The 71761-nt window shown below is 47.4% G+C and overlaps 1 protein-coding gene and 1 non-coding gene across 2 annotated transcripts; both read left to right on the forward strand.

Annotated features, from left to right (window-relative positions):
- The first annotated feature begins 16836 nt into the window (after positions 1–16836).
- On the forward strand, positions 16837–16909 carry TRNAA-AGC. The gene has a single exon. It is a non-coding gene; the product is annotated as a tRNA-Ala (tRNA).
- A 3478-nt stretch (positions 16910–20387) lies between these two features.
- Positions 20388–50083, forward strand: SF3B4 (splicing factor 3b subunit 4). The gene is made up of 6 exons (XM_040333647.1): positions 20388–20497; positions 27804–27932; positions 31722–32258; positions 37134–37298; positions 42812–42946; positions 48379–50083. The coding sequence occupies exons 1-6, from the start codon at positions 20464–20466 to the stop codon at positions 48567–48569; spliced, it is 1191 nt and encodes a 396-aa protein (XP_040189581.1). The 5' UTR covers positions 20388–20463; the 3' UTR covers positions 48570–50083.
- Positions 50084–71761: the final 21678 nt, after the last annotated feature.

The following is a 71761-nucleotide window of genomic DNA, read 5'->3' on the forward strand; positions in this document are numbered from 1 at the left end:
CATATTCAGATTGCGGTAGAAGCCGTACATTAGGTAGATCTTGTCATATTTATTTTCATAAATGTATATTTATATCGGTATATATCTGTATACATCAGGCAGACCCTGGCACTGCACAGCTGTTAGTATATATAAAGGAGATTTTACAGATTGTAACGGATGTGATCAGCTTAATCTTCTCCATTCACACAGCTGACCAATGGGAGACCGTTTTTTTTTTATATAAAGTGACAGTTATTTCCAGCCTTAGAGACTGAGATCAGCTGTTACCGGGGAGATCTATTTATAGAACATCGGTTGGAGAAATGCCACACATTGGTGCAAGCTGGACACATTTTCCCCATATTATTAGATTCATTGGTATGATGCCATCCAGTATACAGAATATTATTTTCTCATTGATGGATTTCAGGAAAAATATACTGCATTTTAGCCACTAGATGGCGCTGACACTCATTATAGAAAATACAGGGAAATTTCCTCCAGTCTGCAGCAATGTGACATTCATCCAACGAATGTCTTATAAATAGACCCCTTATCATCCAATCACATTGATATTAGTTGTAGTTTATTTTGTGAGATATTTAACTACTTGTCGTTTTACGGCGGCAGGTTGGCTCCCCTGCGCGAGAGCCCGTAGCTCTACGTCGGCTCTCTCGCAGGATACTAGGGGCGCGCGATACTAGGGGCCGCTCGCCCCCAAGTCCCGTGCGCGTGCCCGGCGGGCGCGATCGCCGCCGGGCACCTGCGATTGCTCGTTGCAGAGCGGGGACCGGGAGCTGTGTGTGTAAACACACAGCTCCCGGTCCTGTCAGGGGGGGAAACGCTGATCCTCTGTTCATACAATGTATGAACAGAAGATCAGTGATTTCCCCTAGTGAGGCCACCCCCCTACAGTTAGAACACACTCAGGGACATACTTAACCCCTTCCCCGCCCCCTAGTGTTAACCCCTTCCCTGCCAGTGGCATTTTTATAGCAATCCAATGCAATTGCACTGATCGCTATAAAAATGCCAATGGTCCCAAAAATGTGTCAAAAGTGTCCGCTATAATGTCGCAGTACCGAAAAAAATCGCTGATCGCCGCCATTACTAGTAAAAAAAAAATATTAATAAAAATGCCATAAAAATACCCCCTATTTTGTAAACGCTATAACTTTTGCGCAAACCAATCGATAAACGCTTATTGCGATTTTTTTTTCGAAAATATGTAGAAGAATACGTATCGGCCTAAACTGAGGAAAAAAAATGTTTTTTGATATATTTTTGGGGGATATTTATTATAGCAAAAAGTAAAAAATATTCATATTTTTCAAAATTGTCGCTCTATTTTTGTTTATAGCGCAAAAAATAAAAACCGCAGAGGTGATCAAATACCACCAAAAGAAAGCTCTATTTGTGGGAAAAAAAGGACGCCAATTTTGTTTGGGAGCCACGTCGCGCAATTGTCAGTTAAAGCGACGCAGTCCAGAATCGCAAAAAGTGCTCTGGTCTTTGGGCAGCAATATGGTCCGGGGGGTAAGTGGTTAAGTAAAAACCGAAAAATTGTAATTTTCTTTTTTCTCTTTGCAGGAGCGGATTACTTTCAGGAATTTCAGAGTTTTCAGATACAGATTGACAAGATGATGCCAATCACCCACACTATCAATAGAGGACTTCAGGGCGCTCAGATGTTTGCAGTAAGTATTTTTTTTTTCACTCTTTTCATATGTGGCTGGTGATGTATAAAAATTGTATTATAGCTTGTTTACACATGCAGCAGCCTCTGAAAAGCGATCCGTGGAGGGTTGCTTTTCAGAGGGCGGTTGACATGCGACCGGGAGGCGTTATACCACCCCTTCTCAGTGCCCGATTTAACACTCAAAAGCCCGCACCACTGCTCTGCAACCACTTTTGGCGGTTTTATCGAGACCTTACTCACCAAATGTGATGGGGAGTATCATTTTTGCAACCTTGACCGCCTTTGTGTAAGGGAGGGCGGCAAAACTGCAACTCAGTCATCTATTTTTCCCACCCCCCTGACTGCAAGTGTAAACAAGCTCTAAAGGTGGCCTTATACCTGTAGAATTACCTTCAAAGAGGTAGCAAACCCATTGATCAGAGCATTCAATGGAACTTTTATGACTATTTTTCTATGACACTTCATTAGATTTCCATGTCAATGTGTCAAATTTTGACCACTTGCCGACCGGCGATCTATCGGTCGATCGATAGACTTAAAGTGGTTAAACTGGGATGATGCCTGCAGCTTCAGGCATCCTGGTATTGTTTTTTAGAGCCAACGGTTGGCTCTATTGTAAAGGCGATCCAAGCAGCTAACTAGCCGCTGGATTGCTTTTACAAGTAGTGGGAGGCAATGTTCAGTGCTTCTTGGTTACCCCCAGATGTAAACAGTGGGGTAGATTCAGGTACCGCTGTGCACTTCTTACGGAGGCGCAGCGTACCGTTTTTACCATGCGCCTCCGCAAATTATCTGCGCTACGCTTCATTCATGAAGCAGTAGCTACGTAATTTGCGCGGGCGCTCCTTAAAACTGCCCGACGTAAGGGCGCGTAATTTAAATGATCCCGTAGGGCAGGGATCTTCAAACTACGGCCCTCCAGCTGTTGCGGAACTACACATCCCATGAGGCATTGCAAGACTCTGACATTCACTGACATGACTAGGCATTATGGGAATTGTAGTTCCTCAACCACTGGAGGGCCGTAGTTTGAGGACCCCTGCCGTAGGGGGCGTGGATAATTTAAATTAGGCGCGTTCCCGCGCCGAACGTAGTGCGCATGCTCCGTCGGGAAACTTTCCCGACGTGCATTGCGGCAAATGACGTCGCAAGGACGTCATTTGCTTCAAAGTGAACGTAAATGGCGTCCAGCGCCATTCGCGATTCACTTACTCAAACAACATAAATTTTAAAATTCGCGACGCGGGAACGACAGGTATACGTAGCATTGGCTGCCCATGCTAATAGCAGGAGCAGCCTTACGCGGAACCCGACGGACGGAAACGACGTAAACTGCGTACGCAGGGCTTGCGTAGGGTTGTGAATCGGCGTTAGTATGCAATTTGCATACTATACGCTGACCACTACGGGAACGCCCCCTAGCGGCCATCGTAAGAATGCAGCCTACGATACGACGGCATAAGAGCCTTATGCCAGTCATATCTTAGGCTGCAGTCGGCGTAACAAGCTTTCTGAATACAGAAAAGTCGTTACGCCGTCGCAACTAAGCAATTGCGCTGCGTAACTATGGTTACGCAGACGCAATTGCTACCTGAATCCACCCCAGTGCTATTTTTAAAATGGGGAAAGCATCTGATAACACCGATCTTGTTGTGATCAGATGCTTTTAAGGGCAGAGGAGGGATCTGGGGTCTTGTAGACCTCAGATCTCTCCATAAAGAGTACCTGTCACGTGCCTATTGCTGTCACAAAGGACGTTTACATTCCTTGTGACAGCAATAAAAGTGATCAAAAACAATTTTTTTTTTTTTTAACAGGGAAATCAAAAACAAAATTTAAAGCGTGAAGTATAAAAATAAATAATTAAAACATTGATTGTCCCATGCTTTTGGGCAGTAGTTCTAGCACCAGACCTCCTCTGTAAATGTAAAGCGGTAACCTATAAAAGAAATTTAAAGTGTCGCCTATGGATAGTAAAATTGACGTTGTTTGTCGGCGTTGCACGGACGTGCGCAATTTTAAAGCGCGACCCGTTCGGTATGTATTTACTCGGCGTAACATCATTTTTTCCATTTTACCAAACAATTGGGTATCGCGTTGTGTTTTTGCGCATTAAAATTCCCAAAAAAGTGTATTTTTCCCAAAGAAATTGTGTTTTGGGAACCGCTGCGCAGATACCATGTAACATAAAAAATTGCAGCGCCCGCCAGTTAATTCTCTAGGGCCTCTGCTTTAAAAAATATATATATAATGTTCTACAAACAATAAGAACCCAGAAGAGGATTTTACATACAGTACAGCAGATACTGGCAGAGCTCTGATGGGAGAGGATTTATGATTTGTGGTTTTGGGAGTGTATCTAAAGACATGTAAATAGCTCAGATTTATGACTTATCTGTACTTCAACTTACCTTCTTTTTTTTTCTCGTTATAGGTGCGCAGATTTGGTTCTGAGGAAGAAAGGGTGAACTTAGAGGAACATAGGGGGGAAGAGGACAGGCAAGAGGAGGACAGAATGAGGGAGGAGGAGGGGATAAGAGAGGAGGCCTGGATAAAGGAAGAGGCTATTGTGAGGAAGGCAAGGCCAAGGGAGCTGGCCAGGATAAGGGAGAAGGCCAGGATAAGGGAGAAGGCCAGGATAAGAGAGGAGACCAGGATAAGAGAGGAGGAGAGGATAAGAGAGGAGGCCAGAATAAGAGAGGAGACCAGGATACAAAAGGGGGAGGAGAGGATAAAAGAGGAAGACAAAAAAGAGGAGGAAGACGCTGTAAGGGAGGTAAAGTCAAGGGAGCTGGCCAAGGAAAGGGAGAAGGCCAGGATAAGAGAGAAGACCAGGATAAGAGAGGAGACCAGGATAAGAGAGGAGGAGAGGATAAGAGAGGAGGAGAGGATAAGAGAGGAGGAGAGGATAAGAGAGGAGGAGAGGATAAGAGAGGAGACCAGGATAAGAGAGGAGGAGAGGATAAGAGAGGAGACCAGGATAAAAAAGGGGGAGGAGAGGATAAAAGAGGAAGACAAAAAAGAGGAGGAAGACGCTGTAAGGGAGGTAAGGTCAAGGGAGCTGGCCAAGGAAAGGGAGAAGGCCAGGATAAGAGAGAAGACCAGGATAAGAGAGGAGGAGAGGAGAAGAGAGGAGAAGAGGATAAGAGAGGAGACCAGGATAAAAAAGGGGGAGGAGAGGATAAAAGAGGAAGACAAAAAAGAGGAGGAAGACGCTGTAAGGGAGGTAAAGTCAAGGGAGCTGGCCAAGGAAAGGGAGAAGGCCAGGATAAGAGAGAAGACCAGAATAAGAGAGGAGACCAGGATAAGAGAGGAGGAGAGGATAAGAGAGGAGACCAGGATAAAAAAGGGGGAGGAGAGGATAAAAGAGGAAGACAAAAAAGAGGAGGAAGACGCTGTAAGGGAGGTAAAGTCAAGGGGGCTGGCCAAGGAAAGGGAGAAGGCCAGGATAAGAGAGAAGACCAGGATAAGAGAGGAGGAGAGGAGAAGAGAGGAGAAGAGGAGAAGAGAGGAGACCAGGATAAAAAAGGGGGAGGAGAGGATAAAAGAGGAAGACAAAAAAGAGGAGGAAGACGCTGTTAGGGAGGTAAAGTCAAGGGAGCTGGCCAAGGAAAGGGAGAAGGCCAGGATAAGAGAGAAGACCAGGATAAGAGAAGAGGAGAGGAGAAGAGAGGAGAAGAGGATAAGAGAGAAGGAGAGGGTAAGAGAGAAGGAGAGGATAAGAGAGGAGACCAGGATAAGAGAGGAGGAGAGGATAAGAGAGGAGACCAGGATAAAAAAGGAGGAGGAGAGGATAAAAGAAGAAGACAAAAACGAGGAGGAAGACGCTGTAAGGGAAGCAAAGTCAAGGGAGGAGGCCAGGATAAGGGAGGAGGCCATGATAAGAGAGGAGGAGAGGATAAGAGAGGAAGACAGAAAAGAGGAGGAAGACGCTGTAAGGGAGGCAAGGTCAAGGGAGCTGGCCAGGAAAAGGGAGAAGGCAAGGATAAGAGAGGAGGCCAGCATAAGAGAGGAGAGAATGAGAGAGCCGGAAAGGATGATAGAGGAGGTGGAGAGAGAGGGAGAGATGATAGAGATGGCATGCAAAAGAATAAGCAGTATACAACAAGAGATGATAACTGACTGCAAGAAGTATGCAGTGAAACGGAAAGAAAAAATGAAGGAAGCAGAGGAGAAGAAAGCAAAGATGGAGATGGCCAGGTTGAGGCAGCAGGCCAAGGAGAGGATGGAGGCCAGGGAGAGGGAGATGGCCAGGCTGATGGAGGGGGCCAGGGAGAGGGAGGAGGCCAGGGTGAGGGAGGAGGCCAGGGTGAGGGAGGAGGCCAGGATAATGGAGGAGGCCAGGGTGAGGGAGGAGGCCAGGATAATGGAGGAGGCCAGGATAATGGAGGAGGCCAGGACACAAGAACAGGTCAGGATAAGGAAGGAGGCCGGGATAAGAGAGGAGGCCAAGATAAGGGAGCATGCCATGATAATAGAGGAGGCCAGTATAATAGAGGAGGCCACCAGGATTATGGAGGAGGCCAGGAAAATAGAGGACGGCAAAAATAGGATAAAAAGGGAGGCCAGGGTGAAGGAGTTGGCTATAATAAGGGAGGAGGCCAGGATAAGAGAGGAAGCCAGGATAAAAGAGGAGGACAAGATATGGGAGAAGTTTAGGATGAAGGAGAAGGCCAGGAAGAGTAAGGAGACAATGATAAAGAAGTCAATTAGAGAAAGGGAGGAGGCCAGGACAAGAGAAGACTTCAGGATGAGACAGGAGGCCTGGATGAGGGAGGAGGCCAGGACAAGAGAAGAGGTCAGGATGAGACACGAGGCCAGGATGAGGGAGGACGAGGCCAGGATGAGGGAGGACGAGGCCAGGATGAGGGACGAGGCCAGGATGAGGGACGAGGCCAGGAGGACACAGGAGAGTAGGATAATGCCGCAGATTATGAGAGGGGAACAAATGGAGAGAGAGGTGGTGAGGGGAAATCGAGAGATGCTAGTGACGGAGTACGGAAGAACTGTCACATACTACAAGTGGTAAAACCAGACAGGGAGAGGAATGTAGCAGACCTGGGGGAAATAATGAAGAAAGTGGAGTGGGGGGTACAGCAGTGTGTGATGGGGGGTGAGGAGTGGGGGGTACAGCAGTGTGTGATGGGGGGTGAGGAGTGGGGGAACAGCAGTGTCTGATGGGGGGTGAGGAGTGGGGGGAACAGCAGTTTCTGATGAGGGGTGAAGAGTTGGGGGACCAGCAGTGTCTGATGGGGGGTGAGGAGTGGGGGGTACAGCAGTGTCTGATGGGGGTGAGAAGGGGGGGGGGGGGAACAGCAGTGTCTGATGGGGGGTGAGGAGTGGGGGGTACAGCAGTGTCTGATGGGGGGTGAGGAGTGGGGGGAACAGCAGTGTCTGATGGGGGGTGAAGAGTGGGGGGAACAGCAGTGTCTGATGGGGGGTGAGGAGTGGGGGGTACAGCAGTGTCTGATGGGGGTGAGGTGTGTGGGGAACAGCAGTGTCTGATGGGGGGTGAAGAGTGGGGGAACAGCAGTGTCTGATGGGGGGGGTGAGGAGTGGGGGGAACAGCAATGTCTGATGGGGGGGTGAGGAGTGGAAGAACAGCAGTGACTGATGGGGGGTGAGGAGTGGGGGGAACAGCAGAGGCTGATGGGGGTGAAGAGTGGGGGGAACAGCAGTGTCTGATGGGGGGTGAGGAGTGGGGGGTACAGCAGTGTCTGATGGGGGGTGAGGAGTGGGGGGTACAGCAGTGTCTGATGGGGGGTGAGGAGTGGGGGGTACAGCAGTGTCTGATGGGGGGTGAGGAGTGGGGGGAACAGCAGTGACTGATGGGGGTTGAGGAGTGGGGGGAACAGCAGTGACTGATGGGGGTTGAGGAGTGGGAGGAACAGCAGTGTCTGATGAGGGGTGAGGAGTGGGGGGTACAGCAGTGACTGATGGGGGGTGAGGAGTGGGGGGAACAGCAGTGTCTGATGGGGGGTGAGGAGTTGGGGGACCAGCAGTGTCTGATGGGGGGTGAGGAGTGGGGGGTACAGCAGTGTCTGATGGGGGTGAGAAGTGGGGGGGAACAGCAGTGTCTGATGGGGGGTGAGGAGTGGAGGGAACAGCAGTGTCTGATGGGGGGTGAAGAGTGGGGGGAACAGCAGTGTCTGATGGGGGTGAGGAGTGGGGGGTACAGCAGTGTCTGATGGGGGGTGAGGAGTGGGGGGTACAGCAGTGTCTGATGGGGGTGAGGTGTGTGGGGAACAGCAGTGTCTGATGGGGGGTGAAGAGTGGGGGAACAGCAGTGTCTGATGGGGGGGTGAGGAGTGGGAGGAACAGCAGTGTCTGATGGGGGGTAAAGAGTGGGGGGTACAGCAGTGTCTGATGGGGGTGAGGTGTGTGGGGAACAGCAATGTCTGATGGGGGGGGTGAGGATTGGGAGAAACAGCAGTGACTGATGGGGGGTGAGGAGTGGGGGGAACAGCAGTGTCAGATGGGGGGTGAGGAGTGGGGGGTACAGCAGTGTCTGATGGGGGGTGAGGAGTGGGAGGAACAGCAGTGTCTGATGGGGGGTGAGGAGTGGGGGGAACAGCAGTGTCAGATGGGGGGTGAGGAGTGGGGGGTACAGCAGTGTCTGATGGGGGGTGAGGAGTGGGGGGAACAGCAGTGTCTGATGGGGGGTGAGGAGTGGGGGGAACAGCAGTGTCAGATGGGGGGTGAGGAGTGGGGGGAACAGCAGTGTCAGATGGGGGGTGAGGAGTGGGGGGTACAGCAGTGTCTGATGGGGGTGAAGAGTAGGGAGAACAGCAGTGTCTGATGGGGGTGAAGAGTAGGGAGAACAGCAGTGTCTGATAGGGGGGTAACATCGTTTGTTCTCACGATACATAAAGCCGTGACTCCAGTGCTGTAGGAGGTGATTTTACCACCACAGTTAAAAAAAAGAGCATATATGCCGAAGCATGGGGGTAGCAGGGGCGGAGGAGTGATTTTGCTCCTAATGCCACGTACATACGATCGAAATTCCGACGGAGACTTGCCCAGGGAAAAGTCCGACTGTGTGTACACGGCATAACTTTTTTGCGGGAGGATGCCCCCATGCTTCGGCATATATATATTTTAGGCACAGGTTGCATTAAAAAATATATATTTTTTACTATGTTTTTTTTTGGTATTTGCTTTGCAGGTATGGTATGGTAAGGTCTTACTGTTATACTGTAATGTTACTTTGTTTTAATGTTAACCATCATTTGCTTAACAGGTACGCCATTCAGTTGCAGCTCGGATTTATTTATCTTGACAGCAACAGCGTTTGCTCCCACGATACATAAAGCCGTGACTCCAATGCTGTAGAAGGTGATTTCACCACCACAGTTAAAAAAAAAAGAGCATATATGCCTAAGCATGGGAGCAGCTGGGGCGGAGGAGCGATTTTGCTCCTAATGCCGTGTACATACGATCGAAATTCCGACGGAGGCTTGCCCGTGGAAAAGATCGACCGTGTGTACACGGCATAACTTTTTTGCGGGAGGATGCCCCCATGCTTTGGCATATATATATTTTAGGCACAGGTTGCATTAAAAAAACGAACATTTTGACTATGTTTTTTTTTTTTGGTATTTGCTTTGCAGGTATGGTATGGTAAGGTCTTATTGTTATACTGTAATGTTACTTTGTTTTAATGTTAACCATCATTTGCTTAACAGGTACGCCATTCAGTTGCAGCTCGGATTTATTTATCTTGACAGCAACAGCGTTTGCTCCCACGATACATAAAGCCGTGACTCCAATGCTGTAGGAGGTGATTTCACCACCACAGTTAAAAAAAAAGAGCATATATGCCTAAGCATGGGAGCAGCTGGGGCGGAGGAGCGATTTTACTCCTAATGCCGTGTACATACGATCGAAATTCCGATGGAGGCTTGCCCGTGGAAAAGTCCGACCGTGTGTACGCGGCATAACTTTTTTGCGGGAGGATGCCCCCATGCTTTGGCATATATAAATGGTGCATGTATGCCCATCATTAGAAGTGGGTGGATGAAGGGAGGTATTCTAATGATGGGCATACCCATCGATCAATCTCTTTTTTTTTGCTCAGCCAACAGGCTGCATGAAAAAATTGATTACAATACATGTCCAACAAGGACCATCAACGTACTGGTATGTTGCTGGACTTTGAATGGTTACACCAGAATGATGCCTTAGGTATCATCATCTTGGTATCATTCTTTTCAGCCAGCAGTCGGCTTTTGTGTAAAAGCAATCCTATCGGCTAATTAGCCTCTAGACTGCTTGTACAAGCAGAGGGAGGGAATGTCCCCCCCCCCACCCCAGATATAAACAGCGCCATTGGGAAAGCATTTTATAACACCGATCTTGGTGTGGTCAGATACTTTGAGGGCAGAGAAAAGATCTAGGGTCTAATAGGCTTTAATAGAATTTTTTTTAAAAAGAGTACCTGTCACTATCTTTTGCTATCATAGGGGATATTTACATTCCCTGAGATAACAATAAAAATGGTAAAAAAAAATAAAATAAAAGGAACAATGTAAAAATGTAATTAAAAAGCAAAATAAATAATAAAAAAAGAAAAGAAAAAAAAAAGCACCCCTGCCCCCCCCCCCTTCTCTTGCGCAAAGGCAAACGCAAGCGTCGGTCTGGCATCATATGTAAACAGCAATTGCACCATGCATGTGAGGTATCACAGCAAAGGTCAGATCAAGGGCAGTACTTTTAGCAGTAGACCTCCTCTGTAAATCTAATGTGGTAACCTGTAAAGGCTTTTAAAGGTTTTCAAAAATGTATGTAGTTTGTTGCCACTGCGCATTTGTGCTCAATTTTTAAGCATGTCGTGTTTGGTATCCATGTACTCGGCCTAAGATAATCTTTTTTATTTCATCAAACATTTGGGCAATATAGTGTGTTTTAGTGCATTAAACCTAAAAAGAGTGTGTTTTCCCCAAAAAATGCTTTGGAAAAATCACTGCGCAAATACTGTGTGGAAAAAAAAATTCAACACCCGCCATTTTAATCTGTAGGGCCTTTTCTTAAAAAAATATATAAAATGTTTGGGGGTTCAACTTAATTTTTGTGCTATTTTGGCATTTTATGGCCTTCGTCATTATTCAATCACTTGGGACAAAAAAAAATTCAATGGGCTCAACGTGCCTCTCAGCAATTTCCGTGGGGTGTCTACTTTCCAAAATGGGGTAATTTGGGGGGTTTTGTACTACCCTGTGTACAGGACACCTGGGTTGGGTCCTGGATGGACGCTATGTAGCGCCAATTTTTAGAGTCTGGTCCCTTTAAAACAGTGGTGTAGGGCTCAGGAGGTCAGCAAGAGGGGGTGAGAAGTTCCGGCAAATTAAAAGTTGATCCAGAGAGGACGGGCTTACAGTCCTCTCTGTCCTTCTTAATGTCATTTGGGGGCCCGGAATTCCGGAGGCTATAAAGGGACATTCGGGAGGGAAAGAGCCTCCTCTTCTGACCCCTGGCTTTCAGGCACACAGGGGTTAAGAACTCCCAGGAAGTCAGCTTAACCACTTAAGACCCGGACCAAAATGCAGCTAAAGGACCTGGCCCCTTTTTGCGATTCGGCACTGCGTCGCTTTAACTGACAATTGCGCGGTCGTGTGACATGGCTCCCAAACAAAATTGGCGTAAATTCTATTTTGTGGGATGTTTTGCAGTTTTTATTGAATTCATATGCCTGCCTTTTCCAGTTCTAGTTACAGATACTATTGAACTGCGATATCTAAGTTGAATATTATTATTACCCTGTTGACTGTACTGGTTCTAGGCACACCAGCCGATTTGCAGTTTGCTTTTATTGTCACCTTTTGTGCATCTATAAATAAAAAAAAAAAAAAAAAAAGACAGTGCTCCTAATCTCAGCTTGTCACCTGTATAGAAGACACCTGGGAGCCAGACATCCAGTTGCGTATCTAGGGTGGGGCCAGAGGGGGCCATGATCCCACCAACATTATACTGTGCCCCCCCATGTGCCCACCCCCAATTAAAATGCCTTTTTTTGCGTAGTGGGTGCCTGCAGCCACACATTTATATCCAAGATTTTTTCTTTTCCACACTCCTGCACTATATACATTATATTGTCCATTACACACTCCTGCACTATATACATTATATTGTCCATTACACACTCCTGCACTATATACATTATATTGTCCATTACACACTCCTGCACTATATACATTATATTGTCCATTACACATTCCTGCACTATATACATTATATTGTCCATTACACACTCCTGCACTATATACATTATATTGTCCATTACACATTCCTGCACTATATACATTATATTGTCCATTACACATTCCTGCACTATATACATTATATTATCTACTACTCACTCCTGCACTATATACACAATTTTGTCCATTACACACTCCTGCACTACTATATTGTCAATTACACACTCGTGCACTATATACACTGTATTATCCATTGCACATTCCAACACTATATTGTACCTTACATACTCCTGCACTATATATACTATGGGCCAGATTCACAGCAGAGATACTCCGTTGTATCTCTCAGAGTATCTATGCGACTGATTCATAGAATCAGTTACGCATAGATATCCCTAAGATCCGACAGGTGTAATTGTTTTACACTGTCGGATCTTAGGATGCAGTACCGCGGCCGCCGCTGGGGGGAGTTTGCGTCGTAAACCAGCGTCGGGTATGCAAATTAGTAGTTACGGCGATCCACAATGGTTTTTCGCGTTCGCTACGTCGCTGCTAGTCTAGTTTCCCGTCGCAAAGTTAGTCGTCGTTTTAGGTGCCCTAACTTTACACAGCACATGTATGTGCTGTATAAAGTATGGCCGTCGTTCCCGCGTCGAAATTTTAAAAATTTTCCTTCTTGCGTAAGACGTCCGGGAATACGGAAGTACGCTACGCACGTCGCCGTTCGAAAAAATGACGTCACTTCGCGCAAAGCACGGCGGGAAATTCAAAAGGGAGCATGCGCAGTAGGTCCGGCGCGGGAGCGCGCCTAATTTAAATGGCACACGCCCCTTTGAATTACGCGGGCTTGCGCCGGAGGCCGCCAGCGTAAGTTTTCATGCAAGTGCTTTGAGAATCAGGCACTTACGATGAAAACTTGCGGCAGTGTAACGTATCTATGATACGTTACGCCGCCGCGATTCTACGTGAATCTGGGCCAAAATGTCCCTGTACATCGCTGGACTTCAAGTAGTTATACCACGGAAAATTATTATTGCCCCCCCCAGTTTTGACTGTGGTATCTTATGTGCCCCCCCCCCCCCCTATATTTTGTTCCTAGAGTCGCCACTGCAGACATCTTGCTGATTGATAGGGGATCAATGCGTTTTTCTGGATATTTGTGTTGTTATTCTGTCTCTCACTGTTAAAATAAACCTACCATTAAAATTATAGATGGTCATTCCTTTGTCAGTGGGCAATTGTCCAAAATCAGCAGGGGTTCAAATACTTTTTTGTGAAAATGTCATGTCAATAGCACCTTTAGAAATATATTTACCTAGAAAAATGGTCACGTGTTCAATTTTGATTTTATCCGCTGTATGTATTCCATTGACTGTGTTTTGTTCACTTTTCCAGCTCTTGGAAAGGGTACCTGCCACTGCCCAGAGCTATTACATATGGGCTTGTTCATCCCCCTGTGAAAGCAATAAAGTTAAATTTAAAAAAAAATGTAAACAGTGTAAAATAAAATACATTTGAATAAAATAATAAAATAAAGAAAAGCATCCCCCCCCATGCAGACGTGTACTAAGTCTGGACTGTGATTGCACCACACATGTGAGGTTTTGCCGCAAATATCAGAGTGAGAGCGATAATTCTACAGCCATAATGAACTTAAATCTAAACCAATAACCTGTAAGAGCTCTCAAGCCGGCCATTGCAAGGACCAGCTGCAGTTCAATCCATGTGGGCACCCTGGATCTATTGATCCACTTGTGTACAACCAGCCTGCTGTTTTTTTTCTCTCTCTGAATGATTCATGCTGCCAGCTATAGACGGCAACACTAATCATTGTGTCCATGCCAGCAGAACACAAAGCACTGCGGGAAGGATTTCCCCATCAACACTGATTGTATTGATGGGGAAATACAGCAATTTTCAGGAGGAAGGAAAAAAAATTGCATAATCTATGGCCTGTCCTAAAGAGTCACCTATGGAGAATTTTAGGTACTTGGTCCCCATTTCACAGGCATGTACAATTTTAAACCTTGACATGTTTTGTATCTATCTGCTCGATGCAACCTAATTTTTTATCTTTTAACCACTTAAGCCCCGGACCTTTAGGCAGCTAAATGCCCAGGCCAGGTTTTGCGATTTGGCACTGCGTCGCTTTAACAGACAATTGCGCGGTCGTGCGACGTGGCTCCCAAACAAAATTGGCGTCCTTTTTTCCCCACAAATAGAGCTTTCTTTTGGCGGTATTTTATCACCTCTGCGGTTTTTATTTTTTGCGCTATAAACAAAAATAGAGCGATAATTTTGAAAAAAATTCAATATCTTTAACTTTTTGCTATAATAAATATCCCCCAAAAACATATATACATTTTTTTCCCTCAGTTTAGGCCGATACGTATTCTTCTACCTATTTTTGGTAAAAAAAAACGCAATAAGCGTTTATCGATTGGTTTGCCCAAAATTTATAGCGTTTACAAAATAGGGGATAGTTTTATTGCATTTTTATAATTTTTGACTGCGACATTATGGCGGACACTTCGGACAATTTTGACACATTTTTGGGACCATTGTCATTTTCACAGCAAAAAATGCATTTAAATTGCATTCTTTATTGTGAAAATGACAGTTGCAGTTTGGGAGTTAACCACAGGTGGCGCTGTAAGAGTTATTGTTTACCTAGTGTGTGTTTACAACAGTAGGGGTGTGTGGCTGTAGGTCTGATGTCATCGATTGTGTCTCCCCTATAAAGGGGATGACACGATCGATGCGCCGCCACAGTGAAGCACGGGGAAGCCATGTTTACATACGGCTCTCCCCGTTCTTCAGCTCCGGGGAGCGATCGTGACGAAGCGGCTATAAACGAATAGCCGCGCCGTCGTCCCGGATCGCTCCCCGAGGGAATCCGCCCGCCGCACGCAGCAGAGGGGGTCCCGATCGGACCCCCGACCCGCTAGAAGGCAAGGATGTATATATACGCCCATCTGCCTGTCCGTGCCATTTTGCGGACGTAAATAGTCGTGCGGCGGGCGTTAAGTGGTTAACCAAAAATGTAGGCAGTGTTTTGTGTTTGTGTGCACTTCAATTAATTTAGGTAAAATTTATCTTGAAAATTAGCGTTTGATAAACATCTGCACCAATATTGTGCGACCTAAAATTTTGCAACAACCACCATTTTATTCCCCAGGACCTCTGCTTTCATAATGTTCACGTACAATCACGTACCTGGTACAGTGGAACCTTGGTTTAAGAGTAACTTGGTTTGAGAGCGTTTTGATTTGCAAGCAAGTTTTTTTTTTTTTATTCTGACTCGGTTTGCGAGTGTTGACTAGCAAGACAAGCAGAATTCAAGCTAAATAGGCCTGCAGTTCCTCATTTGGCCTGAGGTACGGGGGCGCATGAGTCGGGAAAACCCGAACATTGTCCTGCATTACCTCATTTGCCCTGAGGTACGGGGGCGCAGGAAACGAGCCGACGAGTCCTCGGCCCTTTCGGCCGTTTTCGGCGCTCTCTGGTGCCCCCCCACCTCTGGCCGCATTCGCTATTGCATCCCATTGAAGTCAGTGCGGAACAAATAATGTTTGTCTCTATTGACTTCAATGGGAAAACTCGCTTTGATATGTGAGCACTGGCGTAGCGTGGGGGTGCAGGGGGGGGGCGTGGAACAGGGCGCAACATTTAGGGGGCGCTTGCCAGTATGTATCACAGTGGCTGCCTCCTCCTAAATGTACGTTCCTGTGTCCCCGTACTTTGCCGCCATGTTCAGTCTCAGACGCCCTGTGATTGGGCGTATGGGGTTATGTGCGGCCGCAGGGGTAGCCTGTCCACGATCGCGGTAGATCCTGGAGTCCCGCCTCCACCCATGTTCAGTCTCCTGCACCCTGTAATTGGGCGAAGGCGGGACATCAGGAGCAACCGCGATCGTTAACAGGCCAGCCCCACAGCGTACAATCACAGGGTGCAGGAGACTGAACATGGTGCTCGCGACCTAGTCCTGAGCTCCTTGACCACGCCCGCGGACCCGATCACCGCCGGTGTCCCGCGATCGGGTCACAGGAGCTGAAGAACGGGGAGAGGTGAGTGTAAACAAACCTTCCCGGTTCTTCTCTGTGGCTTGTCACTGATCGTCTGTTCCCTGTCATAGGGAACGACGATCGGTGATGTCACACGTCCAGCCACGCCCCCCTACAGTATAAAAAAACACAACAGGACACACTTAGCGCCCCCTAGTGGTTAACCCTTTCACTGCCATTGTAATTTTCACAGTAATCAGTGCATTTTTATAGCACTGGTCGCTGTATAAATGCCAATGGTCCAAAAAATGTGTCAAAAGTGTCCGATGTGTCCGCCATAATGTCGCAGTCACGGAAAAAATTGCTGATCGCCGCCATTACTAGTAAAAAAAAAATATTAATAAAAATGCCATAAAACTATTCCCTATATTGTGAACGCTATAACTTTTGCGCAAACCAATCAATAAATGCTTATTGCGATTTTTTTTACCAAAAATATGTAGAAGAATACGTATCGGCCTAAACTGAGGAAAAAAATATTTTTTTATATATTGTTGGGGATATTATAGCAAAACGCAAAAAATATTGCATTTCTTTTTAAAATTGTCGCTCTATTTTTGTTTATAGCGCAAAAAAATAAAAACTGCAGAGGTGATCAAATACCACCAAAAGAAAGCTCTATTTGTGGGAAACAAAGGACGCCAATTTTGTTTGGGAGTCACGTCGCACGACCGCGCAATTGTCAGTTAAAGCGACGCAGTGCCGAATCGCAAAAAGGGGCCAGGTCCTTTACCTGCATAATGGTTCGGGGCTGAAGTGGTTAAGGAAGCACTATCTGCGTTTGGTTAGTTGCTTTGGAGTGCAGAGGAGACCCTGGGAGTCTAATAGATTTTTGATGACTGCATGAAGAGTACCTGTCACCTGCCCAAAGCTATCACAAGGGTCTGTTTGCAAAGGGAAATTAGCTCAAATGGTAGAGCGCTTGCTTAGCATGCAAGAGGTAGCGGGATCGACGCCCGCATTTTCCATTAGACAAAGGACCCTATTGTTATAGCAAAGCATTCAATCAAAAAATTAAAACCACACGTGAGGTATTGTCGCGATCGTTAGAGCGAGAGCAATAATTCTAGCCCTAGACCTTCTCTGTAACTCAAAACATGCAACCTGTAGAATTTTTTTAAATGTCGCCCATGGAGAATTTTATGGTTTGTTGCTATTCCACGAGCGGGCGCAATTTTGAAGCGTGACATGTTGGGTATCAATTTACTCGGCGCAACATTATCTTTCACAATATAAAACAAAATGGGCTAACTTTACAGTTGTCTTATTTTTTAATTAAAAAAATCTATTTTTTTTCCCAAAAAGGTGCGCTTTTAAGATCGCTGCGCAAATACGGTGTGACGGAAAGTATTGCAACAAACGCCATTTTATTCTCTAGGGTGTTAGAACCCCCGAACATTTTATATATTTTTTCTAAGTAATTTTCTAGCAAAAAAATGTTTTTAACTTGTACACCAAATCTCAGAATGAGGCTCAGTTCTTAACCACTTGACCACAGGGCACTTAAACCCCCTTCCTAACCAGACCAATTTTCAGCTTTCGGTGCTCTCACACTTTGAATGACAATTACTCAGTCATACAACACTGTACCTATATGAAATGTTTGTCCTTTTGTTCACACAAATAGAGCTTTCTTTTGGTGGTATTTAACGTATTTATCGGGGTATTGCGGCGGCCTCGTCCGGTCCGGCGTCCGTCTGCGGCCTCGGTGGTGTCCTCCCGGCTTCTCCCGCGATGTCTTAATGGCGAATCCCCGCTTCCCACGCTCAGTTTGAAGCCTCCGCCGACGTATACCGAGCGCAGTACACTCGCGTATATTCTGCCAGGCGCGGCTTCTCACGCATAACGTCACATGACTACGAGTGAAGCCGAGCCTGGCCGAATGTACCCGAGTGTACTGCACTCGGTATATTGCGGCGCAGGCATTCAAACTAGGCGTGGGAAGCGGGTATCGGCGTATATCGCGCACCCACGATTTTGCCCTGAATTTCAGGGCAAAGAAGTGCGCGACATATGCCGATAAATACGGTAATCACAGCTGAGTTTTTTTTTTTGCGCTATAAATAAAAAAATACTGAAAATTCTTAAAAAAAACAAAAAAAAAATTGTCTTTGTTTCTGATAAAATTTTGCAAATTAGTAATTTTTCTTCATAAATTTTGGCCAAAATTTATACTGCTATTTATCTTTGGTAAAAATAATCAAAATCGGTGTATATTTGGTCGGTGAGAAAGTTAACAGTCCGCAAACTATGATGCCAATCACTGAAAATGTATCACACCTGATCATTTCTTGAGACCCTAACGTGCCAGGAAAGTACAAATACTCCCTAAATTACCCCTTTTTGGAAAGTAGACATTCCAAGGTATTTAGAAAGAGGCACAGTGAGGTTTTTGAAGTTTTTTTCCCATAATTCTTTGCAAAAATCTGGATTTTGTTTTGTTTTCTTTTGTTTTTTAAACAATATTGTCATTATCAGGTTATTTCTCACACACAGCATATGCATACCACAAATTACACCCGAGTATGGCGATACCACATGTGTGAGACTTTTACTCAGCGTGGCCACATACAGAGGCCCAACATGCAGGGAGCACCAGCAGGCATTCTAGGGGCATGCATTTCAAGTATAATTTGACTAATTACACTTTGAGGCATAGTGGCATTGGTGAAAACTGATGTGGCATGGATGAGCCGTGGATGTGGATGGCTGAGTATGGACGGATGAGTATTGCAGAGTATGGATGGACGGATGAGTATGGCAGAGTATGAATGAGTTGCAGAGTATTGGCAGGGTATTGCAGAGTATTGGCAGGGTATTAGGGAGTATTGCAGTGTATGGATAAGTATTGCAGAGTATGGATAAGTATTACAGAGTATTGCAGGATATTGGCTGAGTATTGGCAGGGTATTGTGGAGTATTGCAGAGTATGGATAAGTATTGCAGAGTATGGATGGACAGACAAGTATTGCAGAGTATGGATGGACGGATGAGTATGGTTGAGTATTGGCAGAGTACTTCAGAGTATTGACAGAGTATTGCAGAGTATTGGCAGGGTATTGCAGAGTATTGGCAGAGTACTTCAGAGTATTGACAGAGTATTGCAGAGTATTGGCAGGGTATTGCAGAGTATTGGCAGGGTATTGCAGAGTATTGGCAGGGTATTGCAGAGTATTGGCAGGGTATTGGGGAGTATTGCAGAGTATGGATAAGTATTGCAGAGTATGGATAAGTATTACAGAGTATTGTAGAGTATTGGCAGAGTATTGGCAGGGTATTGCAGAGTATTGGCAGGGTATTGGGGAGTATTGCAGGGTATGGATAAGTATTGCAGAGTATGGATAAGTATTACAGAGTATTGTAGAGTATTGGCAGAGTATTGGCAGGGTATTGCAGAGTATTGGGGAGTATTGCAGAGTTTGGTTAGTATTAGAGTATTGCAGAGTATTGGCAGGGTATTGGGGAGTATTGGCAGGGTATTGCAGAGTATTGCAGGGTATTGGGGAGTATTGCAGAGTATGGATAAGTATTGCAGAGTATGGATAAGTATTACAGAGTATTGTCAGAGTATTGGCAGGGTATTGCAGAGTATTGGCAGGGTATTGGGGAGTATTGCAGAGTTTGGTTAGTATTAGAGTATTGCAGAGTATTGGCAGGGTATTAGGGAGTATTGCAGAGTATGGATAAGTATTAGAGTATTGGCAGGGTATTAGGAAGTATTGCAGAGTATGGATAAGTATTAGAGTATTGGCAGGGTATTGAGGAGTATTGCAGAGTATTGATAAGTTCTGCAGAGTATGGGCATGGCTGGAATGGGCACTGAGCAGCGCTGTGGACACTACAGATCCAGCCCACAGCGCTGCCGTCATTTGACGGAGCGATCACGTGGTAAACGGCCCCTATCAGCGGCCTTTTACCGCAATCCGTGATGCGCCAGGTCTTTTCGGACTCGGAGGTCACGGATATTTCTGGGAGGGCGCCCAGGGGGTGCGCAGGAGCAAGATTCTGGGAGGACGTCCATGGACGCCCTCCCAGAATAAGCTGACCGCGCTGTAGCCGTCTTTCGATCCACTGCTGTCAATCAAATCCAATGACGCGGGCGCTGGGCGCCAGGGCCGAGTCCAGCATTCGTGTCTATGGACTCAAATGCTGGACTTGGGAGTGCGCCCGCAAGGTAACACCCTTGGGAAAGCGATGCGGTGAGGAGCCGAGACATCCACCGAGGAGGGACCCCAGGAGATGAGGATCAGGGGGCACTCTGTGCAAAAGGAAGGAACTGCACAGTGGAGGTTAGTATAACATGTTTATTATTATTATTATTTTTTATTTCCAACCTTTACAATCACTTTAAGTGGTTAAACCACGCCCCTTCCTTCTCCTTCAGCTTTGTTGACACGAAACACTGTGCACGTACAATAAAGTTTTTATCAGTGTACAGAGCTTGCCGGAACGGAAGTGACGTAGCGGAAGTAGGGACGAATCAGCGGTGCGGCGCTGAGGCTGTGTTGCATGCTGGTTGAAGATGGCGGCGGGACCGATTTCGGAGCGGAACCAGGGTAAGACGGGGTTGATGAAACAGGACTGCAGAGTGAGGTGACGGTGGGCTCTACTGACCGGCCTGCTGTACAATTGGGAGCTTTGTTCATAGCAAAAGCAGCGCCGCTTTCGGAATGGCAGGGACCTGGTTGCTACGGGTAACGACTCCTAGTGCTCGGCCTTGTAGTGTTTGGGCGGCCTGTGGAGTGGAGAGGTGACCACACAGGGCCAGACTCTGCCCACACATGACTGCCTGGTCATGGGACTCATTGAAAGTGTGAAGAAGGCTGTTTGTCTTCTGAAAATGCCATTTGCCTGGCCGTGGCTGGCTGTTCACACTGGAACATGATCTGTCTGCTGTGCACCGGTGTCAGAATGGCTGCTTAGGAGGTAGCCTGCAGTGGCATTTTCCTGCTCCCCTCAACATTGAGAGGCCTAGACCATCCTGGAAACGGAACACTCCAATATGTAAGAGGAGGGGGGTGAGTCTCCGCTAGGACAGATAGGGGGGGGGTGAGTCTCCGCTAGGACAGATGGGGGGGTGAGTCTCCGCTAGGACAGATGGGGGGGGGGGTCTCCGCTAGGACAGATGGGGGGGGTGAGTCTCCGCTAGGACAGATGGGGGGGGGGGTGAGTCTCCGCTAGGACAGATGGGGGGGGGGGGGAGTCTCCGCTAGGACAGATGGGGGGGGGTGAGTCTCCGCTAGGACAGATGGGGGGGGGTGAGTCTCCGCTAGGACAGATGGGGGGGGTGAGTCTCCGCTAGGACAGATGGGGGGGGGGGGAGTCTCCGCTAGGACAGATGGGGGGGGGGGTGAGTCTCCGCTAGGACAGATGGGGGGGTGAGTCTCCGCTAGGACAGATGGGGGGGGTGAGTCTCCGCTAGGACAGATGGGGGGGGGTGTCTCCGCTAGGACAGATGGGGGGGGTGAGTCTCCGCTAGGACAGATGGGGGGGGGGGGGTGAGTCTCCGCTAGGACAGATGGGGGGGGGGGGGGGAGTCTCCGCTAGGAAAGAGGGGGGGGGGGTGAGTCTCCGCTAGGACAGATGGGGGGGGGTGAGTCTCCGCTAGGACAGATGGGGGGGGGGGGAGTCTCCGCTAGGACAGATGGGGGGGGGTGAGTCTCCGCTAGGACAGATGGGGGGTGAGTCTCCGCTAGGACAGATGGGGGGGGGGTTGTCTCCGCTAGGACAGATGGGGGGGGGGTGTCTCCGCTAGGACAGATGGGGGGGTGAGTCTCCGCTAGGACAGATGGGGGGGGGGAGTCTCCGCTAGGACAGATGGGGGGGGGGGTGAGTCTCCGCTAGGACAGATGGGGGGGGGGGGGTGAGTCTCGCTAGGACAGATTGGGGGGGGGGGGGTGAGTCTCCGCTAGGACAGATTGGGGGGGGGGGGTGAGTCTCCGCTAGGACAGATTGGGGGGGGTGTCTCCGCTAGGACAGATGGGGGGGTGAGTCTCCGCTAGGACAGATGGGGGGGGGGGGTGAGTCTCCGCTAGGACAGATGGGGGGGGGGGGTGAGTCTCCGCTAGGACAGATTGGGGGGGGTGTCTCCGCTAGGACAGATGGGGGGGGTGAGTCTCCGCTAGGACAGATGGGGGGGGGGGAGTCTCCGCTAGGACAGATGGGGGGGGGGTGAGTCTCCGCTAGGACAGATGGGGGGGTGAGTCTCCGCTAGACAGATGGGGGGGGGTGTCTCCGCTAGGACAGATGGGGGGGGTGAGTCTCCGCTAGGACAGATGGGGGGGGGGGGGGAGTCTCCGCTAGGACAGATGGGGGGGGGGGGGTCTCGCTAGGACAGATGGGGGGGGGGTGAGTCTCCGCTAGGACAGAATTGGGGGGGTGTCTCCGCTAGGACAGATGGGGGGGGGGTTTGTCTCCGCTAGGACAGATGGGGGGGGTGAGTCTCCGCTAGGACAGATGGGGGGGGGGTGTCTCCGCTAGGACAGATGGGGGGGGTGTCCTCCGCTAGGACAGATGGGGGGGGGTGTCTCAGCTAGGACAGATGGGGGGGGGGTGTCTCAGCTAGGACAGATGGGGGGGGTGTCTCAGCTAGGACAGATGGGGGGGTGTCTCTGCTAGGACAGATGGGGGGGGGGTGTCTCTGCTAGGACAGATGGGGGGGGGGTTTGTCTCTGCTAGGACAGATGGGGGGGGGGTTGTCTCTGCTAGGACAGATGGGGGGGGGGTGTCTCTGCTAGGACAGATGGGGGGGGGGTGTCTCTGCTAGGACAGATGGGGGGGGGGGTGTCTCTGCTAGGACAGATGGGGGGGGGGGTGTCTCCGCTAGGACAGATAGGGGGGGGGGTGTCTCCGCTAGGACAGATAGGGGGGGGGTGTCTCCGTTAGGACAGATAGGGGGGGGTGTCTCCGTTAGGACAGATAGGAGGGGGGGTTTGTCTCCGTTAGGACAGATAGGAGGGGGGGTGTCTCCGTTAGGACAGATAGGAGGGGGGGTGTCTCCGTTTAGGACAGATAGGAGGGGGGGTGTCTCCGTTAGGACAGATAGGAGGGGGGGGTGTCTCCGTTAGGACAGATAGGAGGGGGGGTGTCTCCGTTAGGACAGATAGGGGGGGTGTCTCCGTTAGGACAGATAGGAGGGGGGGTGTCTCCGTTAGGACAGATAGGAGGGGGGGTGTCTCCGTTAGGACAGATAGGAGGGGGGGTGTCTCCGTTAGGACAGATAGGGGGGGTGTCTCCGTTAGGACAGATGGGGGGGGGGTGTCTCCGCTAGGACAGATGGGGGGGGGTCTCCGCTAGGACAGATGGGGGGGGGGTGTCTCCGCTAGGACAGATGGGGGGGGGGGGGGAGTCTCCGCTAGGACAGATGGGGGGGGTGAGTCTCCGCTAGGACAGATGGGGGGGGTGAGTCTCCGCTAGGACAGATGGGGGGGGTGAGTCTCCGCTAGGACAGATGGGGGGGGGGGAGTCTCCGCTAGGACAGATGGGGGGGGTGAGTCTCCGCTAGGACAGATGGGGGGTGTGAGTCTCCGCTAGGACAGATGGGGGGGGGTGTCTCCGCTAGGACAGATGGGGGGGGTGAGTCTCCGCTAGGACAGATGGGGGGGGGGGGAGTCTCCGCTAGGACAGATGGGGGGGGGGGGAGTCTCCGCTAGGACAGATGGGGGGGGGTGAGTCTCCGCTAGGACAGATTGGGGGGGGTGTCTCCGCTAGGACAGATGGGGGGGGTGAGTCTCCGCTAGGACAGATGGGGGGGGGGGAGTCTCCGCTAGGACAGATGGGGGGGGGGTGAGTCTCCGCTAGGACAGATGGGGGGGGTGAGTCTCCGCTAGGACAGATGGGGGGGGTGTCTCCGCTAGGACAGATGGGGGGGGTGAGTCTCCGCTAGGACAGATGGGGGGGGGGGGGAGTCTCCGCTAGGACAGATGGGGGGGGGGTGTCTCCGCTAGGACAGATGGGGGGGGGGGTGAGTCTCCGCTAGGACAGATTGGGGGGGTGTCTCCGCTAGGACAGATGGGGGGGGGGGTGAGTCTCCGCTAGGACAGATTGGGGGGGTGTCTCCGCTAGGACAGATGGGGGGGGGTGTCTCCGCTAGGACAGATGGGGGGGGTGAGTCTCCGCTAGGACAGATGGGGGGGGGGTGTCTCCGCTAGGACAGATGGGGGGGGTGTCTCCGCTAGGACAGATGGGGGGGGGTTGTCTCAGCTAGGACAGATGGGGGGGGGGTTGTCTCAGCTAGGACAGATGGGGGGGGGTGTCTCAGCTAGGACAGATGGGGGGGTGTCTCTGCTAGGACAGATGGGGGGGGGGTGTCTCTGCTAGGACAGATGGGGGGGGGGTCTCTGCTAGGACAGATGGGGGGGGGGGTGTCTCTGCTAGGACAGATGGGGGGGGGGTGTCTCTGCTAGGACAGATGGGGGGGGGGGGTCTCTGCTAGGACAGATGGGGGGGGGGGTGTCTCTGCTAGGACAGATGGGGGGGGGTGTCTCCGGTAGGACAGATAGGGGGGGGGGTTGTCTCCGCTAGGACAGATAGGGGGGGGGTGTCTCCGTTAGGACAGATAGGGGGGGGTGTCTCCGTTAGGACAGATAGGAGGGGGGGTTGTCTCCGTTAGGACAGATAGGAGGGGGGGTGTCTCCGTTAGGACAGATAGGAGGGGGGGTGTCTCCGTTAGGACAGATAGGAGGGGGGGTGTCTCCGTTAGGACAGATAGGAGGGGGGGTGTCTCCGTTAGGACAGATAGGGGGGGGTGTCTCCGTTAGGACAGATAGGAGGGGGGGTGTCTCCGTTAGGACAGATAGGAGGGGGGGTGTCTCCGTTAGGGCAGATAGGAGGGGGGGTGTCTCCGTTAGGACAGATAGGGGGGGTGTCTCCGTTAGGACAGATGGGGGGGGGTGTCTCCGCTAGGACAGATGGGGGGGTGTCTCCGCTAGGACAGATGGGGGGGGGGGTGTCTCCGCTAGGACAGATGGGGGGGGGGGGGGAGTCTCCGCTAGGACAGATGGGGGGGGTGAGTCTCCGCTAGGACAGATGGGGGGGGTGAGTCTCCGCTAGGACAGATGGGGGGGGGTGAGTCTCCGCTAGGACAGATGGGGGGGGTGAGTCTCCGCTAGGACAGATGGGGGGGGGGGAGTCTCCGCTAGGACAGATGGGGGGGGGTGAGTCTCCGCTAGGACAGATGGGGGGGTGAGTCTCCGCTAGGACAGATGGGGGGGGGGTGTCTCCGCTAGGACAGATGGGGGGGGTGAGTCTCCGCTAGGACAGATGGGGGGGGGGGGGTCTCCGCTAGGACAGATGGGGGGGGGGTGAGTCTCCGCTAGGACAGATGGGGGGGGGGGGTGAGTCTCCGCTAGGACAGATTGGGGGGGGGGGGGTGAGTCTCCGCTAGGACAGATTGGGGGGGTGTCTCCGCTAGGACAGATGGGGGGGGTGAGTCTCCGCTAGGACAGATGGGGGGGGGGGGGGTGAGTCTCCGCTAGGACAGATTGGGGGGGGTGTCTCCGCTAGGACAGATGGGGGGGGTGAGTCTCCGCTAGGACAGATGGGGGGGGGAGTCTCCGCTAGGACAGATGGGGGGGGGGTGAGTCTCCGCTAGGACAGATGGGGGGGTGAGTCTCCGCTAGGACAGATGGGGGGGGGTGTCTCCGCTAGGACAGATGGGGGGGTGAGTCTCCGCTAGGACAGATGGGGGGGGGTGTCTCCGCTAGGACAGATGGGGGGGGTGAGTCTCCGCTAGGACAGATGGGGGGGGGGAGTCTCCGCTAGGACAGATGGGGGGGGGGGGTGTCTCCGCTAGGGACAGATGGGGGGGGGGGGGTGAGTCTCCGCTAGGACAGATTGGGGGGGGGGGTGAGTCTCCGCTAGGACAGATTGGGGGGGTGTCTCCGCTAGGACAGATGGGGGGGGGGTGTCTCCGCTAGGACAGATGGGGGGGTGAGTCTCCGCTAGGACAGATGGGGGGGGGTGTCTCCGCTAGGACAGATGGGGGGGGTGAGTCTCCGCTAGGACAGATGGGGGGGTGTCTCCGCTAGGACAGATGGGGGGGGGGTGTCTCAGCTAGGACAGATGGGGGGGGGGTGTCTCAGCTAGGACAGATGGGGGGGGTGTCTCAGCTAGGACAGATGGGGGGGTGTCTCTGCTAGGACAGATGGGGGGGGGGGGGTCTCTGCTAGGACAGATGGGGGGGGGTGTCTCTGCTAGGACAGATGGGGGGGGGGGTGTCTCTGCTAGGACAGATGGGGGGGGGGGTGTCTCTGCTAGGACAGATGGGGGGGGGGTGTCTCTGCTAGGACAGATGGGGGGGGGGTTGTCTCTGCTAGGACAGATGGGGGGGGGGGGTGTCTCTGCTAGGACAGATGGGGGGGGGGTGTCTCCGCTAGGACAGATAGGGGGGGGGTGTCTCCGCTAGGACAGATAGGGGGGGGGTGTCTCCGTTAGGACAGATAGGGGGGGGGGGTTGTCTCCGTTAGGACAGATAGGAGGGGGGGTGTCTCCGTTAGGACAGATAGGAGGGGGGGTGTCTCCGTTAGGACAGATAGGAGGGGGGGTGTCTCCGTTAGGACAGATAGGGGGGGTGTCTCCGTTAGGACAGATAGGGGGGGTGTCTCCGTTAGGACAGATAGGGGGGGTGTCTCCGTTAGGACAGATAGGAGGGGGGGTGTCTCCGTTAGGACAGATAGGGGGGGGTGTCTCCGTTAGGACAGATAGGGGGGGTGTCTCCGTTAGGACAGATGGGGGGGGGTGTCTAGGACAGATGGGGGGGTGTCTCCGCTAGGACAGATGGGGGGGGGGTGTCTCCGCTAGGACAGATGGGGGGGGTGTCTCTGCTTATGACTGAGGGGGGTGTCTCTGCTTATGACGGAGGGGGTGTGTCTGCTTATGACGGAGGGGTGTGTGTGTCTGCGTATGACGGGGGGTGTCTCTGCGTGTGGGTGTGTCTGCTTATGATTGAGGGGGGGTCTACTTATGACACTGGGGGGGGGGGGGGTGTCTCTGCTTAGGGCTGGGGGGGCGATATCACCTTCCACAAAGTTACTCTACGCCGTGGCTTGCATTGTACAGCCCATTTATAAAATACATGCGGCAGTGTGGCCTGATCACATGACCGTCGGCACATAACCGGGCTTTCCTTCAGGCTGGGTTCTCACTTAGTGCGGACTCAACTGACAGCAGGGGTCCAGTGCATCCCTGTTCTCCTTTACAGGGACGAATCAGGCCTGATTTTGTACCTGAAACAGAGCCAAAGACGCACAGGACCCCTGTGCAAACCCCCCCCCGGACATGTGTGAACAGCTCCATTGAAAGAGCCGGTCATACTCTCCTGTCATGCAAATTGTATGCGGGGAACCCCACACTCATGTCCCTATAGTGTGACCCCCAGCCTTAAGTACAACTAAAGGCAAACCTTTTTTAGTTTTGGATGGAGTGGAGAGGGATTGGAACACCTGTCAGTTTTTATTGCTGTCTCTGCCCCCGTTGGGGAAATTCCCCGTCTCTATTTGTCCTGGTTACAATTATCATTGAAAGTGACAATCACAAATTTTGGGTTGTCACTAGAAGAAATCTGTGGGGGACACCAGTTCTGGTGACAAGCAGGGATTCCTTCACTTTGGAGGAATTTCTTCCTGTTTGATCTATGGGACAGGAAGTGAAGGGAAATCTCCCCAATAAGACACAAATGGCAAAAAGCGCACATGGGTTATAACGCTCCCATAGGCAGATAATATATTACTGATAAACTGATTGCACTACTCGTGTGAGATATGAATAATTATAGTGCCGTCATTCATGATGGTCTACAGCTGCGTACAAGATAAAGGCTGGTCAAGGTTAATGCATCCTTTGTGCTGTTTTGTTCTCTCCTAGACGCCACAGTCTATGTCGGAGGTTTGGACGAGAAGGTATCCGAGCCGCTACTATGGGAGCTGTTTCTCCAAGCCGGGCCAGTAGTAAACACTCACATGCCCAAGGACCGGGTCACAGGGCAGCATCAAGGTGAGGGCAATCTATGGTTGGTGCCTATTGGTCTTCTGCATATAGAAGTAGTAATACCGGAGTTCACATGTACTTCCATTGATTTGTTCCTTTATGGACTCCTAAAAGTCAGGCTTGCTGAGAATTGCCTCCATCAGACTCTTGCCAGCCATACAAGCCACCAGCTTGGCTTTACCATTCGATTTCTCCTCAACTTGGGGCTTTAGCACTGTAAGCCATTTAAAAAAAAAAATGCCTCTAACACCTACCATAACACATTCAAACACTTATCCTGAAATGAAGACTTAACTATTATCTTCCCTACTTACAAGCAATCATTAAAGGATACGTTCACCTTTGGTAACATGTCATATGTTTACACATGTATTCAGGGTGTAACATGTCACCAAGAACACCTGCCTGCGCCCCTCTAACCCCCATTGTGACAGCGGGAAAGGAATCCTCTCACCGCAGCCACAATTTAAAGCATCCGGTAAAAATAAATAAGTCCACAACTACAAATACTTCAGCTGCTGACTTTTAATAAATGGACAATTACCTGTCCGGGGCGCCCGCGATGTCACCCGAAGCAGATCTGTTCCTTTGAGTGGAGGCGCTGTCATCTTCGGTAAGGGAATCAGGAAGTGAAGCCTTTCGGCTTCACTACCTGGTTCCCTACTGCTCATGCGTGAGTCGCACTGTGCGGTCCCTGCTGTCTTCTGGGACCTGTGTGTCTCCCAAAAGACGGCGGGGGGGGGGGGGACGGACGGAGTAGGCGCCGGACACGGCGTAGGTCCCTGCAGTGATCTATGCCCAAAAGTGGGAGAAAATACCTGGATTATACAGGTATCTGCTCCCTCCTCCCCCCTGAAAGGTGCCAAATGTGACAACGCGGGGGGGGGGGGTGGATTCCAAAAAGCGGAAGTTCCATTTTTGGGTGGAACGCTGCTTTAACCACTTAAGCCCCGGACCAATATGCTTCTAAATGCCCAAAGGTGTTTTTACAATTCGGCACTGCGTTGCTTTAACAGACAATTGCGCCGTGCGACGTGGCTCCCAAACACAATTGGCGTCCTTTTTTCCCCCACAAATAGAGCTTTCTTTTGGTGGTATTTGATCACCTCTGCAGTTTTTATTTTTTGCGCTATAAACACAAATAGAGCGACAATTTTGAAAAAAATTAAATATTTTTTACTTTTTGCTATAATAAATATCCCCCAAAAACACATAAAAACATTTTTTTCCTCAGTTTAGGCCGATACGTATTCTTCTACCTATTTTTGGTAAAAAAAATCGCAATAAGTGTTTATCGATTGGTTTGCGCAAAATTTATAGCGTTTATAAAATAGGGGATAGTTTTTTTTGCATTTTTATTAATTATTTTTTTTTTACTACTATTGGCGGCGATCAGCGATTTTTTCCGTGACTGCGACATTATGGCCGACACTTCGGACAATTTTGACACTATTTTGGGACCATTGTAATTTTCACAGCAAAAAATGCATTTAAATTGCATTGTTTATTGTGAAAATGACAGTTGCAGTTTGGGAGTTAACCACAGGGGGCGCTGTAGGAGTTAGGGTTCACCTAGTGTGTGTTTACAACTGTAGGGGGGTGTGGCTGTAGGACTGACATCATCGATCGAGTCTCCCTATAAAAGGGATCTCTCGTTCGATACGCCGACACAGTGAAGCACGGAGAAGCCGTGTTTACATACGGCTCTCCCCGTTCTTCAGCTCCGGGGAGCGATCGCGACGGAGCGGCTATAAACGAAAAGCCGCGCCGTCGTCCCGGATGGCTCCCCGAGGGAATCCGCATGCCGCACGCAGCGGGGGTCCCGATCGGACCCCCCACCCGCTAGAAGGCAAGGACGTATATATACACCCTTCTGCCTGTCCGTGCCATTTTGCGGACGTAAATAGTCGTGCGGCGGGCGTTAAGGGGTTAAAGAGTGGCTGTGCATGGCTCCGCCCACATCTCTGCGTCATTCATTCACGGCAATCTGCAATTGAGTGAACTGCAACTACTGTTTACCACCACTGTAGGCGGCTTGTAGGTTTCATTGAACTGGTGAGTGCTCTCCTAGTTCATTGCTCTTCCTACTCTCCAGTAAAAGCCTGATATGGAGACGGCTATACTGAAATTCGTCAGGAGGCCAATATTGCACATGTGATCTGCTGATTGCGGGTGCAATGCTCTGCAGGCCCCTGAAAAAAATGCATTAGCTACATACATTATACAGTAGTGTTCTGCTCTCAGAACATAATCAAGTTAGGCTTTAAAACCTAAGCCAAACCAATTTATTTTTTTATTGGGGAAATCTTCCTTCACTTCCTGCCGTCCATACAAGGTGGTCGACAAGATGGCATGGACACAAATAAAAACCTTGTTGGAAGTTCTTCTAAGCCTTACTCACTCTGACAAAAATGTCCCCATCGGAAGTGAGGGGAAATCTTCCATATAGGGACCCAGATGGCAAAAAAAAAGCTGGATTTTTATCCATTGCTGAAATGTTTGAAGATCCAGACCCCAACTGATATACGGATCCTGGCTTCCCTACCTAACGTATCCCTAACCTACATCCTAGGACAGTGTTTCTCAACTTCAGTCCTCAAGGTGCACCAACAGGTCATGTTTTCAGGCTTTCTGTTATTTTGCACAGGTGATTTGATCAGTTTCACTGCCTTAGTAATTACCGCAGCTGTTTCATCTGAAGGAAAGCCTGATAACATGACCTGTTGAGACACTGACCTAGGATGTAGGACTGCAGGAACATTTCAAACATGAGTGCAGGTGCTTCCAACTCCTAAGTTCTTTAACCAGTCGGGCCTCATTAACACGTGCGCACTGATCTGTACACTCGTGTGAAGAGCCGTCTTCAGCCTCCTGGGGTGTACAGGTGTTCTGTACAGGCAGCCTGTTCATATCAATGGCAGGTGGCCAGCTGCGCAGATCTGAGCACTTCCATATATGTACGTCTGTGCCGGTCAGGACACAATCTTTTGGCATTCTGATTTGTGTACCCGATCCACACAGAGTTGTATAGGCTTCCTGCATGGAACATCTGTATGTCTGTGTGAATGAAGCCTGACTAAAAGTTAATGGCACTGTAACATCAAATGGCATTGTAGGGATCCTTGGGACAGTAGAGACCCTTGTGCTTCTGAAGGCAGGGGCTGATTGGAGGGATTCAAGACTTTCTACTTAAAGCGGAGTTCCACCCAAAAATTGAACTTCTGCTTTTTCGGAACCCCCCCTCCCAACTCTGGTGTCACATTTGGCATCTTTCAGGGGGAGGAGGCAGCGGATACCTGTCTAATACAGGTATTTGCTGTCACTTCCGGGCATTGATAGCCGAGCCACCCGCGGCTATCTACGCCACGTCCCAGAAGACAGCAGGGACCAGTGGGATCGCGCAAGCGCAGTAGGGAACCAGGAAGTGAAGCTGCAATGCTTCACTTCCTGATTCTCTTACCAAAGATGGCCTCCACCTGAGAGCCAATAAACAGATCGGCTTTGGGTGCCGGCATCGCGGGCGCCCTGGACAGGTAAGTGTCCATATTTCAAGTCAGCAGCTGCAGTATTTGTAACTGCTGTCTTTAAAAAAAAAAAAAATGGCGGAACTCCGATTTAATGCAGGTCTAGACAAATTCCAGGAGCCAATAGCTGCTGTCTTTTGGTGTTTGGAGGTAGATGTTTTTCTATAGTTTGTCCTTCCATGACGCTTGTCCTGTCTATTATATCTTTGCAAACATGTAACTTCTGATCATGTATATTGGGGTCTGAAGTAAATATTCTGATATTCTGCAGGTTATGGCTTTGTGGAGTTCCTTAGTGAGGAGGATGCAGACTACGCCATTAAGATTATGAACATGATCAAATTATACGGGAAGCCCATTCGAGTGAATAAAGCCTCGGCACACAACAAAAATTTGGACGTTGGAGCAAACATTTTTATTGGTAACCTGGACCCTGAGATCGATGAGAAGCTTCTGTACGACACCTTCAGTGCCTTTGGTGTCATCCTCCAGACCCCCAAGATCATGCGAGATCCAGACACCGGCAATTCCAAGGGCTACGCTTTCATCAACTTTGCAAGCTTTGATGCTTCAGACGCAGCCATTGAGGCCATGAACGGACAGTATTTATGTAACCGTCCCATCACAGTGTCCTATGCCTTTAAGAAAGACTCCAAGGGTGAGAGGCATGGCTCGGCGGCAGAGAGGTTGCTGGCTGCACAGAACCCGCTGTCCCAGGCTGATAGGCCTCACCAGCTTTTCGCAGATGCCCCTCCTCCTCCGTCAGTTCCTGCTGTCATCACTTCGCTAACCAGCGCTGTAGCTGCAGGTGAGTTGGACTTGGTGGTGTACTAGGGGTTGGTGCTCACAGGAATTTTTGCCTTTTTTTCATCCATCCTTGCTATGAAGGATTGTGCAGCATCAAAAATGTTCTTCCTTGAGGCTTTTCATTCCTTTTTTGTATTTTTTCACCACCTGTGACACATTTCAGTTTATATTTTAGTTTGTTTGCACACGCCACTGTTTTATTCACAGCTAAGCTCGGTGGGTCAGAGAGGGACAGGAGCTTGGTAGGGATAGGTGGAGCTAAGCAATAAAAAGCATGGCTGGACAGGCAGAGGAAGCATCAAGGCATTGCTCTTTATTCTTCATCAGTTTCCCAACTGTAGAAGGGCTATGAGGTGACAGATCAGACCGTTTGTTGCAGGGTGGATTTGGTTTAAATCATGATTTTTAAGGAGCCACTGTCATCTCTGTCCCGCTGTTGGCTCCTCCCTCCTCTCCTGTCCCGCTGTTGGCTCCTCTCCTGTCCCCCGCTGTTGGCTCCTCTCCTGTCCCCCGCTGTTGGCTCCTCTCCTGTCCCCCGCTGTTGGCTCCTCTCCTGTCCCCCGCTGTTGGCTCCTCTCCTGTCCCCCGCTGTTGGCTCCTCTCCTGTCCCCCGCTGTTGGCTCCTCTCCTGTCCCCCGCTGTTGGCTCCTCCCCTGTCCCCCGCTGTTGGCTCCTCTCCTGTCCCCCGCTGTTGGCTCCTCTCCTGTCCCCCGCTGTTGGCTCCTCTCCTGTCCCCCGCTGTTGGCTCCTCTCCTGTCCCCCGCTGTTGGCTCCTTCACTTTAATGGGACGGCTGGTGATGGTGTCAGTGACGCAACAAGGTGAGGGACGTGGCAGCAGCAGGTGAGTGGATGCCCGCTAACGGGCGCTGCCATGAAGGTTGCCTATTTAGAATAATCTGTCAGGTTAGTAAAACGGCGATATCGGAACCGATTCAATCATACAGTTGGTAGTGTAAATAGATTTGCAAAACCATGGGATAAAGGAATATTCCTGAATGTTGTCTCATCTCATGGTTACTGTAAAATTGTGTGAATGCATCTATGCAGTGCATGTTATCTCAGCTTGCAGAGCTTGGAGTCATTGAATGCGTTTACCAAAAATGTAAATATTGCAGAATATACAGCCCCATGCTACATAACTAAGCTCCATTTCATGCTGAATAAACTAAATTATTAATGCATCCTAAATGGAAAACCTATATTTAGATTTTTACTCCAAAAGCATTTTATTAAAATTAATTTGATGGACATCAAATCGGGGGGGGGGGGGGGGGGGAATCCACCCTGGTTTGTTGCATGTGATAAGACATTTACTTTAGGCAGTTTTATCAATAGAAAGGTATAAAAGCTCTATATGTCTAAAGGGATGCCATGGGGGAGGAATATTTTCTATTCTCTGTGACTAATCACATGGCTATAATAGAGGCATTCCTTCCAGTTAGTATCCGTTTTTTATAGGGACCCCCACAAGTGCATTGGTGTATGGTCCATCTCAATGTCTGGAGAGCAGAATTGGAATTTACAGTAAAGTTTGAAATCCTTACCATGAGGAATATCCGCCACACAGCTACCACTTTTATGTACTTTCACGCACTTTGCATACAGTTGTATAGATGTAAGTTATGCTAAGCAAAGATCTTCATTTCAAAGCCCCTTTTAAAGCTGAAGTTTGGAGCCCAATGTCATGTTTTAGTGAACTTTAAAAAGTTTGTTGGACCCAGCTCGCCAAAACAATTTCCTTTTTACTAACGGATGTAGCAGCTGTCAGTACTGTATGAACTGTGTGTAGTAGTGATGCACCGATATATCGTCCGCCGAAAATAGGGTTATCCATGTTTTTTGCTGATTAGAAAAAAAGTGCAAATGACTGCCGAAAATTATTGCCCGAAAAGGTGCCAATTAATGGCCAAGAATTCCTATTCATGATATTAAAGCGGAGTTCCGCCGAAAAAATATATATTAAAAAATAAAGCAGCTACAAATACTGCAGTTGCTGACTTTTAATATATGGACACTTGCCTGTCCAGGTCGCCCGCGATGTCGGCACCCGAAGCCGACCTCGGGTGCTCCCGCTGCCATCTTCGGTAAGGGAATCAGAAGGTGAAGCCTTGAGGCTTCACTTCCTAATTCCCTACTGCGCATTCGCAAGTCGCGCTGCACGATCCCACTGGTCCCTGTCTTCTGGGACTAGGGAAATTTTCCATAGGATCGGTGCTCCGCAGACTAGGCCGCGGCCTTGCCTAAAAAATCCTGTCTGCAGCTCGCAGCGATCCTGGGATAAGGATCGCTGCAGACAGGATGTTTTAGGCAAGGCCGCGGCTTCGGCCTAGTCCGCAGCCCTTTCCCAGGATCGCGGTGGACTAGGCCGAAGCCGCAGCCTCGCCTAAAAACTTGGGACCGGCGCGGTGTCCATCAGGAATTTTTTTTTTTTTTTAATCGATTTAAAAAAAAATTGCAGATTTTTTGGGGGGCCAAAATCGCCCAGCTCTATCTGGGACCTGTGTTTTTTTTTTAACTGTCCATTTCAGTTTTCAAATGAGTGCATCCTGATTTTTTGGTTTAGTTTTCGGCACCGAAATTTTCGTTTCGGTGCACACCTAGTGTGTAGCCTCAGCACTATACAGAACTGCTCAGCCATGCACAGGAAGCTTTGTATTTTTGGAATGAGTGCAAGGTTTCTTGTGCTTTGAGGCAGAGATTGTGACGTCATCTGCCCTCCTTAGTGAATCAGAAGAATCTTTATACTCGTTCAGAATGTACAACGCTCCTTGTGAATGGCTGATTAGCAGTAGTTATGGTCTGGGAGGGAAATCCCTGTCCTGCTGCTGGATACTGCGTGGATACTGCATGTGTCAGTGAAGGAAATAGATTGTTTGAACCAGCTTGATGCAAACAAACGGTTTCAAGTCAACTAAAACATGGAGTTGGGCTTTAATGTCATATTTTGCCTTCCCCGATTTCTCCTTTCCCCTTAACATGCTAATGAATGTTTCTGATAAATCCTTTCCATTACATACGTTCTCTCAGACCCAGTGATGTCATCGCTGGGTCCCCATGCTTCTCTGCGCAATGCAATACAGATCGTGGCTGGTGGGAGGGGCCAGCTTGGGGGCTGTACATAACTTCCCAGGAAGCACCCTGCCTCTGTACTCCTCTCAAGCCCTCATTCCAAGAGCCAGTCCGCTCCTTGTATCAAGGCGGAGTATGCAAATATTAAAATGGTTTGATATCAGTTTGGAGGAGTGTGCATTCTAGGCTGACTGTATTTAAAGCGGAAGTAAACCCATCGATTTAATGGTTTAAAAAAACAGTTACATTCCCGGCATCCCGGAAATGCCAACTGTCACATTGGCTGTGCTCTCAACTAGGGTTGTCCCGATACCACTTTTTTAGGACCGAGTACAAGTACCGATACTTTTTTTCAAGTAGTCGCCGATACCGAATACCGATACTTTTTTTTAATGTCATGTGACCGTTTTCAAACCACAATACAGACCAAAGATATTTTCTTTAGAATTATGAAGAACTGGTACATCATGGTGTGGGGCTGTTTTTTAGCATACGGTACTGGAAAACTACATATCATTGAAGGAGTGATCACTGTCAGTGCAGCTCATCGGTGCCAGTGCCCAAAAGTGCAGCTAGCCAGTGCCACCTATCAGTGCAGATCAGTGCCCATTAGTGCATTAGTGCAGGGAGGCAGCTTATTAGTGCATCTCATCAGTGCCACCCAATCAATGCCAGTGCCACCTATCAGTGCCATCCATTTATGAGTGCCATTCAATCAATGCCAGTGCCACCTATCAGTGCCATCCAATGGTGCCATCCAATTTGTGTTCGATGTCACAAAAAAAAAAAAAAAAAAAGTATTCTATTTTGGTATCGGGAGTATTTGCGCGAGTACGAGTACTAGCACAAATACTCTGTATCGGTACCGATACTGGTATCGGTATCTGGACAACCCTACTCTCAACCAAACTGTCAAGCCAGCCAATGGCTGGTGTCATAGCTGATCACATGTGCAACACTATGGCAAGTGGAGATTAAAGGGTCACTAAAGGAATTTTTTTTTTTTAGCTAAATAGCTTCCTTTACCTTGCTGCAGTCCTGGTTTCATGTCCTCATTGTTCGTTTTTGCTCTGATGTTGCTGTAAATCCTCTCTGTTTTGGCCACTTCCTGGTTGCCTGTTTCCTGATAACCACAGTACTGGGAGATTTCTCACGGTGGTCACTAATCAAGGAGGTGTGATTACTGTGTGTAAAACGAAACTGGATTGGTGCTGAGGAGTTTTAGACAAAGTATCACTGCTCTCTATTGGCTGACTGCCCTCTAGTGGCTCTCTGTACACCAGAGAACCAGGAAACAACAGCAAAAACGAAACTACACTGCAGGCACATTATATGATTGTTTTTTTTATCTATTTTTAATCATTTTTAAAAGGAATCATCTAACTATTATGTCTCTATGACCTGTTAACAGTCATTTCAGCTAAAAAAAAAAATTCCTTTAGTGACCCTTTAAACAGAGGCCAAGATGGCAGCTTCCTTGGCTGAAAACAATAGGAGGGTTTACCTCCACTTTAAGTTCAAATAACCTAGGCAGCGTCCACATGTGATGCTGGGCCTCCATGATTAAAATAACTGAAATCCAATTGATGAAGTAGGTGGATCAGGGACAGTCAGGCTAGAGTGGAAATGACTAGATAATGCTTGACGTCCTCGAGCCGGGGTAATGGGACAAGCTCTGTCTAACTTGCTGCAGCTTCTAATACACACTGAGAATGTGTGTGCAGTGAAATCGGAGTCTGCAAGTATTTTTAAATTTTAAGACCCATCAGTGCTGTTTTCTTACATGAATGTTATTTCTTTTTACAGGCTTACCCGCTTTTCCTCCAGTTCCGCCACCTGGTGCATTACCTCCAGGAATGCCTCCATCGATGCCTCCACCCCCAATATCTTCACTCACTGGAGGAGGAGGGGGTGGTGGAGGTGGTCAACCACAAGTACCAATGCAGTTCCAGTCTGGAGCTATGCACCCAGGTAAGTGACGCTGCCACAGGATAAGCTTTATTGAGAAATGTATTTTATTTTCTGTATTTATTGGGACTGACAACACCTAGCAGGTTAGAAGCTCTTCATTGGGGTTAACTACTTCCATCAGCAGCTATGTTTACTGCAGTTTTGAGGTCAATACCTTAAAGTAGTAAACAGTCGTGTGTGTGTTTTTTTTTTTTTTTTTTTTTTTTTTGTTTTTTTTGTTTTTTTTTTTAAACCTGCAAGGCAAAGCTATAATATTCTAGTATGCATCGCATACTAGCACGTTCTGTGAAACTTAGCTTAACCACTTCAGCCCTGAATATTTTCCTGCTTATTTACAATACTGCGTCGCTTTAACTGACAATTGCGTGGTTTTGCGACATTGTACCCAAACAATTTTTTTCCTCACAAAGAGATTTCTTTTGGTGGTATTTGATCACCGCTGCGGTTTTTTATTTTTTTGCGCTATAAACAAAGAGCGAAAATTTTAAAGTTATAGTTTTGCTATAATAAATATCCCCAAAAATGTTTTTAAGTTTTATGTTCCAACCTTAGGAGCGACCCTAAGAGTAATGAAAAAACTATTTAGGAGAACAAATCTTTCGACCCACCCAAGCCCACTCACCCCGGTATTGGGGAACCCCAGGTTCCATGTGGGACTTGTAGATCCCCGTTTCGACACTATAAAAGGTCTAGGCTGGAGTAGAATAATACATTTTGAGGGGGACTACCCAAGGATAGGGGAGAGGGGAAGGGAGGACGCAGTGAGAAAAGAACTTGACCCTCTAAGACAAATTCAATTAAAATCTGCTATCAGAGCATTGAACCCAAAAGGATGTCCTCTTAGGGATCTCTCAGGATTCGAGGAACAGTGCCTGAAGGGAGAAGAGATGAGACACTCCCTCTCTCAGATGTATAGTCTATGGGTGGATCTGGAAGCCCCAAAGGAATTACCATTTGTACAAGCATGGGAAAGAGAGTTAGGAGTGAAATTCTCGGAAACGCAGAAGACAAAAATTTTCAACTTTGCACATAAAGCTTCCCTAGCTACAAGGTACCAGGAGGGGGGATACAAGATTCTAACCAGGTGGTACAAAACGCCAGTGGTATTAAAGCGGATATTTCCGGAAATCTCAGACAGATGTTGGAGGTGTGGTGAAGAGGAGGGCACAATGTTACATGTGTTTTGGACATGTCCAAAGTTAAAAGATTTTTGGAATGTGGTCAGGGACACAATAAAAGAAGTATTGGACATAGAGCTAGGAGTTAATCCTGCTACCTATCTACTACTTGACATACCAATTGCCATGACTAAATTCAAAAAGTCTTTGATAAGACATTTCTTGACGGCGGCAAGGGCGTGCGTACCAATTCTATGGAAAAGTACAAGCAGCCCGACTAGACAACAATGGATAGGCAGAATATCAGAAATCCAACAGATGGAGAAGTTAACTGCAGGTATAAGAGAGCAGGAGGACAGTTACAGATCGACATGGTCTCCTTACATAAGTTAGAGAGGGAGCTCTGCGGGGGTGAGGTGGGGGGGGGGAGGGAGGGAGGCGGGGAGGGGTGGGGAAGGCCTATCGTTCGGGGGGGTTTTTTTTTTTTTTTTTTTTTGAAGGTAGAGGGAGGGGGGCGGGTAGGTAAGGGATAGGGTAAGGGAAGACGAGAGACGGCTGTGGGGCTTTTCGTGTTTGTTTGATTGTCATACAGAGAAGCTTTGAGTGACATAGGTATAATCAGTTAATTTGTGTTAAAGCATATCTAAGATACAGGTTATGGTTCTTCGGTATTGTCGTGCGCGATTGTATTTTGTACAGTGAAGTTTTAAGCGGGCTAGGAACATTTTGTTAATTTGTGTATCAACATACCTAAACCATATGTTATGGTAAAAATGGAAATTATGTCTGTTTAAAACTGAAAAAACTATAAAATAAAGAATTGAAAAAAAAAAAAAAAAAATGTTTTTAAAAAAAAATTTCTTCATCAATTTAGGCCAATATGTATTCTACATATTTCTGGTAAAAAAAATCACAATAAGCATATATTGATTGGCGCAAAAGGTATAGCGTGAGTTTCCTTTTGGTGAGTAACTCGCCAAAATGACTTTTTTGCTGCAGGGGATGCCCAAAATCTCACTTGGCTCTTATGCCATACATGGGTCGAATTTTGAAAGAATTTTCTTTTGAAAATCTGAAACGTTGTGTGTTTTTTTGTGATCAAATTCACCCTGCAGGCCTTGGCAGGATCTAAGATGGCCCTGTGCAAATAGCTGGTGGATAAATGGTACCCCTTTTTATAGTACCATTGGTCAAACCCAGAAAGCTTACTTGATTCCATAAACCGAACCCCCATCCATATTGGAGAATATGAGGAAACGCTGGAATAAGAGCTAGTTTAGACGTGGCTTCATAACAAGGCTTCGGACAGGCTTTGTTAAAGCTCTCTGAACACCAGTCAAAGCTCCTGTCACTAAATAAAATGGTTAGCTTACAGTCCTGTTTACACCTGCTGTTGCTTGGTGCTTCGGTGGGGCGCTTGGGAGCTTCGCCATAGACTATGAAAAAAAAAAAAAAAATAGTTTCCTACACTTTACTCATCACCTTTTTTAGAGAGGGGTATTTGGATGGGTCACTAAACCCTCCAACTGAGCCAAGAGGTGATATTTCGGCTTTTGGGAGAGAAGGTTTGGCCTGATTTGGGTAATGCAGGTTCTGAACTCCCCACCCTGCTAGGTGTTGCAACTACGCATCAAGGAAGTCTAATTTTGGATGAGGACCTGCTAGGCCCCCACCATCTCTTGGTAGTTGCAAAATGGATAAGCAAATTCTTCCATATGAAAATGCGAGACACAGTCCTTTTAAACCAACCATTAGTGATCCACAAGGGAGTTGTGTAGAATGTATAGCAATTGTGGAGCCCATAATCGTTTTGATGAGATTTGTTCGGCCCACCACTGATAAAGGTCATTTGGACCAGGCCTTACACTTCAGTTGAAACCTGTTCAAAAGGGGTTGTAGGTTGTCTTTTAGATAACCTCCTATTTGTGGTTGAACCCAAACTCTACTCAACAATAATTGTTGGTAGTCAATGGGCATGAGAACAGATTTATCCCAGTTAATAAGGAGACCTGATAAGGATCCAAAAGCTTTCATGTTCATGAGGAATGATAATGAGCCCCTAGTGTCCCCTAGGATTATCAATGCATCGTCTGCGGAGCCTCGGATTGCGAGTACGAGCACTGTATTTTTTTTTAATCCTAACTCGGTTTGCAGTGTTTTGCGAAACAAGCAGGATTCAGGCCAAAGCGGTGTGCAGTACCGCGTTTGGCCTGAGGTGAGGGAGGTGCGAGAGCTGATCAGCGCCGTTCGCAAATGATCGGAAAGACTGGGAAATACGCCATTCCTGAGCTTTTCTGATGTTTGTCGAGGTCAGCCGCGCTGTCCTCGGGCCTTTTCGTGTGTTCCCGAGGCTATTTGGCCGCATGCGGTATTGCATGCCATTGAAGTCAACGCGGAACAAATTATTTTTCTTTCCATTGACTTCAATGGGGAAACTCGCTTTGATATGCAAGTACTTTGAATTACGAGCAGACAAGCATATGATCCCGGGAAGAGCCTATCTTTTCCAGGCTTTAAAAGGACTATAATGCTGACCACATTCATGGAGTCCGGTAATTGATGGGATGTATAAGCTTGATTTCATAATTTGGCCAACTGAGCCTTCGTTTCACCTTGTCTTGCTACAGAAAATAATTTTCGTGACCGGAAATCTTTTTGTCTTTCAAGGTCATAGCTCATGCACATTCCTTTTTCGATTTTTATATTTCTCGTGTGATTCCCCCATCATTGATTTTAGAAAATTGTTTTTCAAAAAAATTCCGACATGCCCGACCACTCAAATTCAATGGCCGTACGAAAATCGGGTGTTGCTGTGGCCCACTAATGGGGCGAAATTCAAACGAATTCTCTTGTTCCAATTTTCGGAATCCGAAAATATTTTGGAATCCGATCCATGTATGGGCCGGCTTTAGTGCAGACTACTGGGAAAATCAAATCCAGTAAGCCAATCACACAAGCAGTAAATTACATATCTGGGGGGGGGGGGTGCAGAACTCCAGGTAGTCATATTGCGTTTTCCAGAAAATTACAGTGGCTCCAGATTGAAAAGGAAAGATAATTTTTTAATAACATTTTAATTACTATATGATTTGTGTCACAATTGTAAATGCCAGGGCTCAAAATTTCAATTCCTGAGCTACTAGCCAGGCCTTAAAGATTATTTGCCACCAGTTGCCCCGCCCAACCAATACCTCGCCCGCCCCTAAGTATGCCCTCAAAAATTATCGCAGGAAATAACACTTGAATGTTTTATGCAGAATTAAGTTACAAAAATATTAACAACCACTTTGTCAGAGAGAGAGAGAGGGGGGGAAGAGGAGAGCTGGCCAGATCAGAGAGCAGGGATTGCCCACTATAACAGTTCACATTTTAATTGCAGTCCTCTCGCCGTCGCACACAGTCCTCTCTCCTTTGATAGACGCCACACGTCCTGGCATTGGACTGGTGTTCTGTCTATCAAAGTAGCCGGGCCAGGAGGCAGGACTGTGTGACGGCAAGCGGCTGCAATTTAAATGATAAAAGCTGTTACAGCAGGCAATCCCTGATCTGTGATCCGGCCGGCTCTCCTCTGACTCCCCTCCCTCTGGAAGAAAAGAACGGCTTTCATTCAACCCCGCCTATCCCCCACCCCCCCCTTCCCTCCGAGGCAGCCCACACTCGCTAGCAGTAATTTTCCACTCGCCAAAGCGAGCAGGTGAGTAGAAATTGAGGGCTGGTATACGATTTATTTATATATATATATATATATATATATATATATATATATATATATATATATATATATATATATATATATATATATATATATATATATGTGGAGTTGCCCTTTAAGATTTTTTTTTTTAGACCTTCGGATGTATTGAAAGAAACCCACAATGAGACATGAGACTGCCACTGTTGTCTGCTCTTTGTCTACTCTGAAAATACTCCTTGCCTGGCTTCAAAGTCATGTTGTGGAGCAAGTATGGAGTCTAGAGACAGCCAGGCAAAATTAAGATTTCAATCTATTTCTTGGAGTCCATTGACCATCACAGACAACTGCCAGGGATTACTGCTACCTACAAGAAGATTAGGCACTGGCAAACAAAAAAGATTGCAGGATAGGATACGCCCCCTTTCCCCAGCTTGCCTTAGTTTGTAGCAAAGCAGTACCAAGAAAACTATTATAAAATGCAGAGAGGTCGGACTGATTTTTTTAATTTTTTTTTTTATTTTATTTTTTTTTTTTTATAGTTCCTGTTTTAACCACAAAAAATTTACTTCATTAATAATTCTACTTCACGGTTGTAGATGTAATGTGTAATAGGTTGAGAATTGTGGGGAGGTGGGCTGTAAAACCTTTCTAATGTGTCACATGTGTTGTCATGGGTCTGCCCTAACTTTCTGTATCCACAGGTCTACAGATGCAGGCACCGCACCCAGGAATGGCTCCGTCCCCTGCTCAGATGGCCTCACGTCCTCCTGGTATGGCTCCTCCTGGACCCCCTCCAATGGGAATGCCACCACGGGGACCTCCATTTGGAGCAATGGGTATGTCTTCGTTTTTTTTTTTTTTTGCACCATTGTGGTCAAAAGTACCCATAATGACGATTCTTTATTCTATCTGGATAGTTATGGTTAGATTTGGAAATGATTGTGGGCTGCTGACCTTCTGTCAGCCATCTTATTATGGGCATCTTCCAGGACAAGTGCACTTATAAGGGGGCACACATGGGCAATTTTTGCTATAGCAATTATTCCCCATGATTGTTCTAGAAGGAATCGCTAGTGATGGCTACCCATGCAGTTGCATGAAGTAGCAATCAATTGCTCAAATTTGGAGCATAGTTCTACTACTGGCCATTGATAACTGCTGCATGCTACTCTCCATTGTTGTGTAGCAGTCAGTGTGAGGCACTCTTTCGAGATTGCTGTAGCAGAACCGCCTTTTTGCAGCCCAACCTTCGTGTTGGCAGCTCCTTCACCAATCGGTAGAAACTGACATTTCAGCTCAGCGTTTGTTAACCACTTAAAGCGGTGGTTCCCCCTAAAACTAATTTCTAACAATAGATTCCTAAGACCCGTTACACTGCGGGTAGGCTGGCTTTTTTTTTTTTTTTTTTCGTACATACCGAGATCTCCCCGTCTCGTCCCTAGGCGGTGGGCGGAACTAGTTGATTGACGTTCCTCGGAGGGGCGCGTACGTGACGTCACGACTTTCCGAAAGAAGCCGAACGTCGCTGCGCATGCGCCGTATAGAGTCGGCTCTATACGGCGCATGCGCAGCGACGTTCGGCTTCTTTCGGAAAGTCGTGACGTCACGTACGCGCCCCTCCGAGGAACGTCAATCAACTAGGAACGCCCACCGACAAGGAACGAGACGGGGAGATATCGGTATGTACTAAAAAAATAAAAATAAAAAGCCAGCCTACCCGCAGTGTAACGGGTCTTAGGAATCTATTGTTAGCAATGTGTTTTAGGGGGAACCACCCCTTTAAGACCCGAACCAAAATGCAGCTAAAGGACCTTGCCCCTTTTTGCAATTTGGCACTGTGTCGCTTTAACTGACAATTGCGCGGTCGTGCGACGTGGCTCCCAAACAAAATTGGCGTCCTTTTTTTTTCCCCACAAATAGAGCTTTCTTTTGGTGGTATTTGATCACCTCTGCGGTTTTTATTTAGCGTAAATTTTTTGCTATGTCCCCCCCAAAAAAAAAAAAAAAAAAAAATATATATATATATATATATATATATAAATTTCCTCAGTTTAGGCCGATACGTATTCTTCTTCATATTTTTGGTAAAAAAAATCGCAATAAGCGTTTATCGGTTGGTTTGCACAAAATTTATAGCGTTAACAAAATAGGGGATAGTTTTATTGCATTTTTATAATTTTTTTTACTACTAAGGGCGGCGATCCAGCTTTTTTTTTTTTTTTCCCTCGTGACTGCGACATTATGGCGGACACTTCGGACAATTTTGACACATTTTTGGGACCATTGTCATTTTCACAGCAAAAAATGCATTGTTTATTGTGGAAATGACAGTTGCAGTTTGGGAGTTAACCACAAGGGGCGCTGAAGGAGTTATGTTTCACCTAGTGTGTGTTTACAACTGTAGGGGGGTGTGGCTGTAGGTGTGACATCATCGATTGTGTCCCCCTATAAAAGGGATGACCCGATCGATGACGCCACCACAGTGAAGAACGGGGAAGCTGTGTTTACACGCAGCTCTCCCCGTTCTTCAGCTCCGGGGACCGATCGTGGGACCCCAGCGGGCAATCGGGTCCACGCGTCCTGCGGTCCCGGAGCTTCGTACATGTGCCCAGCCGTGCCATTCTGCCGACGTATATGTGCAGGAGGCGGTCCTTAAGTGGTTAATGTAAACACATTAAAGCGGAGGTCCGCCGAAATATATATATTTTAAAAGTCAGCCGCTACAAATACGGCAGCTGCTGACTTTTAAAATATGGGCACTTACCTGTCCAGGTCGCCCGCGATGTCAGCACCCAAGGCCGACCCGTCCCTCGGTCCTCAGATGCTGCCGTCGGCATCTTCGGTAAGGGAATCGGGTATTGAAGCTTCACTTCCCGGTTCCCTACTGCGCGAGTCGCGCTGCACAAGCGAAATGGTCCCTGCTGTCTTTTGGGACCTGTGTGTCTCCCAGAAAACAGCGGGGGGGGGCCTCGAAGCGGCGTAACTCCCACGGGTGTCTATGCCCGGAAATCGGTGCAAATACCTGTATTATACCGGTATCTGCACCCCCTTAAAGGTGCAAAATGTGACACCAGAGGGGGGGAGGGTACCGAAAAGCGGGAATTCTATTTTTGTATGGACCTCCGCTTTAATGCCTTGTATTAGATGCAGCTGTTTTGTAAAGCAGTGGTGGTAATTGATGGTTTAGTCGGTACATGTCTGTTGCTGCTGAAGGTCTTGCCATATAGCAGCTGTCATTGATATGCAAACAGTAACTTGATGGTTTCTGTATAAATAATGAACAGTTGTCCAGATTGGAGAAAATTCAGCATGTAAACTTGGAGCTTCAAAATGGAACTCCAGACCCCTCCTAATCTCCCAACCTCACTCAACAAAAAAAAAATCTCCTTTTCACGCTCCAACGCTGTTTCTTGACTTCCTCTTTTGTTAAGCCCCCGGAGTTCTGGACAGAAGCACTGTCATCCTGTGAGTAAAACTTCTTGTGTACATGCCCCTCTAGGGGTCACATCATAAGCAGGGTGGGCTCCTAGGAATCCAGGACTGAGTCGTGCTCACTCCTTGAATGCCCACCCCCTAACGCCACCAGAGGACACTGCGGTAATATGGCTGGAGTTCCACTTTAAAGCAAACCTGTAACCCAAACAAAATGGCAAAATTACACCTGCTGCTTGTTTAGGGCACATTACTGCTGCAGATTTGCCTCGGGTCTATTGCACTCCCTGGTAATGAAGATCACATGCCCCCAGTTCTCTGCCTGTTCTACCTATCGGCACCCCTGGGTAGTGCCACTTGAAATGACTGAGTGTGCCTGTTAACATTGAAAGAGCCACAAAGGTTAAGTTACTGCAGTGGTTCTAAAGTACCACCAACAGGCCATGTTTGCAGGTTTTCCTTTTATCTTGCACAGGTGCTTTAAATCTGAGTCAATGGCTTTGTATTTTGGACAGCTATTTTATCTAAGAAATTCCCAAAACATGGCCTGTTGGGGGTACTTGAGGACAGGACTGAGAACCACTGAGTTGGTGGTTTTGATGTTGGGAGACTGAACAGCTCTAAGGGGGGAGACCTGGCATTAACTGGTGACTGGCGATGGACTCCTACTAAACTCTGGGCTATTCAACACTGCTGTTCTGTTCTTTTGATTCAGCAGATTTATTTCATTTTAAGTTAAAATGTTCTGGAAAAGATCTTGATCAGCTAACCTTATCCCTTTAAAGCAGGGGTGTCAAACTGGCGGCCCTTCAGCTCTTGCAGAACTACAAGTCCCATTATGCCCCTGTCTGTGGGAGTCATGCTTGTAACTGTCAGCCTTGCAATGCCTCATGGGATTTGTAGTTCCATAACAGCTGGAGGGTCGCCAGTTTGACACCTGTGCTTTAAAGGAATCTGATAGAGAGGAACCTGTATTGCAATTTGGAGCACAATGAGTTGCCAGAGCTTGACATGGAGCTACATTAATGTGCATCTGGCATGACCTAGCAACAAATATTGTGTAATACCAAACCCTGCTACTGCTTATCCTTTCATTCCACTGCTACTGGTTAATTGACGAGAGAAATCCCTTTGTAAATTGTAAGTTGCCACTTGGTATGTGCATATGGCCATGGGCTTTCTCTGCCCCCCATGTGGCAGATATGCCTGAGTGGCATGTCGGCAGTATTGTCATTTGGAAGGAGGGCTAGTAAGTACATAATTCCTCATCTCTCTATGGTTCTCTTATCTTGGTGTATAGGGCAACAGATTGGTCATAGACTTGAGCTCTGACAAGGTGATCCTATGTCAGCTAGGATATTAACTTTTATTAGTGTTCTTCGTCTTTCCTAAGGTGCTCATGTCTATGGCAGCTCCAGCGGTATCCTTGTTAGATGCCCAGATCATCTCACCAGGATCTACTTAGCTGGGAGTTAGAAGGAACAAGGACACTGTTTGAAATTTGACTTTAAAGTGCTTGTAAACCCTTGTGTGTGTTTACAAGGGTAGCTTCTTTCGGAAACTGGTGACGCGCCTTATGCGCCGGGGGTGAAGCTTTTGTCATAAGTCAATCACTTAGTCTCTAAATAGGAACGCCCACTCCCGCGGGATTCACTACCCGGAAGCCAGGGGGGAAAATACCTATACTACGGTATGTAAACCGAAAAAAACAGCATACTGTACATGTCGGCAGTATGCTGGATTGAATGGTATGTACTTGTTGTTTTTAGGGTGAACCTCCACTTTACCCACTTCCGGACCGCCCCTGCCGCAGGAATACGTGGCTAGCTACCATAACCCTGGTACCCTCTTCAAGAGCGGGCGGTTCGCTTTCAGATAAAAGTGGTCTCTGTGGCGGATTTGCTGCAAGATCACTTTTATCGGCAGTGGGAGAGGGCATCCTGCCACTCTTCGGTGCCCTCCGCCTCTTACCGGAGCGGTCAGTAGCGGCGAAGGCAATCTGGTTTTGTCCCTGGGCTGACATGGAGACGAGTGAGGGGAAGGATGGCCCCCCACTCGTCTCCATATCCTTGCAGGGTGGAACCGACGTCAAAAGAGCGGCGCCCGCATATAATGAACATATTACCTGTAGAATTTATTTAAACGTCACCTATGGAGGTTTTTAAGGGTAAAAGTTTGCCGCCATTTCACGAGCGGGCGCAACTTTGAAACGTGACATGTTGGTTATTAATTTACGTGGCGTAACATTATCTTTCATAATATAAAAAAAATTGGGCTAACTTTACCGTTTGTCTTAAATTCTTAATTAAAAAATTATTTTTTTCCCCCAAAAAAAGTGCTGTGCAAATGCAGTGTGACAAAGTATTGCAACGACCTCCATTTTATTCTTATTTTAACTTGTAAACATTCCCCCCCCCCCCCCCCAACACCGTAGAGCAGGGATATGCAATTAGCGGACCTCCAGCTGTTGCAGAACTACAAATCCCATGAGGCATAGCAAGACTCTGACAGCCATAAGCATGATACCCAGAGGCATGCTGGGACTTGTAGTTTTGCAACAGCTGGAGGTCCGCTAATTGCTTATCCCTGCTCTACGGTGTTGGGGGGGGGGGGGGGGGGGTAAATGTTTACAAGTTAAAATAAGGTTTTTGCTAGAAAATTAATTAGAACCTACAAACACCAAATCTCAGAAAGAGGCTCGATCCTTAAGTGGTTAATGCATTAGGGTGAAAAACTTTGAGGCTTTACAATAACTTTAAGAAAAACTTGTTCGCTGAGATATGAAACATTCTGTAAAAATTCCATCTGCTAACCTTTATTTTCCTTTGTGCCTCAGGACATCCAGGAATGCCTCCCGGAATGCGCCCACCACCTCTCATGCCACCACACGGCTTCAACGGTCCTCCCAGACCACCTCCCTATGGCTACCAGCGTGGTCCTCCCCCACCTCCTCGCCAGGCTCCACCTCCTCCACGTCCCCCAACTGCCCGTCCCCCTGCACCTATGAGGATGCCAATGCCACAGTGATCAGGAAAAACGGACTCCTCGCCAACCTGCATCTTATGAGAACTCTGTACAGTGCTCCAGCCTACAGCTTGTTCTTCTTTTTTTTTTTTTATGTGTTCTGTGGAAGTCTCGGCAGAGTTTTTGTACGATTCCAAAATGTATACAGACTTTTTTGTTTCCTTTTTGATTTCCCTAGGATTGAAAATTCTGGGTGTCTGGGGAACACATTAAAATCATCATCATACCAGCGCAGGCAATGCAATACTTCTCCGGGGACCTTTGTTGAATTTTCCATTGTCTTGTATAGAGAGCCTGTCATCTTTGTAAAATGGTTCCATTTAAATTGGGTTTGCTTAAAAGAGTATTTTTAAATTTGTTTCCTTTTTTTTTTTTTGCAAGACACGGATTGCTAGACTACCTAGCTACTCTACCATATCCCAAAGCTGCCACGTTTAAAGTAATTCTGTCCTGAGAAATGGAGCGTTACTATTGCCGGCTTTTCATTCTGCAAATCCTAGCTGCCTGATTGTCATGCTGATTGAACGTCGCTAACCCAGAACAGGTTTATAGATGATTATTATACAGAATTTATAGTGCCAACAGTTTACGCAGCACCTTACAAAATGAAGGCATAAATTACAGTTACAATACCATTTGATACAAGAGGAATCGGAGTGCCCTGCTTGTTGGAGCTTACAATCTAGGCCTTCTGATTTTTTTATTTTTATTTTTTGTCCCCAGTCACCGACTAAGAAAGTGGATGCCAAGGCCTCTCCTCCCTGGTAAGCTATACTTGCCAATACATGTTGCAGGACTCCACACTGAAGAAGCGTCCATTGCGGAGCTTACCTAGGTGGATGATGTCACTGCAGGCCCCTCCTCCTTCTGTCACGTGATCGTGTTCAGTCCCAAAGAGTGGCCAATCGGGCCTCGGCACTGTCACACGGGAGGGGTTGAATGCTTCCCTATACATGGAAGCCTCACAATGCTAGAGCAATAGAGCCAGGAGCCAGGAGGGAACATGGATGGGTAGGGGGCTATCGGGAGGTAGGGGCAGCATGCCCTTAATAGGGAAAGTGACTGACACTCTCTCCACAGCTAGGTGGCTAGCATTTCCAGAATTGGCAGTTTTCTTTTATTGTACTTTTCTTAGGAAAGATTTATTTTTAAAATAACCATAAAGTGCTTGATGGTCCCTTTTTTAAAGGTGTCAGCATGGATAGAAGCTTGGTCGAGATGCTCAAGTTTTGCATCATTAAAGTGGAGTTCCTATTAAAATTCTAAATATTAAAAGTCAGCAGCTACAAATACTGCAGCTGCTGACTTTTAATAACCGGACACTCACCCCCCCACATCACTACTGGCACACACTGCGCACTGTGATTGGCTGAGTAATCATCTGGGACCTGTGACGTGTCCCAGATGATTGCCGAGAAGGGGGGGGGGGGGTGAGGTGACCTTCATTCCGGTGCCATGGTGCCCAGGGAGGAAGTGGGAGCTGAAACCCTCTAAAGAAAAGTTTCCGCCCCCCCCCCCCCCCAAAAAAAGACATGCCAAATGTGACATATCAGGGGGTCACCTTCCCTTAAAGCAGCATCCCCAGCAGGCGTTAGCCAATGGGAACACCAGGGCTGCCATTGCTTCTTTTTACTCTGGTTGCATAGCTGTCATGCCAGTCCTCTGGATTTGGCACTTTGAGTCACTTGGAACAATTGGGCAAAGCAGAAGTCCTGGCTGTGTGTTTCAAGTCAATAACTTGACAATAAGGATCAGCACCACAATTAGACAGCTAATTTTTAGGAGACGATCATTTGAAATGTTTCACACCGTTTCCAGTTATTTTTCCAATAAAGTATACAAAACATAGCGGGGTTGACACATGAGTACAATCGTCTCCCTTACATAGTGCCTAGATTCCTGAGTAACTATTGTCATTTTTGTTTAGCAACTGGAGGGGGGGGGGGGGTGTCTTAACTGGGTTTACAAAAATTGTCATTACGACCCAGCTGTGTGCCATATTAATATGCCAGTGCATATGAAAATGCTAGTTGCCAGGCTGCTTTACGTTTAATGTATTCCTATTCGCTGAGTCCAAGAATACATATTGCAGTCAGGAGCCCTGATCTTCTTTTTTTTTTTTTTTTACTTGTTTGGGATCATTGAGTTAATGTGCTGAAGACTGAGGGTCACGATTTTCAAAAGTAGGGACACCTCCATGTTCCCCTCAGAGAAGAGTTTCTGCCGCCGTTCAACTCGGCTGCATATGTGTAGGCAGCTCTACATGGATTAATGCAGTGGTCATCAACCCTGTCCTCAGGGCCCACTAACAGGCCAGGTTTGCAAGATAACCAAAATACATCATAGGTGATATCATTTGCTGCTCAGTGATTGCAGTATTCTAGTCTGCATCTCCCCCAAGGTAATACATAAAATCTGGCCTGTTGGTGGGACAGGATTGATGACCACTGGATTAATGTACTTTGAGTAAAGTCAGATTTGTTGCGTAGCACCTCCTTGTGTTTACCAGAGTGTACTGCAGCTGTAATATGTGCATGAGCTTGACGAGTGCCTTTCTGAGAGGTTAAAGGGGTTGTAAACCCTTTAGGTTGTTCACCTTAAAGTGGAGTTCCACCCAAAAGTGGAACGTCCGCTTTTCGGAACCCTCCCCCCTCGGGTGTCACATTTGACACCTTTCAGGGGGAGGGGGGTGCAGATACCTGTATAAAACAGGTATTTGCACGGGTATCGACTCCTACGGAAGTCACGCCCCTTCGTGTCACCCCCCCTCCCCTGCTGTCTTCTGGGAAACGGTGTTCCCAGGAGAGAGCTGGGACCAGTGATGGCACGCCGCACATGAGCAGTAGGGAACTGGGCAGTTAAGCCAAGCCGCAAGGCTTCACTTCCTGATTCCCTCACAGAGCATGGCGGCGGCAGCATCTGAGGACCGAGCGATTGCTCGCAGGGCTTCGCTCCCTGATTCCCTCACCAAGCATGGCGGCGGCAGCATCTGAGGACCGAGCGATTGCTCGCAGGGCTTCGCTCCCTGATTCCCTCACCAAGCATGGCGGCGGCAGCATCCGAGGACCGAGCGATTGCTCCTCCTCATCTGCCGACTTCGCGGGCGCACTGGTCAGGTAAGTGTTCATTTTTTTTAAGTCAGCAACTGCAGTATTTGTAGCTGCTGGCTTTTAAAAAAAGCTGTATTAAGGTGAAAAACCTGTCATGCTGCAGCCCCCCCCCTTTTTACTTGCCTGAGTCCTGTAATTCCCTCATTGGGAACAAGCACACCAGCTCCAGATGGTGTCTCCAATCCTGATTGGATAGATTGATAGCAGCGCAGCTATTGGCTCCTGCTGCTGTCAATCAAAATCCAATCACCCGCGGGCGGGGCCGAGTCCTGCTGTCTGTATCAATAGACGCAACAGCAGGACACGGGAGCACGAGTGCCCCGAGGGAGAGTGGGTCTCCAATGGGGGCACTCGAGAAGAGGAGGAGCCACCAAAGTCACTGAGGGACCCCAGAAGAGTAGTATCGGGGCCACTCTGTGCAAAACCAACTGCACAGAGGAGATGTTTAGCAACCGTTTAATAAGGCATTCTTCTGCACTGCTAGCTGTCAATCCAGTTGTCCACATCAGAGCTTAGTAAAGCTCCATCTTTTTATCTCCGTACATAATATTACAATAGGCACCATACAAGGGCAGTCCATTACAAACCTGACGGGTTTTCTTCAAGATTTGTATAAACAGATTTACAGCCTTGTTTCTTTTTTTTTTCCTTTTTTAGTAAAAAGTTTTTGTAAATGGTAGAATATTGTAATAAAATACTATTTACCAAAAACCTTGAGTTCTCTGTCTTGGGGGCGCATTCACGCTATTTCTTTACTTTCTGCTTTTTCCGTTAAAAGGGGTTAATATTTACCTGAAAATGGGCTTTCATGAGAGTTGTTAACCGATTAAGACCCGGACCATTATGCAGGTAAAGGACCTGGCCCCTTTTTGCGATTTGGCACTGCGTCACTTTGACAATTGCGCGGCCGTACGACGTGGCTCTCAAACAAAATTGGCGTCCTTTTTTTCCCCCACAAATAGAGCTTTCTTTTGGGGTTTGATCACCTCTGCGGTTTTTATTTTTTGCGCTGTAAACAAAAATAGAGCGACAATTTTGAAAAGAAATGCAATATTTTACTTTTTGCTATAATAAATATCCTCCAAAAAAAAAATATTTATATATATATATATATATATATACACACACACATTGGGCTTAACCCCCAATGATGGGACCCAATTCCTCCCTATGACACCAACAAAAGGGCATAATTCCTCCCAATGAGACAAACGATGGGACATAATTCCTCGCAAAGACACCAACAATGGGGCTTAATGACACCAATGATGGAGCACAATTCCTCCCGATGATGGGGCACTATTCCTCCCAATATCACCAACAATGGGACACAATTTCTCCCAATGACACCAGCAATGGGGCTTAATGACACCAATGATGGGACCCAATTCCTCGCAATAACACCAACAATGGGGCTTAACCACTTAAGACCCGGACCAAACTGCGTCGCTTTAACTGACAATTGCGCGGTCGTGCGACGTGGCTCCCAAACAAAATTGGCGTCCTTTTTTTCCCCACAAATAGAGCTTTCTTTTGGTGGTATTTGATCACCTCTGCGGTTTTTATTTTTTGCGCTATAAACAAAAATAGAGCGACAATTTTGAAAAAAATGCAATATTTTTTACTTTTTGCTATAATAAATATCCCCCAAAAATATATAAAAAAAAAATTTCCTCAGTTTAGGCCGATACGTATTCTTCTACATATTTTTGGTAAAAAAAAATCGCAATAAGCGTTTATCGGTTGGTTTGCGAAAAAGTTATAGCGTTTACAAAATAGGGGATAGTTTCATTGCATTTTTATACTTTTTTTTTTTTTTTTTTTACTACTAATGGCGGCGATCAGCGTTTTTTTTTTTTTTTTTTTTTCGTGACTGCGACATTATGGCGGACACTTCAGACAATTTTGACACATTTTTGGGACCATTGTCATTTTCACAGCAAAAAATGCATTTAAAATGCACTGATTACTGTGAAAATGACAATTGCAGTTTGGGAGTTAACCCCTTCAGCGCCCCCTTGTGGTTATGTGTGACCTGAAGTGTATTTACAACTGTAGGGGGGTGTGGCTGTAGGTGTGATGTCATCGATTGTGTCCCCCTATAAAAGGGAACACACGATCAATGACGCCACCACAGTGAAGAACGGGGAAGCTGTGTTTACATACACCTCTCCCCGTTCTTCAGCTCCGGGGACCGATGGCGGGACTCCAGCCGCGATCGTGTTTGCAATTCCAGCGGTCCCGGAGCTTCGGACCGGGTCGTGGGCGCGTCCTAGTCACGGCTGGGTACTAGCACAGGATGTACCTGTACGTACTTGTGCCCAGCCGTGCGATTCTGCCGACGTATATGTGCAGGAGGCGGTCCTTATGTGGTTAATGACACCAATGTTGGGATACAATTCCTCCCAATAACACCAACAATGGGGCTTAATGACGCCAATGATGGGACACAATTCCTCCCAATGACACCAATGATGGGACACAATTCCTCCCAATGACACCAGCAATGGGGCTTAATGACACCAATGCTGAGACACAATTCCTCCCAATGACACCAATGATGGGACACAATTCTTACCAATGATGGGACACAATTTCTCCCAATGACACCAGCAATGGGGCTTAATGACACCAATGATGGGACACAATTCCTCGCAATAACACCAACAATGGGCTTAATGACACCAATGATGGGACACAATTCCTCCCAATGACACCAATGATGGGACACAATTCCTCCCAATGACACCAACAATGGGGCTTAATGACACCAATGATGGCACACAATTTCTACCAATGACACCAATGATGGGACACAATTTCTCCCAATGACACCAGCAATGGGGGTTAACGACACCAATGATGGGACACAATTCCTCCCACTGACACCAATGATGGGACACAATTCCTCCCAATGACACCAATGATGGGACACAATTTCTCCCAATGACACCAATGATGGGACACAATTCCTCCCAATGACACCAGCAATGGGGCTTAATGACATCAATGATGGGACACAATTTCTCCCAATGACACCAGCAATGGGGCTTAATGACACCAATGATGGGACACAATTCCTCCCAATGACACCAATGATGGGACACAATTCCTCCCAATGACACCAATGATGGGAGACAATTTCTCCCAATGACACCAGCAATTGGGCTTAATGATTCCTCCCACTGACACCAAACATTGGGCATTGTTTATTCCCACTACCTTTTCTACTCCCGAAGGCCAAAGTCTGGCCCCCATTAAGTCTGAAGAACAGTAAACTGGTCCTTTGTTTAGAAAGTTTGGAGACCCTTGGGTTAGGGTATTATGCATTTTTGGAACCAGTGGCAACCAGAACCAATACAATTTTCAAGTGATTTTTCAATGTAGAAGGTAAACATGGCAATTGTTGGGTACACAGTGCTTCCGCAATCCAAAGATCTCCAATAGAGGATTTGCACCTACTACTTGAACATGCAGATTTTTCTCGGGGTGAAAATGGCAATTGGCCAAGGTTTTCCTTTGCATTTTTTTTATTTTTTTTATTTTTACTGAATCTTCATGTCAAGAAGTGAAAAGAAACCAGGGCAAAAAGCGGGATATCAATATTAAGTAGAAAAAAATAAAAATAAATAGAAAGTTTGTATTGTAATGTGAATATTGCTGCTAGACCTAACGTGTACACAGTGCACAAAAATTGGTAATGAATAAAAAAGTGATCAGCGCAATCGCAGAGGATATCAATATTCATCGGACAAGAATATGTACACTTCTCCTATGGCAGAGCCAGATAAAGGGAGATCTTTCCCATCACCCTGCTGGCACACAGAGCAATAATGCTAATGTGCATGGGCTGGCTAGGGTGTGCCCAGGCACATCCGGCACACCCTGTGCGCACGCCTATGTTGATTGGTTTGCGCAAAAGTTATAGCGTCTACAAACCATACACTGGAACTTTTCTTTCATTCTATGGGCTAGATTCAGATAGCCCGACGTAACTTTGTGCGCAAGTTCCATATTCATAAAGAACTTGCGCCCTAAGTTACGGCGGCGTAGCGTATGTTGTCCGGCGTAAGCCCGCCTAATTCAAATGTGGATGATGTGGGCGTGTTTTATTTAGATTACTTGTGACCCCACGTATTTGAAGTTTTTTTTACGAACGGCGCATGCGCCGTCCATGAAAGAATCCCAGTGCGCATCCCAGTGCGCATGCTCGAAATTACGCCGCAAATCGTCAATGCTTTAGACGTGAACGTAACTTACGTACAGCCCTATTCGCGAACGACTTACGCAAACAACGTAATCAACGGAAAATTCGACGCTGGCCCGACGTGCATACTTAGCATAGGCTACGCCTCATATAGCAGGGGTAACTTTACGCCGGAAAAAGCCTAACGTAAACGCATATTCCTTGCGTAAATCGACGGAAGCGCCACCTAGCGGCCAGCGTAAATATGCAACTAAGATACGATGGCGTAAGTCTCTTACGCCAGTCGGATCTTAGCCAAATTTCGGCGTATCTTGCTTTCTGAATACAGAAAGAAGATACGCCGGCGCAGCTTTGAATTTACGTGGCGTATCAATAGATACGCCAACGTAAATTCTTTCTGAATCTAGCCCTTTATTTTTATACTAGTAGTGGCAGCTATATTGCAGCAGACAATCTGACACTAACGGACACTTTTTGGGAGCCATAGACCTTAATTCAGTGATCAGTGCTAAAAATATGCACTGTTACCAGTCGCGGCCCGTCCATAGGGGGTGCCCGGGCGCCGCCACCCCCCCTCCTGTAGTCATAAAAAAAATAAAAACTGGCCCTTTAAGGCTTTTAAAATGTCGTTCTGCAGCGCCGCGCAAATAACATACATTCATGTATTGCATTGCATGAATGTATGTTATTGTGGCAGCTGCCGCTGGTCTATTCAGATGGCCGGACATTGGGCGCCGGCTAACTGAATAACTGGAATAGCTGGTTGGCTGTGCGGAAGTGCCTATCAGAGCCCTTCGGCTCCCGGATGTCTTATCCTCGGAACATACGGGGGCTGCGTCCCTTGGATAAGACTGGCGGCCGTCTCAGCCAATCAGGTTCACCGATTCTAGTTATCGGTAACCTGATTGGCTGAAGCGTCATCGAGGGCGGCAGAAGACATCGAGGGACCGTGGAAGGAGGATGACTAACCCCAGAAAGGTAACTGCCGGGCGGGGAGGGGGGGGGATGGCAATCTGACTGGCAGCATTTTACAGGTCACAGTGGCGACAATTGATGTGGGAACAGTGGCTACAATTGATGTGGGCACAGTGGGGACAATTGATGTGGGCACAGTGACGACAATTGATGTGGGCACAGTGGCGACAATTGATGTGGGCACAGTGGCGACAATTGATGTGGGCACAGTGGCGACAATTTATGTGGGCACAGTGGCGACAATTTATGTGGGCACAGTGGCGACAATTGATGTGGGCACAGTGGCTACAATTGATGTGGGCACAGTGGCGACAATTGATGTGGGAACAGTGGCGACAATTGATGTGGGCACAGTGGCGACAATTGGTGTGGGCACAGTGGCGACAATTGATGTGGGCACAGTGGCGACAATTGATGTGGGCACAGTGGCGACAATTGGTGTGGGCACAGTGGCGACAATTGTTGTGGGCACAGTGGGGACAATTGATGTGGGAACAGTGGCGACAATTGATGTGGGCACAGTGGGGACAATTTATGTGGGCACAGTTGGGACAATTGATGTGGGCACAGTGGCGACAATTGATGTGGGCACAGTGGCGACAATTGATGTGGGCACAGTGGGGACAATTGATGTGGGCACAGTGGCGACAATTGATGTGGGAACAGTGGCTACAATTGATGTGGGCACAGTGGGGACAATTGATGTGGGCACAGTGGGCACAATTGATGTGGGCACAGTGGCGACAATTGATGTGGGCACAGTGGTAACAATTGATGGCATGGCACAGTGGCTGCGTTTGATGGCACAGTAACCAGTGCATTTTTATAGCACTGATCGCTGTAAAAATGACAATGGTCCCAAAAATGTGTCAAAAGTGTCCGATGTGTACGCCATAATGTCGCAGTCATGATAAAAATCGCAGATCGTCGCCATTAGTAGTAAAAAAAAAAATATTAATAAGAATGCTATAAAACTATCCCCTAATTTGTAGACACTATAACTTTTGCGCAAACCGATCAAGCAAACCAAAAATATGTAGAATACATATCGGCCTAAATTGAGGAAAAAAAACGTTTTTTTTAATATATTTTGGGGGATATTTATTATAGTAAAAAATATTACATTTTTTTCAAAATTGTCACTCTAATTTTTATTTTGTTTATAGCGCAAAAAATAAAAACGCAGAGGTGATCAAATACCACCAAAAGAAAGCTCTATTTGTGGGAAAAAAAGGACGCCAATTTTGTTTGGGAGCCACATCGCACGACCGCGCAATTGTCAGTTAAAGTGACGCAGTGCCGAATCGCAAAAAGTGGCCTGGTCCTTTAGCTACAAAATGGTCCGGGGCTAAAGTGGTTAAAAAGCCACAGTATTCAAAAACAAATCAAATAGACACAAAAAGGGGAGAAAACACAATACAAACCACACTCAATTAAATAAATGAAAGTACCCTAAAATATGCCCCATAATGAACATACCACCTTAATAAAATATATATGTTTTAATTTTATTTCTGATTTGATGGAATTTTGCCGCCGATAATTTTGTGGCCAAACTCACTCCATCGGTGGTAGTTGACGTGTGCGCTGTGATTGATAGCCTGGCCTCGCCTTCTGTGCTGATTGAGAGGCAAGATGGAGACGCTCAGTGGGGGGAATAGCTACGTTTTTGTTCGCTGATTATAGACAGGAGCAGTTTAAAGGGCCGGATAGTTCATATTTGGCAACGGTTTCTGTAAATATTGGAAAAGCAAAGGGTTGCTTGAACAGCAAGCTAAAATTAAACACTTAAACCTTTTCCATCTCTAATCTTAACCCTTAAAGTGCAACTATCGGCAAGATCTTGGGCCAGATCCACGTAGCTCGGCGTAATTTTAAGCAGGCGTAGCGTATCGTAGTTACGCTACGCCGCTACTTTGAGAGGCAAGTGCTGTATTCACAAAGCACTTGCCTCTAAAGTTACGGCGGCGTATCGTAAATGTGTCGGCGTATGGGCGCGCAATTCAAATGACAAAGATGTGGGCGTGTTTTATGTTAATTCAACTTGACCCCACGTAAATGACGTTTTTTTGGAACGGCCCATGCGCCGTCCGTGGGGGTATCCCAGTGCGCATGCTCGAAATCGCGTCGCAAATAGTCAATGCTTTCGACGTGAACGTAATTTGCGCAAAGCCCTATTCGCAAACGTTTTACGCAAACGACGTACACAACGGAAAATTCGACGCTGGCCCGACGTCCATACTTAACATTGCGTACGCCTCATAGAGCAGGGGTAACGTTACGCCGAGAAAAGCCTTACGTAAACGACGTAAAAAAATGCGCCGGCCGGACGTACGTTCTGGGAATCGGCGTATCTAGCTAATTTGCATACTCTACGCGGAAATTAACGGAAGCGCCACCTAGCGGCCAGCGTAAATATGCACCTAAGATCCGACCGCGTACTAAGACATACGTCAGTCGTACGTTCTGGGAATCGGCGTATCTAGCTAATTTGCATACTCTACGCAGAAATCAATGGAAGTGCCACCTAGAGGCCAGCGTAAATATGCACCTAAGATCCGACGGCGTACTAAGACGTACGTCAGTCGGATCTAGCCCCCATTCAGGCGTATCTTGTTTTGTGGATACAAAACAAAGATACGTCCGAGCAGCCTAGAAGTTGCGCGGCGTATCAATAGATACGCCGCCGTAACTTCTTTGTGGATCTGGCCCTTTGTATTTTTTTGGATGGCGTAAGGGAGGGCTATAATTGTCCACTTTTTTAGGACCGAGTACAAGTACTGATACTTTTTATCAAGTACTCGCCGATACCGAATACCAAGACTTTTTTCCAGGTATCGGGTGAAGCATCGGAGCAAATGCTCGAAATCGCGACAACCCTAGTTATAACCCCTGTCAGAATTTGTTATTTTATTTTTTACCATCTGTGTCCCATTGGGGAGATTTCCCTTCACTTCCTGTCCCATAGCCGAAACAGGAAGTGAGAGAAAATCCCTGCAAATGAAGGGAATCCCTTGTAATGATAATGGTAAACACTGGACAGGGTGAATCTCCCTTATGCTTTGATGAAGGCCTAAGGCCGAAACGCGTCAGTCCTTTTGGATGATGTTACTGCTGTAATGCTTCAATAAATAGTTTCGATGGAGAAGCTGTTGAATTGCCGGCCTGTAATTTCTACGAATCTCCCTAATGAGGACAAAGACAGCAATAAAAATTGGCAAGTGTTCTAATCCCTCTCCACTCTATCCAGGGCCGTCTTAACAACTTAAGGACCGGACCAATATGCTACTAAATGACCACAATTCGGCACTGCGTCGCTTTAACAGACAATTGCGCGGCCGTGCGATGTGGCTCCCAAACAAAATTGGCGTCCTTTTTTTTCCCCACAAATAGAGATTTCTTTTGGTGGTATTTGATCACCTCTGCGGTTTTTATTTTTTGCGCTATAAACAAAAATAGAGCGACAATTTTGAAAAAAATGCAATATTTTTTACTTTTTGCTATAATAAATATCCCCAAAATTATATAAAAAAAATTTTTTTTTCCTCAGTTTAGGCCGATACGTATTCTTCTATCTATTTTTGGTAAAAAAAATCGCAATAAGCGTTTATCGGTTGGTTTGCGCAAAATTTATAGCGTTTACAAAATAGGGGATAGTTTTATTGCATTTTTATTAATTATTTTTTTATTACTACTAATGGCGGCGATCAGCGATTTTTTTTCGTGACTGCGACATTATGGCGGACTCTTCGGACAATTTTGACACATTTTTGGGACCATTGTCATTTTCACAGCAAAAAATGCATTTAAATTGCATTGTTTATTGTGAAAATGACAGTTGCAGTTTGGGAGTTAACCCTGTAGGAGTTTCGTTTCACCTAGTGTGTGTTTACAACGGTAGGGGGGTGTGGCTGTAGGTGTGACGTCATCGATTGTGTCCCCCTATAAAAGGGAACACACGATCGATGCAGCCGCCACAGTGAAGAACGGGGAAGCCGTGTTTACATACGGGTCTCCCCGTTCTTCAGCTCCAGGGACCGATCGCGGCACTCCAGCGGCGATCGGGTCCGTGGGACCCGCGGTCCTGGAGCTTCGGACCGGGTCGCGGCGGCGCGCGCCCGCGACCCACGGCTGGGTACTTGTACAGGACGTACCTGTACGTACATGTGCCCAGCCGTGCCATTCTGCCAACGTATATGTGCAGGAGGCGGTCCGGAAGTAGTTAATAGCATCATGGGCCCCTGGGCAAAGTAATTCTCTGGGGCCCTACAATGATGACAGTGCAGGTAAACAGACATCAAGTAGGTAGGAGGCAGACAGCCTCCCCTGTTTATCTATCACTCTCAGTGCCATCATGGGGCCCCCAATTTCGGGACAGCTTGGGCTCAAGGACCAGGGAAGTGCCCAGGTGTGCCCACTCATTAAGACAGCCCTGACTCTATCCAAAACAAAAAAAAAAAGTTTTTGCTTTCAGTTACACTTTGAATACAGATTTTATCAGTTCAGGACCGCCCCATTGCAGGTTTACTGCTACATGAGGGCGCCCCCTGTGCAGAATCACATATACAGTATCTCACAAAAGTAAGTACACCCCTCACATTTTTGTAAATATTTTATTCTATCTTTTCTTGTGACAACACTGAAGAAATGACACTTTGTATCTACAATGTTGTGTAGTGAGTGTACATCTTGTATAACAGTGTAAATTTGCCGTCCCCTCAAAATGACTCAACACAGCCATTAATGTTTATTTGCATACAGCGTTTTCCGACGTTTTTGTACTTCGACGTTTTTTAATTTAGCCAATAGGAAAAATTATCATCTTTTCATCACTTGTTGCTATGTTGGTAGATTTTTTTTAATCTTCAGCATGGGCGACAAGTTCTATTGATTAAAGCGACAAAACGCCCGTAGCAAACGCCCGTTGTCGCGCAAGTCGCTTGAATCGAGCGTTTCCATTACTTTCTATGGGAAATGGAAACGCTCAAATACGCCCAAACCGCCCGATACGCGCGACAAAAAAGGGTCCGGGACTTGTTTGAGCTTCAGGCGATCGTCGTTTTAGCGTTCGGCGTTGAGATGTGAACAGTCTCCATAGAGAATAATGTAATTTCGACCCTCCGGCGTATTGTAGCGTCGCGCTTCAGGCGTTAAGGCTGCATTCACACCTTGGCATACAACATCGCGGCGTTTTGTCCCGCGAATTGCGGCGACAAATTGCAGCGTTTTGTACCGCGATTTGCGGCGACAAAACGCCGCGTTTGTGAATGCAGCCTGGATCCTGGAGGGATGATTTAACATGCACCTCTATGGAGATGGTTTACATCTCCTATGCCGAACGCCGCCTGAAAAAAAGGTCCGGGACTTGTTTTCAGGCGGCAGGCGTACGGCGTTCGGCGTGGAGATGTGAACCATCTCCATAGAGGTGCATGTTAAATCATCCCTCCAGCGTCTCGGGGTTGCAGCGGCGTCGCACTACAGGCGTATATACGCCTAGGTGTGAACGGGGGCTAAAACGCCTAGGTGTGAATGGAGCCTGAGAGGTCCATGAATGCCAACATGTACTGTCACATACGGAAGCAGAGCATGATCCCCTCCCTTCAGAGACTGGGCCGCAGGGCAGTATTCCAACATGATAACAACCCCAAACACACCTCCAAGATGATCACTGCCTTGCTAAAGAAGCTGAGGGTAAAGGCGATGGACTGGCCAATCATGTCTCCAGACCTAAACCCTATTGAGCATCTGTGGGACATCCTCAAATAGAAGGTGGAGGAGCGCAAGGTCTCCAACATCCACCAGCTCTGTGATGTCATCATGGAGGAGGGGAAGAGGACTCCAGTGGCAACCTGTGAAGCTCTGGTGACCTCCATGCCCAAGAGGGCATGAGTTATTTTGAGGGACAGCAAATGTACACTGCTATACAAGCTGTACACTCACTACATTGTAGCAAAGTGTCATTTCTTCAGAGTTCAAAATACAAAAACATACTGACCAGGTCTCTTGGGCTGGAGCACCCCTCCCCCTCTTCATTACCTCACATTAGTGGCCATCAGTGTATAGGAAGAATCCCTTCAGTTCTCCCACATAGAGGAGTTTATCTCCCAAGGTTGAGACACAGGTTCTTCCATTCTATTAACAGGTAAGGACCCACTAATTCGGGGTACTTTGTCGCAGTAAGTGGGCTTAGCACTATATGACCATATAGTGTGACCAAACCCCCCCGTATCTTTGAATATGTTCAGGTTGTTTAACCACTTAAGACCCGGACCAAAATGCAGCTAAAGGCCCAGGCCAGGTTTTGCGATTCGGCACTGCGTCGCTTTAACAGACAATTGCGCGGTCGTGCAACGTGGCTCCCAAACAAAATTGACGTCCTTTTTTTCCCACAAATAGAGCTTTCTTTTGGTGGCATTTGATCACCTCTGCGGTTTTTATTTTTTGCGATATAAACAAAAATAGAGCGTCAGTTTTGAAAAAAATTCAATATTTTTTACTTTTTTCTATAATAAATATCCCCCAAAAATATATAAAAAAAACATTTATTTTTCCTCAGTTTAGGCCGATACGTATTTTTTTACATATTTTTGGTAAAAAAAATCGCAATAAGCGTTTATCGGTTGGTTTGCGCAAAATTTATAGCGTTTACAAAATAGGGAATAGTTTTTTTTGCATTTTTATTATTTTTTTTTTTTTTTTACTACTAATGGCGGCGATCAGCGATTTTTTTCGCGACTGTGACATTATGGCGGACACTTTGGACAATTTTGACACATTTTTGGGACCATTGTAATTTTCACAGCAAAAAATGCATTTAAATTTGCATTGTTTATTGTGAAAATGACAGATGCAGTTTGGGAGTTAACCACAAGGGGGCGCTGAAGGAGTTAGGGTTCACTTAGTGTGTGTTTACAACTGTAGGGGGGTGTGGCTGTAGGAGTGACGTCATTGATCGAGTCTCCCTATAAAAAAGGGATCACTCGATCGATGCAGCCGCCACAGTGAAGAACGGGGAAGCCCTGTTTACATACGGCTCTCCCCGTTCTTCAGCTCCGGGGAGCGATCGCGAGGGGCAGGCTAGAAACGAATAGCCGCGCCCTCATCCCGGATCGCTCCCAGACGATTTCCGACCGCCGCATGTACCAGGGGGGTCCCGATCGGACCCCCGACCCACGTCTAGGCAGGGACGTACGGGTACGCCCATCTGCCTGTACATGCCATTCTGTGGACGTATATGTACATGCGGCGGTTGTTAAGTGGTTGACTAGCCTTGCAGGATAAATGTCATTTTTGCATGTGTGCGCTATAATCTGTTTTGTCATTTCTTCAGGCCGGGATTCACATTTGTGCGGTGCGAATTTCAGCTCTGTTATCTCTGCAGAGAGATAAGAGAACTGTTCAGCAGATCATCTCCGTTTTTAGCTGCGAATTTGGAGACCTGGGAGGGGGAGGGGGGAAGTGCATTGAGCTGAATGAGAGAAATCCTGAAGAGAAATGAACACATGTGCGAATCAGATGCGTGCCCATAGAAGACAATGGGCCTGAATTCGCACCTGAGACGCGCCGCAATGCCTAGAAAACGCACATGTTTTTTCGGTAATGCGCAGTGCGAATGCATCGCACATATGTGAACAAGCCTCATTGAAAACAATGGCCCAGATCCACGAAGAACTTACGGCGGCGTATCTATTGATACGCCTCGTAAGTTCTACGATGCGCCGGCGTATCTTTGTTTTGTATTCACAAAACAAGATACGCCAGAATGTAGGCTAGATCCGACTGACGTACGTCTTAGTACGCCGTTGGATCTTAGGTGCATATTTACGCTGGCCGCTAGGTGGCGCTTCCGTTGATTTCCGCGTAGAGTATGCAAATTAACTAGATACGCCGATTCTCAAACGTATGTCCGCCCGGCGCTTTTTAGGTGCATATTTACGCTGGCCGCTAGGTGGCACTTCCGTTGATTTCCGCGTAGAGTATGCAAATTAACTAGATACGCCGATTCTCAAACGTACGTCCGTCCGGCGCTTTTTTTTAGGTCGTTTGCGTAAGGCTTTTTCCAGGCGTATAGTTACCCCTGCTCTATGGGGCGTACGCAATGTTAAGTATGGACGTCGGGCCAGCGTCAAATTTTTTACGTTTTACGTCGTTTGCGTAAAACGTTCGCAAATAGGGCTTTGCCTAAATTACGTTCACGTCGTCTAGGCATTGAGCGGGCGTAATTTAATTTGAAAATTCGACGTGATACTGAGCATGCCCGCGCATACGCCGTTCGAAAAAAGCGTAATTTACGTGGGGTCATGCTTAGTTTACATAAAACACGCCCCCCTGTTCCTCATTTGATTTAGGCGCGCTTACGCCGGCACATTTACGCTACGCCGCCATAACTTTAGACGCAAGTGCTTTGTGAATACAGCACTTGCCTCTCAAAGTTGCGGCGGCGTTGCGTAACTACGATACGCTACGCCCATTTAAATTTACGCCTATCTACGTGGATCTGGCCCTATGTTTTTTATAATGTTATGCGAATTGGATGCGGTTTAAGCCGCAACCGATTCGCATAGGTGTGAACCCCGGCCTCAGGGTTGTCACATGAAAAGATAAAATAAAATATTGACAAAAATGTGAGGGGTGTACTCACTTTTCTGAGATACTGTACATAACATTGGGCCAGATTCACAGCGGAGATACGACGGAGTATCTCTCAGAGTATCTATGCGACCGATTCATAGAATCAGTTACGCATAGATAGCCAGAAGATCCGACAGGTGTAATTGTTTTACACTGTCGGATCTTAGGATGCAGTACCGCGGCCGCCGCTGGGGGGAGTTTGCTTCGTATTCCAGCGTCGGGTATGCAAATGAGTATTTACGGCGATCCACGGCGTTTTTTCGCGTTCTCTACGTCGTCGCTAGTCTAGTTTCCCGTCGCAATTTTAGTCGTCGTTTGACCTGCCCTAACTTTACACAGCACACGTATGGGCTGTATAAAGTATGGCCGTGGTTCCCGCGTCGAAATTTAAAAATGTTTTCTTCTTGCGTAAGACGTCCGGGAATACGAAAGTACGCTACGCACGTCGCCGTTCGAAAAAACGACGTCACTTCGCGCAAAGCACGGCGGGAATTTCAAAACAGAGCATGCGCAGTAGGTCCGGCGCGGGAGCGCGCCTAGTTTAAATGGCACACGCCCCTTTGAATTACGCGGGCTTACGCTGGAGGCCGCCGGCGTAAGTTTTCACGCAAGTGCTTGGTGAATCAGGCACTTGCGATGAAAACTTGCGGCGGTGTAACGTATCTACGATACGTTACGCCGCCGCAGTTCTATGTGAATCTGGCCCATAGTTTGTAAATGCTATAGCTTTTAAAATTATTGTGATTTATTTTTTATTTTTTACCAAAGACATGTAGCAGAATACATTTTGGCCTAAATTTATGAAAGTTCATTTTTGTATTTATATTTTAAGATATGTTTTTATAACAGAATTATAAATATAGAGTGAAACCTTGGATTGCGGGCTTAATTTGTTCTGGAAACATGCTTGTAATCCAAAACACTTGTATATCAAAGCGAATTTCTCCATAAGAAATAATGGAAACTTAAATGATTAGTTCCACAATCATTTATTTTTACGTCCTTCAGTTTATAGTCCATATAAAAAGATTATAGCAATGTGATAGGTTGTGTAACCATAAAATGTCTATCCACAAATGGAAGCCTCCACAAGGGGATTAGAAGCAAAATCCAACAGGCGCCTCTAAGTGTAGTAATATGGTTACATTTAACCACTTCCGGACCGCTGCATGTATATGTACGTCGGCAGAATGGCACGTACAGGCACATTGGCGTACCTGTACGTCCCTGCCTAGATGTGGGTCGGGGGTCCGATCGGGACTCCCCCCCCCCCCCGCTAGATGCGGTGGTCGGAAACCCGCGGGGAGCGATCCGGGACGAGGGCGCGGCTATTCGTTTCTAGCCGCCCCCTTGCGATCGCTCCCCGGAGCTGAAGAACGGGGAGAGCCGTATGTAAACACGGCTTCCCCGTGCTTCACTGTGGCGGCTGCATCGATCGTGTGATGCCTTTTATAGGGAGACTCGATCGATGACGTCAGACCTACAGCCACACCCCCCTACAGTTGTAAACACACACTAGGTGAACCCTAACTCCTACAGCGCCCCCTGTGGTTAACTCCCAAACTGCAACTGTCATTTTCACAATAAACAATGCAATTTAAATGCATTTTTTGCTGTGAAAATGACAATGGTCCCAAAAATGTGTCAAAATTGTCCGAAGTGTCCGCCATAATGTCGCAGTCACGAAAAAAAATCGCTGATCGCCGCCATTAGTAGTAAAAAAAAAAATAATAATAATAAAACTATCCCCTATTTTGTAAATGCTATACATTTTGCGCAAACCAATCGATAAACGCTTATTGCGATTATTTTTTTTACCAAAAATAGGTAGAAGAATACGTATCGGCCTAAACTGAGGAAAAAAAAAATTATATATGTTTTTGGGGATATTTATTATTGCAAAAAGTAAAAAATATTGAATTTTTTTCAAAATTGTCGCTCTATTTTTGTTTATAGCGCAAAAACTAAAAACCGCAGAGGTGATCAAATACCACCAAAAGAAAGCTCTATTTGTGGGAAAAAAAGGACGCCAATTTTGTTTGGGAGCCACGTCGCACGACCGCGCAATTGTCTGTTAAAGCGACGCAGTGCCGAATTGTAAAAACCCCATGGGTCATTTAGCAGCATATTGGTCCGGTCCTTTAGTGGTTAATGAAGGTACAACATTTAGCAACTCACATGGTTGATGATTAAAAGAGGCACATCGAAGTATGCAGGGATCCAGGGTAAAGCTGTCCACATAGACCATCCCCCGCACCACCGGCTCTCACCGCTGTCAGTCTGCAATCGTGACCGGGAAGACTACCCTGCAGTAGATCGATCTGAAAGCGAGGCTTGAACCGCTCGTGGAGCGCAGCGTGGCAGAGATGACTCAATGGCAGTGCGGGGGATGGCCTATGTGGATAGCTTTACCCTGGATGTCTGCATACTTAGATGTGCCTCTTTTAACCGCTTCCATACTGGGCACTTAAACACCTTCCTGCCCAAGCCAATTTTCAGCTTTCCGCGCTGTCGCTGTTTAAATGATAATTGCGCGGTCATGCTACACTTTACCCAAACAACATTTTTATCATTTTGTTTGCCACTGATAGGCAACACTGATGGGCACTGACAGGCTGTACTGATGGATACTTATGGATGCCACTGATAGGTGGCAATGATGGGCACTGAAAGGCTGTACTGATGGGCACTTATGGATGGCACTGATAGGTGGCAATGATGGGCACTGAAAGGCTGTACTGATGGGCACTTATGGATGGCACTGATAGGTGGCAATGATGGGCACTGAAAGGCTGTACTGATGGGCACTTATGGATGGCACTGATAGGTGACAATGATGGGCACTGATACGTAGCACTGATATGTGGCACTAGTAGGCATGCCTAGTGGCAATGGCAGTGGTAGGCATTGTGGGTGGGCACTGATTGACAGCTGTCTGGGCACAGATTGGCATTCTCTGGTGGTTTAGTGTGGTGACTATCCTGGTGGTCCTGGGCGGGCATCCGAGGGGGGGGTGCTGTGCTGATAATCGAGCAGCACAGACCCCCCCCCTGTCAGGAGAGCAGCTGGTTGGCTCTCCTCTACTCGCGTGAGTGAGTAAAAGCTGATCAACAGCTGGTTACATTGTGATCAGTCATTATTGAACACGGCTGATCACGTGGTAAAGAGTCTCCGTCGGATGGCGGACGGCAAGTGGTTAACCATTTCAGCCCTGGAAGATTTGACTGCTAAATGACCAGGCTATTTTGTGCGATTTTTGCACTGTGTCTCTGTAACTGACAATTGCGCGGTTGTGCAACCTGGTACCAAAACAAAATTGGCGTCCTTTTTTTCCCCACAAGTAGAGCTTTCTTTTGGTGGTATTTGATCACCTCTGCGTTTTTTTGAAAAAAAAAGCAATATTTTTTACTTTTTGCTACAATAAATATCCCTAAAAAATATATAAAAAAACATTTTTTTTCCTCAGTCTAGGCCGATACGTATTCTTCTACATATTTTTGGTAAAAAAAATCGCAATAGGCGTACATTGATTGATTCGCACAAAAGTTATAGCATCTACAAAATAGGGGATAGTTTTATGGCATTTTTATTAATATTTTTTTTTTACTAGTAATGGCGGCGATTTTTATCGGAACTGCGACATTGTGGCGGACACATGGGACACTTTTGCGACCATTGTCATTTATACAGCGATCATTGCTATCTAAATGCACTGATTGCTGTGTAAATGACACTGGCAGTGAAGGGGTTAACCACTAAGGGGCGAGGAAGGGGTTACGTGTGTCCTAAGGAGTGATTCTGACTGTGTGGGGGCTGGGCTACAAGTGACACGACACTGATCGCTGCTCCCGATGACAGGGAGCAGACGATCAGTGACACTAGGCAGAACAGGGAGATGCCTTGTTTACAATGCCATTCCCCCGTTCTGCAGCTCCGTGTCACGATTGCGGGACACCGGCGGACATCGAGTTTGCGGGTCCCCCGGGCACGGAGCTTTGGGCAGAGGCACACCCGTGCGCCCGGCGACTCGCGCGTGCCCACACGGCGCAAAATTCAAAGTGACGTATATATACACGTCACTTTGCACAGCCGTGCCAATCTGCCGACGTGTATCGGGGTGACATGGTCGACAAGCGGTTAATTATCAACCATGTGAGTTGCTAAATGTTGTACCTTCATTTAATGTAACCATATTGCTACACTTAGAGGCGCCTCTCTTCTCTTTTATACCCAGCTGTGATGTGAAGCTACTTGTATATCAAGTCAAAATTTTGTAAAAAATGTAGCTTGTCTTGCAAAACGCTCTCAAACCAAGTTACTCTCAAACCAAGGTTTTATTGTGTATGTATAATAAAATAATAACAATCAAAATAATACTTTATATATAAATATATATTTAAAATATAGTTATATATTGAGGGGCAGATCCACAAAAGAATTACGCCGGCGTAGCTATTGATACTCCAGCGTAATTTAAAATTTCCTGCGTCGTATCTTTGTTTTGTATCTTCAAAACAAGATACGACGGCATCTCGGGCCGATCCGACAGGCGTACGTCTTAGTACGCCGTCGGATCTAAGATGAAATTTTTCGGCGGCCGCTAGGTGGCGTTTCCGTAGAATTCCGCGTTGAGTATGCAAATTAGCTAGTTACGGCGATCCACGAACGTACGCCCGGCCGGCGCATTTTTTTAAGTCGTTTGCGTTCGGCTTTTTCCGGCGTATAGTTAAAGCTACTGTTATGAGGCGTACTCAATGGTAAGTATGGCCATCGTTCCCGCGTAGAAATTTGAATTTTTTACGTCGTTTGCGTAAGTCGTTCGCGAATAGGGATTTGCGTAGAATGACGTCACCGTCGGAAGCATTGGCTTGTTCCGGGTTAATTTCGAGCATGCGCACTGGGATACCCCCACGGACGGCGCATGCACAGTTAAAAAAAAACGTTGTTTACGTCGGGGTCACGACGTATTTACATAAAACACGCCCCCATCACAGAGATTTGAATGCCGCGCCATTACGCCGCCAAAGATACACTACGCCGCCGTAACTTACGGCGCGGATTCTTTGTGGATTTGAAAAAAAACAAAGTAAGTTACGGCGGTGTAGTGTATCTTAGATACGCTACGCCCGACGCAAAATTACGCCGATGTACGTGGGTCTGCCCCTAAATATATATATTTATATATAAAGGCCCAGATTCTGAAAGGGCTTACGACGGCGCACATGGCCATGGCCATGTGCGCCGTTGTAAGTCCTAATCTGGGCCGTCGTATCTATGCGACTGATTCTTAGAATCAGTTACGCATAGATAACCATTAGATCCGACAGGCATAAGGCTCTTACGCTGTCGGATCTTAAATGCAATTTTTTTTTTCGCCGCTAGGTGTCGCCTCCGTCGTTTTCCCCATCGAGTATGCAAATTAGCAAAATACGCGAATTCCCGAACGTACGCGCGGTCGACGCAGTGAAGTTACAACGTTTACGTTAGATTTGCGACGCGTAAAGTTGCCCCTGGGTCTATGAGGCGCAGTCAATGTTAAGTATGGCCGTCGTTCCCGCGTCAAAATTTTTAAAATTTACGTTGTTTGCGTAAGTCGTCCGTGAATGGCGCTGGACGCCATTTACGTTAACGTCGAAACCAATGACGTCCTTGCGACGTCATTTAGCGCAATGCACGTCGGGAAATTTTAGGGACGGCGCATGCGCAGTACGATCGGCGCGGGAACGCGCCTAATTTAAATGATCCACGCCCCCCTACCCGGATCATTTGGATTAGGCGGGCTTGCCGGGGGATTTACGCTACGCCGCCGCAAGTGCTTTGTGAATCAAGCACTTGCCCGTAAATGCAAATGCAGAGATGCGGCGATCTACGAGAATCTGCCCCTATATAGATATTTTTCAATATAATTTTTTTTTATTTTATTTTTTTACGAAAAATGCAGCGTCGAAAATCGTGGTAATAAAAATTGAATTTGTGATGCGGAGGTGGCAGATGTGGAATTTGCACCTCTTGACTTGTTGCCCTCTCGAACGCCCCCCCCCACCCCCACCCCCATATACGCTCTCTCCATCTTGCGTCTTTCCCACCCCCTTCCCCTCTCGCTCGCTTTGCGCTCAGTCAGTGGGATCTGTCATCTGAAGCCTCCTAATAATAACACACAATTTGTCAGGTTCGGCTCCTTCAGTGCATTTCAATGAGCCACATTAGGCCTGGCACTGATGATTAAGATGGGAGGGGGGGGGAGCGAGCCGAGTCTGTACCACTTTGCGCCG

This window comes from Rana temporaria, chromosome 13 (assembly GCF_905171775.1).
Source record: "Rana temporaria chromosome 13, aRanTem1.1, whole genome shotgun sequence".
Lineage (NCBI taxonomy): Eukaryota > Metazoa > Chordata > Amphibia > Anura > Ranidae > Rana > Rana temporaria.

What these genes read in the sequence shown, in the direction of transcription:
- SF3B4 (XM_040333647.1), top strand. Translation starts at nt 20,464, where the DNA reads ATGGCGGCGGGACCGATTTCGGAGCGGAACCAGG. An exon ending in GTCTGGAGCTATGCACCCAG is followed by an intron (nt 37,299 to 42,811) that starts GTAAGTGACGCT and finishes CTGTATCCACAG; the next exon opens with GTCTACAGATGCAGGCACCG. An exon ending in ACCTCCATTTGGAGCAATGG is followed by an intron (nt 42,947 to 48,378) that starts GTATGTCTTCGT and finishes TTTGTGCCTCAG; the next exon opens with GACATCCAGGAATGCCTCCC.